This window comes from Tachysurus vachellii, chromosome 4, assembly GCF_030014155.1.
Source record: "Tachysurus vachellii isolate PV-2020 chromosome 4, HZAU_Pvac_v1, whole genome shotgun sequence".
NCBI classification, from domain to species: Eukaryota; Metazoa; Chordata; class Actinopteri; order Siluriformes; family Bagridae; genus Tachysurus; species Tachysurus vachellii.
In genome coordinates, this window is record NC_083463.1 from 24468212 (window position 1) to 24528248 (window position 60037).

The 60037-nt window shown below is 36.9% G+C and overlaps 3 protein-coding genes across 5 annotated transcripts in view; 2 read left to right on the forward strand and 1 right to left on the reverse strand.

Moving 5' to 3' along the window:
* atg3 (autophagy related 3) overlaps nucleotides 1–3819 on the forward strand; it is a 20556-nt gene extending 16737 nt beyond the window's left edge. The window contains exons 11-12 of the mRNA XM_060868471.1: nucleotides 1903–1971; nucleotides 2880–3819. Of these exons, the coding sequence (XP_060724454.1) occupies nucleotides 1903–1971; nucleotides 2880–2961 (151 nt within the window). The 3' untranslated portion in view covers nucleotides 2962–3819. The remainder of the gene's footprint in view (nucleotides 1–1902; nucleotides 1972–2879) is intronic.
* Nucleotides 3820–11740: 7921 nt separating this feature from the next.
* bin1b (bridging integrator 1b) lies at nucleotides 11741–38866 on the forward strand. Of its 2 annotated transcripts, none has more exons than XR_009648364.1 (13): nucleotides 11741–12164; nucleotides 15226–15306; nucleotides 15638–15692; nucleotides 23830–23924; nucleotides 24749–24844; nucleotides 27480–27587; nucleotides 28157–28242; nucleotides 31763–31838; nucleotides 31965–32020; nucleotides 32366–32432; nucleotides 32795–32967; nucleotides 36084–36152; nucleotides 36249–36311. XR_009648364.1 is itself a non-coding variant. In XM_060868472.1 (13 exons), the coding sequence occupies exons 1-13, from the start codon at nucleotides 12084–12086 to the stop codon at nucleotides 36579–36581; spliced, it is 1074 nt and encodes a 357-aa protein (XP_060724455.1). In that variant the 5' UTR covers nucleotides 11743–12083; the 3' UTR covers nucleotides 36582–38866. The 2 variants fall into 2 exon arrangements, 1 of the variants encoding a protein (XP_060724455.1); XM_060868472.1 differs by lacking the exon at nucleotides 32795–32967 and adding an exon at nucleotides 36480–38866 and having other exon boundaries at nucleotides 11743–12164; nucleotides 36249–36350.
* Nucleotides 38867–45694: 6828 nt separating this feature from the next.
* On the reverse strand, nucleotides 45695–56853 carry nhej1 (nonhomologous end-joining factor 1). 2 transcript variants are annotated; one of them, XM_060868477.1, is made up of 8 exons: nucleotides 56785–56853; nucleotides 55523–55709; nucleotides 55182–55400; nucleotides 54889–55027; nucleotides 54762–54817; nucleotides 47171–47345; nucleotides 46984–47066; nucleotides 45695–45938 (listed from the first exon to the last, which is right to left on the reverse strand). In XM_060868477.1, exons 1-8 carry the CDS (start codon nucleotides 56787–56789, stop codon nucleotides 45825–45827), a joined length of 978 nt encoding a protein of 325 aa, XP_060724460.1. In that variant the 5' UTR covers nucleotides 56790–56853; the 3' UTR covers nucleotides 45695–45824. The 2 variants fall into 2 exon arrangements, with proteins under 2 accessions (XP_060724460.1, XP_060724459.1); XM_060868476.1 differs by lacking the exon at nucleotides 56785–56853 and adding an exon at nucleotides 56266–56406.
* Nucleotides 56854–60037: the final 3184 nt, after the last annotated feature.

Genomic DNA, 60037 nt, shown 5'->3' on the forward strand with positions numbered 1-60037 from the left:
CAGCATACATATGTAAGTGTCTTTATTGCCCAAGTGGGTCAGGGCTAAATGAAGGGCTATGGCAATGGCATCGTCCGTGGAGTGGTTCAGATGATATGTAAACTGTACGGGGTCCAGTGAGGGTGGTAACTGGGTCTTGATGTGCCTCATGACGAGCTTCTGAAAGTACTTTATTACAATGGGTGTGAGTGTGACAGGATGGTGGTCATTAAGGGCAGGACACTGTAGACCTCTTTGGCACGGGGACGATGGTGGTTGTCTTGAGGCACGTAGGAACAACAGCGCTGCTCGGGGAAATGTTGAACATGTCAGTAAAGACATCCGCTAGCTGTTCGGCATTCCACTGTCCTGGAAGTGGCTGTGGATTGTCTGGGCATGTGCGCACTTTGCTTCTCTGATGGCTTGGGACAGTTTGGCCCTTGCTGTTCTTGGTGCCGCCCTGTCCCCTGTTCTGAAGGATAGGTCTCTATTCTTTAGCAGCTCATGCAGTCATCCACAGCTTTTGGTTGGAGCGTGTGGTGATGGTCTTGAAGACGGTTTGAGATTGAATTGAGATTTGCATGATTGAAATCTTCGGCAGTGATAAACAGTCATTATCATTAATAGCCCCATAGAGTTCACATAGAGCCTATTTAGCATTAGAGCTGGGAAATCACATCTCTGTGAAAATAAAGATGCAGCAGTTTCTAAACTCTCATTGCATAGTGCATTTGAGTTGGATGTAGTCCAGTTTCTTGTCCAGGGAGCAAGCATTAGAAAGTAGAATGGACGGGAGAGCCAGCCGTCTAGGGATTTTTTTTTTTTAGCCTAGCATGGACGCCCGCCCACTTGCCGTGCTTCCACTTTCTCGAACAAAGCTTTCGGCGTCCCCTCTCCTGGTTTCTCGTATCAGGCAACGGCGAGGACCGGAGGCTTGGTCTCCGCAGCAAGCCGAGGTCGTGAAGCCTTTCCAACACATCATCGTGCAGGTTGGTTGTTGCACATGTCTGTATTGTATATGCTGCATATACAATTTCCTTCACCAGGACAAATAAAGTATATGTGTTCTGAAAGGTGTCAAAAGCCAAGTCACACATCACAAGCAAGGAGATAGTATTGGGTCATTTACCTCTTTAACTTGTGTGTGACAACCTTTTCTGGAGATAAAGGAGAGGAATGATATTGGCCTATAGTTGGATAGCTGAACTGATTTAGGTACAATGCCAGTGCACCATAATTATATGTCAATAAGCAACTTTTCTGTATTAATTTCACAAGCCAAAAAAAGATCAGCACCCTCTTACTGCCAAGCTCTTGTTACTCCTCGCACTGCACCTTGCTCCCTTCGGTCTACCAGCACTGCACAACTGGTCCCACCATCTCTCAGAGTAAGAGGTATACAGCCAGACTCTTTTTGGTTCTGGCACTGATGTGATGGAATGAGTCACTGGCTATATTCAAATGATGGGTAAAGACCTACCTCTTCCTGAAACACTGTAGCACTTATTTTGCCTCCAAACAGTTTTATGGTTTATGGTATCTGAAGTTTTTAACCTAGTGGACTATTGTTCATGTATTCAATGATGGAGACTCCAAAGCAATTTTCTACTTTGCTCTGGATAAGGGTATCTGTGAAATGCTGTAAATTTGAATGTACAAGCATTCAAGATCTACAAATATAATAATGGAATGAAAAAACAATGGTAGTCATTATTTATTATAACTATCATTTGTTTTGTTTAAAAAGAGTAATACATTCAGAAATTATTAAATCACATTTACATCATAACGGTCATCTTACCATTTTGTGTCAAAATTAAAAATACACTCTTTACTCATCTCTGTTCCTTACATTTGTAGTGAAATGATTTAGTAGATTTTACAACATTAGAGATGTGTATGTCTTTTTTTTTTTTTCTCCAGACATGCCGAAGTGATGAAGAAGATAATTGAGACTGTGGCTGAAGGTGGAGGAGAGCTTGGCGTTCATATGTATCCTTTCTCTACCTATTGGGTAGTACTGCTAAAGATAAATAGGGTTTGAAGACATTTAATAGTTTGAATATTACTGAACAAACCCATTTTTTTTTACTTTGCGATTACAGCTATATTATAGATAACAATATAATTATGCATTAGCATGCATTAAGTATAATTTGTCACACTGTGTGAGATTATTCTGATAAAAAACAATTCAAAAACAGTCTGTGCAATAATTTTGTTAAGATCATATTACACGATGATGATCCATATTGATCCACTTCAGTATACCTGAGATTTTGGGTTTTTGGTTCAGAATTTTTTAGGGATGCCAAAAAAGATGCTCATACAGTATATTAGTTATGTTTGTATGTCTCGTCTCTCTTGGTTAAATGTAGAAATGTATCGCTAGAAATGTATCATTCCTTGCTATACACGTCTGTTTTCTAGAAGTAAGAAACTGGTTGAAGAAAAGTACATGTAAACTTCTGAAAACGTAATTTAACAGAAAGCTTTTTCCCCTCAAACAAAAAAAATAAAAGTGCTTCAGTATTTACCTTAGACATTAGATTAGTGAACAGACTCAAAAGTGTCTTTTGTATAGCGTTTTACCCCATCCACCGTGTTTTTGTCCTTGTGGCTGCTCCCTGTTTGGGGACACCAAACCAGAACATTTGGTACAGGTTTTATGCCAAATGCTTCCTGATGAAGACCTCCCATTTTATCCAGTCTTGGGACAGGTACTGAGATTTAAGTCTTCAGTGGCTGGGTTAGCTCATTGCTCGGGTATTGAACCTAGGCTTCAGAAATGCTAGGGAGGGATCCTGACACTGGATCAACAGTTTACCCCATTCACCATATTTTACTATATAAAAATGTTAATGATGACAGAAGAATGCTTCCTTAATTATGTTCTCCAGGTACCTCTTGATTTTCCTGAAATTTGTGCAAGCTGTTATTCCAACAATAGAATATGATTACACAAGGCATTTCACTATGTAATGTCCCAGAATTGCAGCTGAAATTCTTCATTAAAGAGAGCTGTATGGACCTGCAGGCAGTGGCCAGCAAAACATTTACACAAGATGATTTAAATAATTATATAATGTTTTATGAATTTGCATGGGTAAGTTGGTTAAATGATTAATTGCCTCAATATTCAGAGCTGTAACTTCTCTGGAAATTCTCTGAAAATACTTTGTAATTCTCTAGGGCAAATTTTGTTTAAAATTGCAGAGTTAGTATTTGTCATGCTTGCCTTATGTTGGAAAGGGTTATACTTACACTGGATTGGAACTTCTCCACTAACCAATCTCTTATGTATTACTGGTGAATAAACTGCTTTAAAAATAATCATGCTAACCAACATAACTTCTGCTTGTTGCAACCTCTGACTAAGTCTGGAATAAACCGTGTAAGAAAAGTGCTGCACCTTTTGATTCTTACAGTAGTATAATTTGACAAGTTGTTTGAATGATTTGCTATTTAAATGTTTGAAATATTGTCCATTCTCAAGGGGGCAGCACAGTTAATAGTGCTGCGTACAGATCAAGCTAAATGTAGCTGTAGTTGTTTTCTCAGTAAGGAGATCCAAACTTAGTCATGACATCAGAAATATCGGTTTCTGGTGTTCTTGAAGAAGTTGTCAAGAGGTTTTAAAATATCCTTCACAAAATTGTTTGCGTAAAGTGCCAATGTTCTGATGCTTCTGTGTGTTTTTTTGTTTGTTTGTTTGTTTTTTCCCCTCTGTTCTGTTGTTCCTGCCAGAGGCAGTGCTTTGCCACAGTGGACCCCTGTGTGACCATTATGTTTGGGCCCTTATCATGTTACATATCCAAATAAAGAATTTATGTACACCTATGTTCTTAATATTCTGTAAACACTCAGTAAACTAGCACCTCTTTTACAGTAAGTTGTATTGTCTAATGGGTTTAACTGTGGAACACCAAGAAGGCCATAAAATCCTCAAAATACATAATGCACACTAAAATCAACTGAAATGTATGGTATATAAATTACATGTCCTTATGATGTTTTTTAAATTCTATTTATATTGAAAGCTCTGCCCCTGATGTAGCCTACACTGTTTAATTTACTAACAATGAGCCTGGATCATTTGATCAAAGTAGGCATCTAGGATAAAAGACAAAATGTTCAGGAACTGCAGCACAAGGCCATTCAGTGCAATGCATATCAATGTGAAATTCGACTTGGAGCCAGTTTCTATGGATAAGGAAAGGCTGATATGGTCATATTTCTGGTTTTAGTAGGACTTTAGCTGCTGCATTCTGGACTCATTGGAGTCTGCACCAATAATAAATGTGACTTCATGGCCATTTTGGAATTCGAGTCAATCCAATCTGTAATCAGATTAAATTAAGGCTGATCACAATCTTTACATGCAAACTGAATCAGAAATTTCATTTTGAGACAAAACACTCAAACCATAAAGACAAGTCTCACAAAAGTTAAGTGGATTTTGTATTACCAGGACCAATCATCCTAAACAGCTAGCTATTTTGTGAATCTGATGCAAAACAGTTGTAAAAATCCTGATCTGAGATATTTTAGGAAGTACAACTTGATATGTAAGATATTAATTGGATCTGTTTATTAAGTTAATCCTGTTGTGCTCCAAATTGTACAGTATTCATATTTACAGTATTATGCTAAATGAATATGCAATGCCTTGTTTAATTCCATTTGATAAACAATTTTAGTGTAGTCTTGGGTCAAAACATGATGAAAAAATAATTGTTTTGTTAAACCCCTTGCTCTTGGTCATCCAGAAAGAAATTCTGAAAATTCTTGTTGAATTCATGACATGAAGAATTGAGGTTGTTTTGTGAGCAAAGGGGGCCCTACCCAGTATTGTTATAGTAATAATAAAGATTCTAATGGGTATAGTAGGACAACCACTACCTAGAAATCTATCACTACCTTTGTATATTAGTTTGTTTCCTCACACTATTAAAAAAAACTGCCTTTTGGAGCTTTTAGATCTACCCATTGAGATAATTTTTATAACATGCAACACATACATTTGATAATTAGTTCTAAGATTTTTGGCCGATCTTCACAATTGCTATATCATACTTAGTGTAGATCTTAATAACTATCGGAAACAATGTTTAGAATTGTAAACAACAAAGCCACCATATTCTAATGAGGTGGGACCGGTTTACTCAAACAACTATCTGACAATGAATTGTCAGAAAATGGTGATGCATGGTGAGGATTGGACCCGGTTTGTTAGAAGATAGGCTTGCAATTCACAAACTTTACAGAGTTTAGATTCAAATGCAGGATTAAAAAAACAAGGTTATTTATTAAATAAAGGAAAACCAGGGTAACACAAAGAACATGAAAAACAACAGAAAAAAATCATTAGAATATGGTGAAACTCGCTATAATCTTGACAACGACTTGGTGATGACAGAAACCTGACAAAGTGAATCATTTCACTTTTTACAGTTTTTATTAACGTTCTCTACAGTGTTTAGGACAATTTCAGTAGTGTTGTTCATTTTTTTATAGCAAACACATTGTTTGCACTGTCTTTTGTCCTGCACTGTCTTGTTTGTCTTTTCCTGCACTGTTTGCACCAGGTTGCACAGATGCACTTTATGTGGCTAGGACTACTTACTTAAGTCCTTAGCTCTGTCTTTTTTATGTAGCACCATGATCCTAGAGAAATTTGCCTCATTTCACTGTGTACTGCAACAGCTATGTACAGTATAGTTAAAATGACAATAAAAGCTTCTTGACTTGACTTGACTTGACTTGACTTGACAATTTATCCCAGTCTGATTATTAAAGGAACAGAACAGATTTTTGAAGGAAAATCCCGATCAGCACGTGTCTTGTACATGTGTGTTTGAGTTCCTAAAATACAACAGTTTATAAGAAAACAATTTTGTGTTTTTCAGTTATTCAATGTTATTTTCATAATGTAATTTAACAATGGATATTATCAAAAAACAGCATTACAAGAATATAAAAAATACATGCCAGAGACATTGTTGGAAAGCAAAAAACTCCCTGAAATTATATAAGGAAGAATTATCCTTATCTGGATGACCATGAAGAGTGTGATTATAAATAATGTCCTTTCTACAGCTGTAAATAATCATAACGCTTCACATATGATTAATCTATGCTCTTTTTAATTGTCCCACAAGCAACACAACACAAATCATACAAAGTTCCTATTTGGCTATTTCACCTAATAGAGACCACATTCCAGTCAAGTCAAGTCAAGTCAAGAAGCTTTTAATGTCATTTCAACCATATACAGTATAGCTGTTACAGTACATGGTGAAATAAGACAACATTTCTCCAGGACAATGGTGCTACATAAAACAAAGACAGAACTAAAGACTTAAGTAAGTTAATCCTAGCCACATAAAGTGCATATGTGCAACCTGGTGCAAACAGTGCAAGAGAAAAGACAACAAGACATTAACAATACAAGACATTACACAAAAGACAATACGCATAAGCAGCGCCAACCAATGTAAATACTGTATGTTCTATATTGCATGTGCAGAAGTACTGCAATGAACACATTAGTATTATAGCAGCAGTTATATGAGTTATTGTAATGTATTGTGCAAAACAGCAGCCGACTGAAATGTAAAAGATAGCATGTGCAAAGAGCAAAATCAGTGTGCAAAACAGCATGTAAACAGTCTTATATGGGTGGGGCTGAATACATGGATGTATATTGGAAGCGTGTGTATTTGGTGTAGGTCAGTGCAGTCCATAAGGTTGATTGCTGTAAATGTAAATGTGTTTGTGTGTGTGTATTGTGCTCGGTACAGCTTAGTTCAGTTATTGAGGAGTCTGATGGCTTTGTTACACAGTCTGGTCATGAGGGCTCAAATGCTTCAGTACTATTTTCCAGATGGCAGGAGGGTGAAGAGTGTGTGTGAGGGAAGAGAGACTCCAATGATCTCCTCAGCTGTCCTCACTATCCGCTGCAGGGTCTTGCGGTCCCTCTGAAAAACATAGTCAGCCTTTTTAAGAAGTGGAGATGCTGCTGGGCTTTCTTGGTGATAGTGCTGGTGTTGAGTGACCAGGTGAATTTCTCTGCTAGATGAACACCAAGAAATTTGGTGCTCTTGACAATCTCTACAGGTGATCCGTCAATGTTCAGTGGAGAGTGGTCGCTCTGTGCTCTCCTGAAGTCAACAACCATCTCTTAAGTTTTATCAACATTCAGAGACGTCGTTCTTGATGATGAAACACACCACGGACGTGTCATCTGCGAACTTTATGATATAGTTTGATCTGTGTATTGCTACACAGTCGTGAGTCAGCAAGGTGGACAGCAGTGGGCTCCAGTGCTCAGTGTGGTGGTGCTGGAGATGCTGTGTCCGATCCTGACTGACTGAGGTATCCGATCCTGGAAGTCCAGGATCCAGCTGCAAAGGGAGGTGTTCAGTCCCAGCAGGCTCAGCTTCTCAATCAGGTGCTGATGGATGACTGTGTTGAATGATGAACTAAAGTGCTTGCTACGGCAGCACATATACTAAAATTGGAACGAATGATGAACTAAGGTCTATGAACAGCATTTGGTCGTACAGTAAGTGTCTTTATTGTGAAGGTGAGTGAGGGCTAAATGAAGGGCCTTGGCAATGGCATCGTCCGTGGAGCAGTTTGGACGATACGCAAACTGTAGGGTGTCCAGTGAGGGTGGTAACTGGGTCTTGATGTGCCTCATGACGAGCTTCTTGAAGCACTTCATAATGATGGGTGTGAGTATGACGGGATGGGGACGATGTCTTCTTTGGCATGGGGACGATAGTGGTTGTCTTGAGGCACATAGGAACAACAGCGCTGCTCTGAGTAAAGTATCTGCCCATGGGAATGCATGAATAGCAATATAAACATTTTGAGAACTTATGGCTTTTCTAACACTGATCAGGTTACAAATATTTCTTACACAACCTCAAAACACTAATTTTATGTGAATACTTCTCGGCCTGTGCTGATGTAAACATTTTAACTCTTTAAGGATAAAGCTTTTTTAACACAATGTTAAACAATTTTAAATGTATGCATCTTATTCTATTCTGGGTTTAGAAAGCGGTGGTATCTGTTTCTTCGAAGAGTGCTCCTGGGCAGCTCAATGATGTAAGTTCTTGGTGTGCCTGCTGACGATACAACTGTGCCCCTTCCAAGCATGTCCTTGACTCACACTTGATCTCCAGGCTGCAGTTGTAGCATGTAATAGGCTTGGTGCCTGCGCTTGTAGATTTGTTTTTGTATGGATTTCTAGTTTTCAACTTTAACTTAACAGTTATTGTGATTCTTCCCCTAATGAGTTCTGTGGGACTGTATGCATTTGCTAGTGGAGCAGCATGGTAGGCCATGAGAGCAAGGTATGGGTCTATGGATTTCTTAAGAAGACTCTTAACTGTCCTCACAGATCGTATAGCCACTCTATTGCTCTGCGGAAAATGGGGACCACAAGGTTACATGTCTGATGCGCCAAACCTGTGCAAACTTTTGTCTATTGTCTGAGCACACCTCTTCAGGTATCCCATGATGTGCAAAATTTGATTTGAAATGCTCAGTTACAGCTTTTGATGTTGTGGATGTCATCTTGTCCACTATAAAATATTGTGAAAAATAGTCTAAAATTTTTAGATATTGTTTGTTGTCTGTCTGAAACAGATCTGCTCCTACAGTGGACCATGGCCTGGAAGGAAATTCACTAGATAGCAATGGTTCTCTAAAGCTTGTTCTCTCAAGGGCACAGTTGTCAAAGGTCTCTATCATTTTTGTTAGCTCTTTGCTAAGGCCCGGCCACCACACCGACTGCTATTGTCAAAACACAAACAAACAGCTGAGTGTTGGAAGAGCTCATGCCCATGTTCGATATATAGAGGTGTGTTGTATATGCCACCGCCTGTTTAGATGTTATCTTTTTTATGTCTTGCTGCAACAAAATTGCCTTCGGGAAATGTAATAAAGTTGAACTTGTACATAGGTATATGTACATACATATATATATATATATATATATATATATATATATATATATATATATATATATATATATACAGTATATACACACATAGTTCAAGTTCAAGTTCAACTTTATTTCATTTCCCCAAGGCAATTTTGTTGCAGCATACAAGCATATCACAAAAAAAAAAAACAGAACATAAAGAAACAACACATTCACACAATTCACAAAATAATTAAAAAAATTAACGTATTTAAAAGTTTAACAGCTGATGGGACAAATGAATGTTTGAACCTATTTGTTTTACTAATAATGATCCTGTACAGTATATATACAGATACAGTATGTGTATTGCTGCATCTGGCCAAGAATAGTACAATAAGGGAACAATAAATTCAGAATTATAGTAATGAATTGTAAAGGAAAATGGCAGGACACCTGTCAATGAACTGAATCTCAACAGATTGGGTCATACACAAAAACAAAAGCATTCAAGCTGAAGCAAACCTCAGTTCTGCAGCAGGACAAAGATCCAAAACACACCAGAAAGTCCACCTCCGAATGGCTGAAGAAAAACAAAATGAAGACTTTGGAGTGGCCTAGTCAAAGTCCTGACCTGAATCCTATGGAGATGCTGTGGCATGACCTTAAAACGGCTGTTCTTGCTGAAAATCCCTCCAATGTGGCTGAATCACAACAATTCTGCAAAGATGAGTGGACCAAAATTCCTCCACAGTGCTGTAACAGACTCATTGCAAGTTATTGCAAACACTTGATTGCAGTTCTTGTTGCTAAGGGTGGTAGGTTTAGGGGCAAACACTTTTTCACACAGGGCCATGTAGGTTTGGATTTTGTTTTCCCTTAACAAAATAAAAACCTTCATTTAAAAACTGCATGTTGTGTTAACTTTGAGGAAAAAAAATTCAAGAAGGGGGCCAATACTTTTCACACCACTGCATACACACACACACACACACACACACACATATATATCATACTGTATATATATGACAGTGGAAGCTTACTAACTTTCTCCTGCTTAATTCTGACGAGACAGAAGTGCTTGTACTAGGGCCACATACAGTCAGAAGTCAGCTTTCTGATTACAGAGTATCTCTGGTTTCTGTTTTATCATGTGGAGCAGTAAAAGACCTATGTGTGATTATTGGCTTACATTTATATCTTATGTAGATAATATCAGTAGAGTAGCTTTTTTCATCTCAAAAATACTGCTAAAATAAAAAATATAATTTCAATACATTATACAGAAAATACTAGGTTATTGCCATTTATAGCCTTAGTTTATAGCCATTTGCTTCACAACTGTCCCCCTACTCATGGCAAAGGGGTCATCAAGCCACCCAGTGAACCCAAGCAACTGGGATGTACATACCTCAATGAGGCTGACAGAAAGAGTGATGAATGCTGCTGGTGGGCACTGCCGCTTTTACTGCTGCCAAGCTGACCACCTCATTGGGCAGTGTTCACAGCATGCCATGAACAGCACAGCTGTGAGAGGGCACACCATCTCTTGCCTCTATATAATTATGCATTCATGATACCATATATAATAGAGCACTCAAATACCCTCTCTTTTCAAAGCTCTGATTGACCCCAGGGCTGCAGGCAACTTCATAAATAAAGTCATCTTTTTTAGCTTATTATTGGCTTGTGGCTGACCATGTATTGACTAATTGGTCCTGAAGCAGTGCAGGTTGAACAGACCTTATAGTCACTAGTCCCTGCAGCCCTCGAGCAACAGAAAATGACAACGTTTTTTTTTTTTTTGTTTTTTTGTTTTTTTACTAAACGTGACCTATAATATAACAGAGAGCCTATAATCTGATTTGTGTCTGCAGTGGGGACAAGTGGGAATTCAGTACCTATTACTACAAGTATTGTGTCATGCCATAGAGCTTAAAAGCACCTTATCATTGTTCCAGTGCCTGATTATTAATGTGTTAGTGACATGCTTGAAACGTCAGTCCCTGCCACAGCAGCCATAAGCACATCACCTGGAACCTGTCAGGCACCCTGAGGACATCTCTGGGGTTGGGGTCATCCTTACCCTGCGTTTCAAATTCAAACCCAATTTCCATCCAGACACCTTCTTTTTTGATTTCTTGATTTCAAGCAGACAGTGAATCAAGCCATGCCTTAACATAATATATGCCATCCACAGTAGACAAGCTCTTTTTTTATCTCTTCTTTTATTTTTCCAAATATTTTGATTAAATTATGGTCCACAACACATTATAATTTACAACACATATCAAAAATTCCAATTATATATTTTTTTACTTGAATTAAAAAAAAAAAAAAAAACATTATTAAGCAATGCAAATGTATATGTCTTTTGTGAAAGAATGTGCATAATTTGTCCTACAATGGACAGGTGTCCTATACAGGGTGTATTCCTGTATTGGAGCAAATTCTTCTGCACTGAGATTCTGATCAGGTTAAAGCAGTCATTATGGATAAAAATGTATGAATGAATTAAAATGAACCTTGAAACAAATCTCAGTTATGAAATCTTTTCATTTTAATACATTTTTTTCTATTATTTTTCTAGATGGTTGTGATTTGTTGTGTTGCAGTTTTCCTTGGGCTACTAAATAATTGCTTTGGGACAATCCCACTTCTATTATATTTCATGTTACCATGCATGAAAGTCAGAATTCCAACTTATTTACTACTCTCAGTTGTAAAGTCTACTGCCTATGTATGATCAAAATAGAAACAGCACAAGTTAAAAATAGAGACGAAGATTCCCTCACTCATGCCAATTTATAACTGTCGGCTAATGAATAAAACAAGTTTAACTGTGCCTTTAAGGGGAATGCAGGAGGGGTAACCAAATCGCCTTATATCTGTTTTAGAAGTATTTAAAAATCATTTATGCTTCCGGAAGAAATGACGCTAAGGTTATGAATACCTGCGTACACAGTCACTGACTGCAGTTCTTTATGTTTAGTACATTTAGACAGCGTCATTATAACTGGTCGAAATCGCTTTGAAGTGGCTTTTAATCTGGACGGTTTCTTCAAAGCCCCTTTAAGAAGTTGAAGCACACACAGTGCAAGCGACGCCTTGAGAGTTCTGACTTTTTGTTGTTGTTATTTGTTTGTTTATTCCGTTTATTTGAACTATGGCTGAGACATCGAAAGGGGTCAACGCCGGGAAATTGGCTAGTAATGTACAGAAAAGAATAAACCGAGCACAGGAAAAGGTAAGAGAATGAAAAACTTGTGTTCTTATAGATATAGTGCTTTTCTAATCAGGGGCCATGAACATAGCGGTATATGATTTTTATTATTATGCATTTGTTTTGCAATTGTTATTTCAGGAAGAGCTCTTGAATTAAAATCATCCCATCTACTTACTTGACCTCTTGGATTATAACTTTTAGTTCAAGTTATTTCTCAAACTGTTCTGGTGATATATAGTGATTTACGTCCTCAGGCTGTGGGGCTATATATCTGTTATGGGAAATGTAATTTGAAAACCTAAATTTTATTAGTGACATTCAATTTTGGACTGTCATGGGCCTTGTAAGATTTTTCAGATTTCAGGATTCTTGTTACCCGGGAATTTTTTTAATTTATTTTCCCTCAAAAACAACAGTCAATTTTGATGACTTTGGAAGAATTATTTCTTCTTCTTCTTCTTCTTCTTCTTCTTCTTCTTCTTCTTCTTCTTCTTCTGTGAAATAGAATTAGCTTAATTATTAGCTTTATTATTTACTGCCATTTAATTTTGTGTCATATTAGTTTAAACAGTTTTAAACATTAGTTTAATGAGGAGATAGTAGTTTTTTAAGTAATATTAACGGAACATTTTAGGTCAGAATATTTAAATACTCAAAGTTAATATAATTTTGATTCAGATTTGCCTAGAACGAGCGATTCTTTGCAAACACCTGAAATAACGTACCTGAATAATTCCTGCAAAAATAATCTAGACAGTGCTGTAACTAGGGCCATGAATTTCACATTTGAAACAATTATTATAATATTTTCCAGTTCCGAATGGTGAGTTATGTATAATTTATAGCAGAACATAGGTTAATATATGAATATTTTAATAATAGCACTGTCAAATAACTTGTTTTCTGTTATATTTAGCAATGGCACTGTAATGATGTTAAAAATGTTATATTTTAGAAGTCATGAAGGTATTTTATTTGATTGTTAATCATGATTAACAATAAAGATTAATAATCTTTACCATCAATACCATCAGTGCCTTGTACTTATTAATTTAATAGTACAGCTCACACGGCGACTATATGTAGTCTATTTCCTCACACCAGCCCCCACCCCCAAAATAATATCTGGTCTACAGTATGCTATTGCACATTGCTGTAAGGTAGTCATAAGTCCTGCCTCAAGTTATTTTTTTCAAGGATATAAAATCTTATAATTGTGTGAGCCTTTATATGTTAGATGAGCTTTTGTTTCTTATTTAGATAATTATAAGGGAGCACTTACTCATGACCATAATTCACAGCACAAATGCCAGTTCTAAATACTGCCCACCACTCCCAGTGAACAGACCTCATGTCAATCAAAATGTTTCCCAGTATACACCCACACACCTGTCCTGTCCCAAAATGTCTTTGGAAGATCATGAATATAGGCTATGAATAGCACATAGGCATCCCTGACAGCTGTGTAAATGTGTGGGGATTTTTTTTGGATCAAGTGAGGCTGGGCATATTTTTAGATCTGCAGATCAACAGGTCCTATTAGTTAAAGTCTCTGATACATTAAAAATTATGAATACATAAGTTTTGTTTTAGCTAAGATATGTTTTAAGCTCTTCAAAAAATCTCCCAAAATCTAAGATTTGTCAGGAATATGGATATTAGTGACTTGATTCACTTTAAAACTGATGGTGTGTGCTTGTTGGTCATATAAAGTGGAGGGAGATAATGAGCAAACCTTAGCAAGCCAATGCAATTCCACAGGTAAACTGATGAGGTGAATTTGTACTTAGGAAGGGTTACTAATTATACACCAGAAAGTACAAACCCATATCAGTTTACATTAAGGCACATCAAATTAAGATACATATAAGAATAACAAGTATAATGTATTTATATTCAGTAAATATAAGAGAGTTTCTGGTAAGTTGCAAGAAGCTAGGGAGCAGAAGCAGGCAATCGTTGGTATCTCAGGAGTAGCATCTGTACATCAACATAGAATAAGGCAGAGTTTTAGGCATGCTTGTGATCACGTAACCGTTAAGAACAATGTACAATGTGTGCAGAGTGCTAGCAGGGACTCAATTATGACTAGCACAAGACTAGCTATGACTGCATACCGGAAAGGGCGTCAGCAGGTGGTACGTGTATGAAGGCATCCTGAAGCAACCAGCCACTCCACCATCAACAAACCTGACAGACAACATCTAAACATCCCAGTTCACAAAAACAGTCTATGCCCATGAACACTCCTGATCTGCCCCTGTACCTAAGAAAAACTGTTCATAAATGGCTTGCTAAAGTAAACTAATAAATTTTCAACCTTGACTTGCAGCACTGAGAATGTGTCTGAGTAACAAACACTAACTGTAGTGCTTTGTAGGAAAAAACCTTTACTATGTGAGGTACCAACAAATAGCCTGGACCTTGTGATCAAAGTAGACACAAAGAGAGTTTGCTGAGGCTCTGTGGCTATAGACTATACTGTGCTTTGTACAGCAGCTGAATTAAATAATCAATGCAAAATTTGACCATGTTTCTATTAAACATAGTACAGTACATTTCAAGATGGCAGCATCTATTTTTGATGTTGTGTAGGTTTCAGCATAAATTTATAATGGGGAAATGCTTTATAAATTTGGATAAATTAAATGGTTTAATTTTTTTCATTTATTGAAGCATAATTTTTTTTTTTACACCTGTTAGTTTTTTTTAGTAAGAAAAAGCTTGGTTAAAAGTTACTTTATTCTTTATTGAATTAATTGCCACATATTCTAATAATCTAATCATTATATTAGTTGATTAACAAAATAATTGTGAGTAGCAACCCTAGTCAGTAATAGCAAATATTTACAAAAATTCCCCGGGCTTTATTAGAATTTAGTGGCTCCTGAAACTACAGCAACAAATGTAAAGACCCATAAATTTTTTTTTTTTATATATTACAGATGTTTTTTTTAACTTTAGAGCTTGAGTATGAGCACAATATTATTTAGTTACAGTAATGTACAAATTAATGGACATATCTTGCAATGGTGGTAAAAGCAATGGGTCATGAGCTGGATGTGCCTGGTATGATTTCTAGATGATGCAGAAGCTTGGGAAGGCTGATGAAACCAAGGATGCAGAATTTGCAGAGATTGTGGCTAACTTTAGCAAGCAGATGGTAAGACTATTGTTCATTTTCTTGATGGCCTACTATTTAATTCTTTATTTATGTCTATAGCTATAACCTGAACATTACCTGAATAGTACATCTGAATATATTTGAATTGTTTACTGTCTTTTTGTTTAAATTTGTGTAGTGGTAGAAATTATTATTAAATCTTCCAGCGTTTTTGTGGATACATGTATAGTATACTATACATCCTAGGACACCCCCCCCCATTAAATAACATAATGCTAATTATACAGAGATTTGTGTTTAACATTGCACAATTATGTCAAAAGAGCAAACTAGACCTTTAACTTGGGTTGTGATGTATATACTCTTACAGGCAGAAGGCACTAAATTGCAGAAAGATCTCCGAGCATACCTAGAAGCAGTCAAAAGTAAGTTTTTTGGAATTCTTTTTAACTGGCTCTGGGTTTTGTGCTGTATGTCTGCAAAATTAAATTCCCATGTCACCCTACAATATCATTAAAAATGATTTATTCTTTTTTTTTTTTGGTTCTACTTGTAATTTGCACTAACATTAATTATGACATTATAGTGTAGTTTGATGTTGAATTGATAATTAATCTTTTTAACCTGATTTATTTACAGTATCACTGCTTTTAATGTAGTTACATTTCAATAAACCCATGATTTTCCATACATTCTTGAACATATTTTTTAAATTTCAAGACAAAAAGAAATTTAAATCTTTTATAATTTTTTGTATATATTCCAGTTGGTGAGGTATAATGAGTGAATATGCCTGCTTTACCTGTTCTGTTTTTTTAATTAACTTAATTCAAGCCATCCATTTCCTCAACAATTTGAAACTGAGAGTACTTTAATGCATAATAAATGATCTAACTTTATCTAAACAGTGGACTTCACTGGATTTTGCAGTTTTACTATTTCAGTCTTTGGGTCTCACATTTCTTTAAACATTAAAATGGTGTTTAAGCAATAAATCTATCCAGAATAGCTGGGGCTGGATAAAAGACCAGCATGAAAAATATAAGCCAGGTTTTGTCTTAAATCTCCACCTCTGTTAAGAGAAGGATTTTTCACCTGGACATAGATGGCCTTCACTCCTCTCTCAAATCATCTGTCTAAGAAGTGCACCGTATCCTGCTCAAATGTGTGTCCTTTGTCCTTCAGATACAGGCACACCACTGATTCCAGTCCTGAGGTCTTGTTTCTTATGTGTTTATATCCTCCTATGTAGAGGTTGTTTTGCCTACAGTTTAGAGCTCTGAACACTCTTCTCTGCACTGAACCGCGTAAATTTATATTGCTCTTCTTGTGTTTTGGTGCCCAGTCTTTGTCTTTGGTGGACGAGCCTCTGTCTTTGTGGGTTGTTAATTTTAAGTGAACATAAAAAGATTTTTGAAAAAAAAAAAACCACATTAAAGTTTCTTAGATACTCTGCCATGTAAGTGATGACAAGGTATTATGTTGGTTTTGGGTCTCAATTTGGTCTGTTGTCTATGAAGCTAGAAGCTGTCTTGTTAAAAGCCCTCTTAGGATGTCTTAAGGGCCTTGAGAGCTGCCTTCAGATGATTTTCTTTCTTTTATGTTGAGGTGGGGATGCTTTCTGCTCTGTGGTGCAGTGACCTGATGACTGTTTTGTGTTGCAGTGTGTGAGAATAAAACTGTAGGTAATGGTCTGTGTGTAGATTAGTTATATAGTTGTATTTCTAGTTTCTGTTCAGTCTCTATGAGAATTGCACAGACCAGGAAAGCCACCCTGTTGTCTGGTGAGCTTGATGTTGATGTCAATTGCATTGATATTCAATTCAATTTCAATTCAATTTTTTTGTATAACACTAACAATTTACATTGTCTCAAAACTGATTTTCATAAGTATAGAAACAGAACAAAAATTTTAAAGTTTCCAGATAAGTTATCGTGTATCTCTAACAATGTTCTTTATTGAACAAATTGGAGGTGACAGGTGACAATGAAAAACTCCCTGAGATTATTTGAGGAAGAAACATTGAAAGGTAGTATGCCCAGAAGGGAATCCATCCTCATTTGTGTGATAATGGACAATAATAATAATGTAAATAAAAATAATGTCCTTTCTACAACAGTTTGTAGTTGAGTGGAATTAAGCAACCAAGAGCTCATGAGGAACAGTTCAGCGCAATTTCGAAGTTCACCCCCGACACAACACTACAACACATCCTTCCTGCCCGAATTCTTCAATTGCCGGTTGATGAACCAACCACAAAACCAGCTGATGCGACAGTAGTTCAAAGATGGTGTGACATTCTCCAAGCGGCCCCTCCCATGAGTCATGGGCTGTCCACGAAGATTTATTCCCAGCAGGGGGTACCACAAGGGGACTAGACTCCAATCAAGGGATGGCCTCCAGGATTGATGAAGTAGGTCCGGGAAGAAGCAATCAGACTAGGCACTCAGAACACTGGTAGCTCGGGAGTGGCATGTATAGGTAGGGAGGGAGAGAGAGAGAGACAAATATTAGGTATGCTTATATGCATGTGATTGTTAAAGACAATGTACATTATGTGCAATGTACATCAAGACTATCTGTGATTCCATAAATAAAAGGGAGAGCCAAAGGCTTCCTGGGACATAAAGTGTCCAACCACTCCATAGTCAGCAAACCTGAGTGACTTGCAAGTGTGGTAAGGTGACAGTATCCAAACATCCCAGTTCACCAAACACACTAGTCAAGCTCTAAGACTATGCCTGAGCCCCAAACACTAATTGGAAGGCTGTTCCATAACTGCAAGGCTCTGTAAGAAAAATTCTGCACCTTTTGATCACAGTACTAGGCGTGACTGATTATGAAAAACCAATAATCAATGCAAAATTTGACTGGGAGCTAATGCACTGTGGATAAGATTGGGTGATGGGTTCTGGTGGTTCTAGATCTTCTGGTTCTAGTTAGGTCTCTAGCTGCTTTGTTTTGTACTAACTGGAGCTTGTTTGTGATTCTTCTGGAACATCCAGACAGTAAAGCATTACAGTAGTCCCACCTAGAGGTAACAAAAGCATGAACTAGTTTTTCTGCATCGTTTTGTGACATTACATTTCGTATCTTGAGATAACCGGAGTTATGAGAGACTGGAGTCAATAATCACCCCATGGTCTTTTATTGCTGGACATGATGAAATAGAAAGATCATCCAGAGTTACTCTGTAATCAGAAAGCTTACTTCTGGCTACCGGTGGTCCTAATAAAAGCAGTTCTGTCTTGGCAGGAGTTAAGCAGGAGGAAGTTATTAAGCATCCACTGTCTAATGTCCTTTACACATTTTTCAATCTTATTAAGCCAGTGTCTCTTGACTTGACTTAGCTGTGTGTCAACCACATAACAGTGGAAGCTAATACCATGTTTAGGAAAATTGCAGCAAGGTGTAGCAAAGTAGTGAGCCTAAAACAGAACCTTGTGGAACAAATAATCCTTCTATGCATAGAGAAGTCTCCATTAAGATCTACGAACTGAGAAAGATCAGTCGAATAAGACCTGAGCCAGGAGAGGTCTGTAACTCTTAACCCCAACAACATTTTCTAGCCTATCAAGAAGAATAGCATAGTCAATGGTGTCAAAAGCTGCACTAAGATCAAGTAACACCCACAATTAGACCAACCCTGGTCAGAGGCCAGTAACAGGTCATTTAGCTTTAACCAGTGCCGTCTCTGTGCTATGATGAGGCCTAAATCCTGACTGATACATTTCAGGAATTCATTCCTATGTAGGTATGAGCATAAGTGCTGTGCTACAACCTTTTTTAGGATCTTGGAGATAAAGGGAAGGTTTGATATTGGCCTATAGTTCAAGGTCAGGTCAGGTAATCAGAGGTTACCTGTTAGTTTAAAAGATTTTGTCACATAGCCAGTGCTAAGGGAAGAAGTTATTATTTTAAGAAGGAGTTCAGTAACTACTGGTATTATCTACTTAAAAAAACAGAGGTAAGGGATCCAGTATGCAGGTTGATAACCTTGAAAAAGAAATTGGTGAAATTAAGTCAGTCTCTCAAAGGGGAGTAAAACTAGTCCAAGGGAGTGCTGATCAGAAACAGTGATGTTAAGTGCAGCATTATCATATTGTTTGGTATTTAATCAATGGACTGAAGTTCAATCAATGTCCTAGTTCATTTTGCAACAGTATCAAATAAAAAGTTTGGATTATTTTTATCTTCAATTACGCTGGAGAGATACACTGATCTAGCACCACTAAGATATTTTTGTAGCACAGATGGCTCTCCTTAAATGTAAAATGAAATATTGATAATTTAGTTTGAAGCCAATAGGGCTGAAATGATTCCTTGAGTAACTCGAGTAATTTGAATACAAAAAATCTTCAAGGCAACAAATATGATGAATCAGCTGTTCTTGCTGACTTCTGCATGTTACTGGCTATGTTAGCTTAAGGTAACATGATGCATGAAAGAAATGTAAACATTGTTTTATAATCACACCAATACAGATCTATAGACTTACAAGGAGCTAAACAAAATACAGTAAAGATATAATACACAGTAAGCTCACCTAACAGTACAAGTTCAATGCTTCAACATCTGTACTTATATTTAAACCTATTCTTGTGCTTTGAGACCAAAAATGTCCATAAACTTAATTTAATAAATTTTATATAAAAAAAAAATCATATCAGAATGTTTTAATTTTTTTGTTGCATAAATCTGTTAACTTCAGTTCTAATCAAAACTACAAAATCTTTTACTTTTTTACTAATTACTAATTTAATTAGTGACATCACAAATTTGCATAAAAATACACACAAAATGACGTACTTTAATTATTAAAAAAATGGCGAACTGGACTTTTTTGTTGAAAAATTATTAGATTACATATTATTAGTTTTGGATAGGTCAAATATTACTAACAACACTGGATTTTATGCATTGTTAGTTTTTGTGCAGCATCAGATTTTAATTTTTTCTCCTTCATTTGCTTTTCGCGGACCCATTGACTGCCATTATAAAGACGTTTTTTCATTTAAAAAAAACATGCATTCTTGCTTGTTTATGGTTCCCTCAGCTGGGAAGAGGTAATATTTGTCATTTTTACTGTTGACCAAAAGGTGGTGCTATTACTCTATTTCACAGGTCTGTGAAAAAACATTTTTACATTGAGTTCTGTGGATTATCTCAGCAAACTATAGTGTGCATGTGTTTGTGTGTGTGCGCATAGAAGCCAATGTTATTAGTCATCTTTGACATATCCAAGAATGTAATAAAAGGAAAATATATATATATATATATATATAGTTCACTTTTTTAATACGAAATGTCATTTTGTGTGTATTTTTATGCAAATTTGACACCACTAATTAATTAGTAGATAAAAAAGTATTTTTTAAAGGTAGAGTGACCAGCCAGAAGTGACTTATCAGTAAAAAGGCACCTGACTGTGAATCATTATTTATGTGATTTTGTTTGTTTGTTTGTTTTTTATTTTTCATGAATTTGCAAAGATTTCCAACAAACGTCTTTCATGTTGTCATTATGGGGTATTGTTTGCAGAATTTTGAGAAATAATCTATTTTGGAATAACAAAATGTGGAAAAAGTATATAGTAGTAGCATATATAAGGAAAAAAGTAGTGGGTCTATCACAGAACCTTGCGGAACAACTAACTTTACATTGCTGTGTTGAGGTCACCATTTACATCTTCAAACAATAAGTCAAATAAGAACAACACATTTAATTCAATTATATTCGTATAGCGCTTTTAATTTTGGATTTTTTTGCAAAGCAGCTTTATAAAACAAGTACAGGAATATAAAAATATTGAGCAAGCCAGAGGCAATGGTGGCAAAGAAAAACTGTGACAATATGAGGAACGAACCTTGAATTTCTGTACGCATTATTGTTTTAATGTAATTCTTTTCTGCCAAAGCCTACACATGTGGTGATGTTAAGACCTAAGCACAAAACCGAACACAGCAGCAGTTCAAAGCCACTAAAAAAGTAAAATGCAACAAATGAAAACCGCAGTACAAAATTATTGATGAAAAATAAATGTTATAATCTAAACCTACTTTGCCTGTTTTAAATAAACCCTCAACCATCTAAAAGTCTAAAACAGAAAAGCTTCTGCAAACAATTTAATATTTGTTGGCAAAATTCTGAATTCATGCAACAAGATAAAACGTTCAAAACCAGAATAGCAAGATAAACAACAAAGGCTTACTAAGTAAAAAAAAGAATACACTGAGCATTACACCTAAGGTCAGTTTTTTTTAATCCACCAACTACCTGTTTAAAGGGTTTAAATACACAACCTGTTGGAAAAGTGGTTTTTATACGAATCGCAGAACCACACCATCAAATAAATAAATAAAACATCACACAAATAGAGTTGTAAGTCTTTTTTCCTTAGATAATAAAAAGTCTTTACAGTGCCCTGAAGACAAACAGATGGCCAAGGTCCTTACTACATGGACATACTAACATATTTTGTTTAGCTTCTGAGCCTTTTGTTCAGTTTTAGCAGAGGCTGATTTATAAAGTTTACAGAGTCTATCTGGCTTCTTTTAGATGTGAACACAATCATGTCAAATGTATGAGATCTAAATCTTTTGCATGCCAGTGCTGCAGATCTTGCAAGTTACACCTAGGTAACTTTTCTGATGAGCCGACCAACAATCTGTGGTGGTTGCAACAAATTTTACTGTAGCCAATTCTGCCATTATAGATTTCTTTAGGTCATCAGCAGCATCACAGATTCTGCTATGGACAGTGGATCTGGAGATGACTTTAGCTTGCGGTTGCAAAGTTGAAATCAGCTATTTGGCTGTTCTACCACTGCAAATGGCTGTAGACATTTACATATGAAATTGATGACAAGCTTGTTGACTGCTAAATCCTTTCTGGTAACTTGGCTTGTTTGTTTGTTTGGTGTGGCCATGGGTTTCTGGTGACGACATGCTGCTGTTCTGATGTCATGGTACTTATCAATCTTAAATGGATGTTTCTCTGGAAAAAAAAACACAGAGGAATTATACAAATGAACTTATGGGTTAATCAGCTTTTATATACTTTGCTTTCCATTCATTACATCACACTTACAATAAGGCAAAAACATTATGCCTTACTAATATACAGTATATAAGACATGAAACTATAAGCATTGAAATAAGAACAAATAAAGAAATTAGCCAAATTAATTAGGAATGAATTAATATAGTCTGTATTACAATGATGATGGATACATGCTCTTGAGATTTGCGTAATGATTATCATAACAATAGCGCACTGCTATTATTTTATAAAAGCACAATGTTTTGTTATTATTGTGAGTATACACAAAGACCATCGAAATATACACAAATAAAAATAGACCATTAACAGTTTCAAATGATGTATTTCTCTTATGTTTGAACAAAAATTATGAAGTATACTGAGTTCTTGTCTACTTCATTTGAAAAACTACAGCAAAAAATCATTTGAAAATGATGGGGAAACTTTGCTATTAATCTAATTGTGCTATCTGCAGGAACCGAACCATCCGGTGTGGTTTATATATGAATGCCAGAACAACACCCCTAAAGATATTAATGAATTAATAAAACATCACACATATGGAGTTGTAGGTCTTCTTCGTTTTTAGAATAGAGGCTGAAGTCTTGTAAGCCAAAATCATAGCAAATGACAACAGTATTTACACTGCATCAGCATGCTGTCACCTTTCCTCCCTCTATGAGTTAACAGCTCCACTAGGTGTGGCCATGGGCACTCATCCTCCGCTATGTCATCGTCATTTCTGCATTCTTTAGATTCATTATCGTTGCTGTTATGAATCTCCATGTGTCCCAAACCTTCAGTCAATAACTTCTTCACTGTACGATCATGGTCAGCTCACGTAAATCTGTGGAGTTTTGTTTTCGGTTCAAATACCAGGCTTTTTATTAGTCAGTTAAAATTAGATATTAGATAGCCTAATTGGTATTTAAGTACAAGTAAAATAATATAAAAAATATACTCATAAGTTCAAATACCCAAGAAATGTACTTAATTACAGTAATATGAGTTACCTCCACCACTGCTAATAGGAATAAAAGATTATAATTGCTTTCTTCATAGTTATCAAATTTAAAGTTAAAGCCTTTGCTACCAACAGTAGGTAGTAGATATAGTAGAGATATAATGGCCTATATTGTGGCCCACATAATGTGGCCAGTTGCTGTACTATGGGTCTGATGTGAATTCTAGATCTAGAGAAATGTTGTGCAGCAGTCACTACAGTGGGTTTCAATCTGTGGGTTAAATGAAATTTGGCAGCAAATTTGGCCCAACAGTCTTGAGTTTGACACTTTATAAGCAGCCAGAGCTTTCTAAAGTTCTAAGTTTGAACTCTTGTGTTTTTATACATCACATTCCAGATTTAGTGCCTGCCTTTCTTTGTCTGTCTGGCTCTGTCTCTGCTCCCACCGTCACTCTTAACTTTGAACAAAGGAGTTTTAATTTATTTGAACCAGTTTAAATAATATTTTTTATAATGAATTAAAATATACTTTGTGTATACCTGTGTCTCTCCTCAGCAATGAATGATTGCTCAAAGCGCCTACAATGCTGCCTAGTAGACATGTATGAGCCAGACTGGGTTGGGAAGGACGAAATGGATATCATATCTGAGGTGTGTAAACATGTCACCACCAAGTTTTGGAAAAAACTGATCTGTTATTGTGAGAGGCAAATGGTACAATTCAAAATTTGAAAGTTTTTCCATGCATAGCATTTTTAGAAGCAGAGGTCAATAGAACTATTAATGTTGCATTTCAGCATAAACCTGTCCTTTGTTTTGATGGTAATCCCTCCTTGAATGTCTTAGTCTGTAGGTATTTTTAGTTTAGTATACTTGCTGTTTTAGCCAACACCATAGTACTCATAGTACATTGCCAAAATTATGTGTATATCTGAATTTCAATCCCATATGCGGGCCTTCCTAAAACTACCGCCACAAACGTTGTCTATAATAGGCTATTGTATACTGTACAAGACCTTCACTGGAACTAAGGGGCCTAGCCAAACTTTGTTCCAGGATCTGGATTTAAATTAAATCCATGAAGACATGGTTTGCCAAATTCAGGGTAGAAATCTTGGGACCTGAAATTGTGCTGACCTGAAACCCACTGTAAAACTTTGTATGAATTAGAATGTTCTCATACAACCTGGCACACAGTCAGAATGTGTGCCAGGACTTATGCAGACATTAGTGCTCAACCTTGCTAATGCTCTTTTGGCTGAATGAACATAAATACCTACAGCCACAAAAATCTTTTGGACAGCGCACTCGGAGGATTAGAGGTATTTATAATAGGAAAGGAGGGACTAAAGTCATATAATACAAGTGTAATTTTCACGTATCCATATGTTTGGCCAAAGAGTGTATCTCTCCTGTGGTTGTGGTTGTATGAATTGCAGGGTGGAGTCAATGGTTTTATCCCTTTTGTTTTGCAGGAAACGGATGTTCTGTGCGGAGATTTCCATCAGAAGCTTGTGGACAGTGCACTCAGCTCAATGGATGCCTACATGACCCAGTTTCCTGAAATTAAGGTTGACTATGGAACAAATTATTGAAATGTGATTGCTTTACAAAATATCAGTATGAGATGAGATGATAAGCCTATTAAATTTTAAATGTCATTTTAAATATGCTACAAGACAGATTAATATATCACAAATTTCAGCTGTTAGCTAACTAAGCAGTGGATGTGTCAAAAGTGCAAAATTATTAAACTTTGCCTCTCTTTAATTTGGTGCTCCCAGGGGTTTAGATAACGTGCGTATTTGCATAAATATGCTTGCCGACTTAGAAATTTAGTCTAAATGCTCAGCATATTACCTTATGCAGAACTTTAAAATACTGTCATTTCTAATATAGAAAGATAACTTTCTATATTTTTCATGTATTGTCAATTACGCCCTGTCCAACACTGCAACATTTGTAGAGAACGCTTCTGAAACCGATTTGTTCATGTACATCTGCATACAGTTTTTCCCTGTTTCCCACGTCGGCATGCCCAGTGCATAATTTATTCAGAAATCCCGAAGCAATAGAAAGACCCGAATAGTGGGAAAGTTTTACGAATACAAAAATCACATCTGGCAGTTACGGTGATGCTAATTGGCTCCCGTTCTAGATGGAACCAATCAGATGGTCGCTTGCAAGTGTATAGCAGGCATGTGTACATGACAGCTACTATTAACTACACTATGATCATGGCGAGACAGATGACTCTCTTCAATGCTATTCCGGCTTTGACTTGTGATTTTGCAATTTACCACAGAAATTATTAAGTAAAAAGAATATAAGAAGATGCTCTACTATCTAAGGACAGGACATGCTGGCAGGTTAAGTGCCAATTTAAGCTAGGGAGTGTTATGCAGGATTACAACCCTCCACCAGGATATATTTTCAATGAACACTAGACATTGAATGCTAGCAAAGACTAAGGACATAAAGCATACAATATCAAAATGGCATTTACTAAGGCATAAGGATTAACTCGGACAATACTGGTACTAAGGTACTCCACATACTAGTACAGTACCCTCCCTCTCATGATGAAGAAGAGTAAAATGCTAAACGATACGGAGAGAAAAAGAGTACTGTACTCAACTCCAAGCAAGGAAGATGGTATTGCACTCATGGCTTAAAGAAAATTATCTAAAACCCCTGTGCTTTAATGTTGATAATAATCTCAGGTTACTTGTGTAACCCAGTTGAAACACTGCATCATGGCTCAATGATATGGGAACACCCAGCAAGATCATAAAATGGCATCTACATCACATATCCTCATATTCTAATTGTCAGATGGAAGACATCAGGCATGCCCAATGTGTAGTAGCAACGCAGCATCTTACATATTTTCCCTGAGACATTCCCTTTTAAAGAAACTCAGCTGTGTCATAGCTTGAAACTTTGGGAAGTCCAATATCTTTGCTGGAGATTAAGCCTAATAAAAGAATCGATTTTAGGGTCAGAAACTTTTCTGAGGCTGACTCAAAGGGGATCTATGATAACCCCTCCAGGACAACAGAGGTGTCTCATGAGGAGACTTGCAGTATGCATAAAGGCCTCAGCCTTCTGGCACCATGCAAAAAAAGAGAGACCAAATGGTGCCTATCCATGGAGGCCCCAAAAATGGGTGCATCAGGGGGAACTGTTCATCTCAATAATGAATATAGATCTTAATGACATTTTCTGTATGTTTGGCATCCTACTCCAGAATATATTTGGGGCTATTCAGACACCTTCCTGAGTGTATTGCAGGATACAAAATATCTGTCTGCATTTCTCAACATTGAGGACACCATTCATCCTGACCAAATCTCTGTTAGCAGTAATGCAGTCCCAAACTTGTAAGGAACTTCCAACATGCATCACAATTGCCTGCAGAAACTCATTATTCTACCACTCTCCAGCCATTAGGTGAACAACTTGTCTCATGCTACAGCCAGATATTTTAAATATTGACTCCTTAGTACAGGGTACCTGCTGCAATTTTTGCACCTAACTCAAACCTTATGTTTTCATGCATAGTTTGTGGTCCAACATGGGTGGTCAAAAGTGTCATAATATTTCATTACATTGTGACTAAATGTGGTTCCTCATTATTTAGGATGCACTTTTTGACCACCAATTTGGTCAACAATTCTACCCTGAATAAAAATACCCTGACCGAGTAGTGTCTTAAATATGAAGGGGCCATTGCAGCCTTTTTTAAATTGTATACTTCTACAAAGTAGAATGAAATAGTTGTTAAATGGAGTCATTTGTGGTGCTATCCACACTTTTACAATTTGGATACATGCATTCCATAATGCTCGCTCTCATTTTTGCCATTAGATAGATATAAGTACTGTATGTACAAATGGCATTTTAAAATTCTGTAATCTACATCTACAAGATCTATGAATCTTCTGCCAAAAGTAAGAAGATTGTATTCTCTATACAGTACATGCACTGGCTCAAAAATAATTCTCTTTGCTTGTCTTTAAAATGACTGCTCATTAATCAACTGAAAAGATTTTTTTGGGTTGCTTTCAAGCTTGTAGACAAGATCCCTTCATCTGGGATGTCAAATAAGCTTTTCAATATCGCATCATAGTCTTAAAAAATGAAAATGCTGTCAGGCTTTGTGGATATAAGCTTGAACTTTATTGCCACCCTTTGTCACCACAGGCACGCATCGCTAAACGTGACAGGAAGCTGGTGGATTTTGATAGTGCCAGACATCACTTTGCCTCTATACAGAAAAGTAAAAAGAAGGATGAGGCCAAAATTGCTAAGGTACTCTTGCATGCCATGTGTTGGGCTGGAGTGCGTTATAGTATAATATACGATTTTATATATATATATATATATATATATATATATATATATATATATATATATATATAAATGTAACCAATTAATTGAAATCGAGTAACTGTGTGTATGTGTGAATCTGTAGCTAACACGAATTGAGATTTCAGATTTCAATTCTGGAAAAATGTTTGGTAACAAAATTGCATGTCTTGTCTACTGTCGGTACTTCTTTCATTCTCTGAATATACACCCCTTGGCCCTGATGGAGAAAGCTGCTCCAGGAAGGGCTCCGGGAATAATCACATTGCATCAGATGTTTCAAACTAACTTTACAAGATGCCAGGTGACAGACCTAACACTTTTAACTCCCTATTAATTCTGTCTGCTTGACTCACAGTATTGGTATAAACTAAATTGCACGGATACACAGTAACTGTAAACTGTAAACTCTAAAATTACATGTTGATATTAATTTAATGCCTTACTTCACATAATGGTTTAATATGAACATAATTGCAGTAATACAATTGTGTGTACTTATGTACTGTCAGGCAGAGGAAGAGATGGGAAAAGCCCAAAAGGTGTTTGAAGAGATCAATTATAACCTTCAAGAGGAGCTTCCATCTTTGTGGAACAGGTGTCATTTAATTTCTCACTTTCCCATTCTGCTCCACAGTGTGTGTGTATATGTATGTATGTGTGTGTATATATATATATATATACACATACATACATACATACATACATACATACATACATACATGCGCGCACACACACACACACACACACACACACACACAATATATACACTATATATATTTATATATATAAAATACTTTAATCCTGAACAACCACATTCTAATTTGTGGAGTTAAATTGAGATTGGGTATTGATGCTGAAAATACAGATGAATGAAAATAATTCAGAAATTATTTCAGTAAGAACCTGGTTTATAATTCATTCATTCATTCATTAAGGTTTGCCTGTATTTTCACTTTCTCCTTCCTATTTAGAAATGTTTTTTCTGTTCTTTGCTATTTCTCTTCTGTAAAATTGGTGTGTTAACATTCCTTTACATTCAAATGTGGGAGTGTTTGTTAAGCTTTTGTCGTGTGTGCCATATGCCCATGTCCATGCCTATGGCCCCACCCCTGCCCCACAGCCTAGCCGATTAGAAAATGTTTATTGCCATTTTCTTCTTTTACATAAAAAAATCATTTAAAAAAGCACTATATCTGTAACAATTCCTGAGTGGTTGTGGAAGGGAATGAGGAAACAAGTGGAAAATATGTTGCACTCACACTCATCAAATGTATAATTTCTGTACATTTACTTTGCGCGCACACACACAGCCGGAGAGAGCTCCCTGGTGAATAAACTGCACTACGTCAAACTTCTGCGCGGCGCATGGCGTGAGGTTAGAGACTGTTGGCTCAGTGACAGAGTTCTGGAATGCACATTAAGATATTAATTTCATTTCATTTCGCTAGAAATGCAGCTTTGTGTGGTAAGGTTCATGTTGGTGGCTTCGAATGGTGAAAGAACTCTGCGCATGTCTCTCGTTACTGCTTATCGCTATTGGAGTTTTTAACAGTTAGATGCAGGCCATTTTATTTGCCACAGAAGTTCACCAATTGTTTCATTGTCAGAGTGTACATCCCCCCCAGCGCTAATGCAAAGAAGGCACTTTGTGAACTCTATGGGCCTATTGGTGATCTTCAGAACGCTTACCTCGAAGGACTGTTTATTATTGCTAGAGATTTCAACATGCAAATCTCAAATCGGTGCTCCCTAAATTACATCAGCATGTGGACTTTTTCCAATGAACAAGGGCAAACACGCTGGGTCTTGTTTACACAAAAATCTCTGGCGTACATCACACAGCACCCACCCCTACCTTGACTACTCAGATGACTTTACTGTTATTCTTATTCCAGTCTACACACCGCTTGTCAGATGCTCTAAACTGGTTCTGAAGCAGGTGAAAACCTAGCTATCAAGACTGTTTTTAGTGCACTGATGGGAACAAGTGAAGGGACCACTGGCAATTTCACCAACTTTGATTAGTACACAGCATCAGTGACCAGCTACATTGGGAAGTGCATCAATGATGTGAGTGTCTCCAGTTATCCTCAGACCATCACCACACGGTCCAACCAGAAGCCATGGAGTGCAGATCCTCCAAATACAGAGCAGGGGACAATATGGCCCTAGACCTGCAAGGCCCAAATTTTCCTGAGCCATCAGAGAGGCAACGAGCACGTATACCTAAGTAATCCACAGCCACTTCCATGACAGTGCTCAGGAAAAGTGCAGAACAGCTAGCGGATGTCTTTACCGACATTAAAATTTCCCTGAGCAGCACCGCTGTTCCTACATGCCTAAAGTCCACCACTATTGTCTCCTTGCATAAGAAGTCTCCAGTGTCCTGCCTCAATGACCATCATCTTGTCGCACTTACACCCATTCTAATGAAGTGCTTTGAGAAGCTTGTCATGAGGCACATCAAGACCACTCTTCTGGCCCTCACACCTCTGGACAGAAAGGACACTTGGTATGAATACTGTTTATAGACTTCAATTCTACATTCAACACAATCATCCCTCATCACCTGAGAAGCTGAGCCTGAACACCTGCTTCTGCAACTGCATCCTTGACTTCCTTAATTGTGATGATTTTGGCTCACATTTTAACAAAAACCCACCAATTCAGTATCTCAAAAAATTTGAATACTTCATAAGACCAATAAAAAAAAATTTAGTGAATTTTTGGCCCCCTGGAAAGTATGTTCATTTACTGTATATGTACTCAATTCCTGGTAGGGGCTCCTTTTGCTTTAATTACTGCCTCAATTCGGTGTGACATGGAGATGATCCATGGTACTGTGGCACTGCTGAGGTGGTATGGAAGCCCAGGTTTCTTTGACAGTGGCCTTCAGCTCATCTGCATTTTCAGGTCTGGTGAGTTTGCTGGCCAGTCAAGCCCACCAACACCATGGTCATTTAACCAACTTTTGGTGCTTTTGGCAGTGTGGGCAGGTGCCAAATCATGCTTGAAAATGAAATCAGGAAAAAAACAAAAAGCTGGTCAGCAGAAGGAAGCATTAAGTGCTCTAAAATTTCTTGGTAAACGGGTGCAGTGACTTTGGTTTTCAAAAAACACAGTGGACCAACACCAGCAGATGACCTTGCACCCCAAATAATCACAGACTGTGGAAACTTAACACTGGACTTCAAGCAACTTGGGCTATGAGCTTCTCCACCCTTCCTCCAGACTGTAGGACCTTGGTTTCCAAATGAAACACACAACTTGCTCTCATCTGAAAAGAGGACTTTGGACCACAGTTCAGTTCTTTTTTCTCCTTAGCCCAGCTAAGTGCCTCTGTCATTGTCAGTGGTTCAGGAGTGGCTTAACAAGAGGAATACCACAAGTGTAGTCAAATTCCTTGACACGTCTGTGTGTGTAGGCTCTTGATGCCTTGACCCCAAATTCTTCAACCAAATTCTTGAATTTATTTTGCTTGACAAGCCTCTCAAGGCTGCGGTTCTCTCCGTTGGTTGTGCATCTTTTTCTTCCACACTTTCTTTCCACTCTGTTAACATGCTTGGATACAGCACTCTGTGAACAGCCAGCTTCTTTGGCAATGAATATTTGTGGCTTAACCTCTTTGTGAAGGGTGTCAATGACTGTCTTCTGGACTGTCAGATCAGCAGTCTTCCCCATGATTGTGTAGCCTAGTGAATTGAGAGACCATTTTGATGCATCAGGAAACCTTTGCACGTGTTTTGACTTTTTTTGAGATAGTGAATTGGTGGGTTTTTGTTAAATGTGAGACAAATCATCACAATTAAAAGTACTAAAGATTTAAACTACTTTAGTCTGTGTCTACTGAATTTGTATAATACACGAGTTTCACTATTTGAGTTTAATTACTGAAATAAATGAACTTCCACGACATTCTAATTTATTGAGATGCACTTATATTTATTTATATTTCTTCTCTTTCTTTGTTTGCTTTCACCATACCTTTAGGAGGAAAACAGGTAGAAAAGCTGTGAAAGGCAACAAAATGTGTGATTGAATGAATGAAAAGCTATGGTTTTTGTTTTTCTTTTTGTGTACACAACTCAGATTCAGTTTTTCTTTTTACTCCTCAGACGTGTTGGTTTCTATTCGACCGCCTTTCAGAGTTTAGCCAGGCTGGAGGAGAATTTCCACGGCGAGATGGCCAAAGTGAGCACTCTGCTAACATTCATCTATTTATCAATATATCAAAATAGTGAATATAAAAATATAAAAAAATATTAAAAAAATTAACTGTGTAATATGTTTTAGAATAAATCTCTGTTTTATTCCCAGCTGAATCACCGTCTGTGTGATATTATGACCAAACTTGTGGAACATCAACAGACTAAGTAAGTGTTTATTGTGCTTTGAACTTTGGCGTATTAGATCTAGCATGTTCCTTTGTCTATTATATACTTCATATTAAAACTGACTGTAAGTCAGTACTAAATAAATAACCTCCCACAGAAATACAATAATGAAAGTTACAGAGAAGAGGTAATTACACTTTAGCAGTGTTGTCTGTGTGTGTAGTAATTTGGCTAAGAAAATATTGTTCAAAGTGTATGTTGTTGCCCAAACTCCACCACATTTACCCAAAATATATTCTCCACTTGTTATCTTGTCCTCTGTGTGATTTTGCAGGAAATTTACAGGAACTTTAATAACTACATTGATTTTACATTTTCTTACAGTGAACTAGCAGCCAACCATAACGTCACAGCGGAGTCTGGGTCTGACGTAACTAAACAAGCATCTAAGGTACTGTTCTACAGAAATACATTTGTAAACAAAAAAAGGGGACAGAGAAAGGAGTAGAAAGAATGAGGCACCTGTATAGAATTCTTCACAGAGCTCATATTTGAGCTCTTTAAACAACTTTAGTACATACAAATTGGTGAAATTATAATTTCCACCAATCTGCTACATATAAATGTACTAAGGCATCACACTGCTGTCATTTTAGAACACTTACTGTACATTCTGTAGTACAATCTGAATCACAACCACAACAAAGTATAATACATATACACAGGGTGTTTTAGTTTACACTGAAATGTTGAAACATTTTGGTTTATGGAATAAAGCTAACCATGTAATTTGTAACTCTTTGTCATCTTTAGTACCTGCATGTGTATATTTTGGGTGGCATGCTTGTATGTGTGGAGGCTCAGCCTAGACCAGGGTGACTGGTCCCCCCAGCCCAACATATCTTCTTCAGTTGAAGCGGTCCGACAGGACAACATAGCATGAAGATACAGTGATGCCTGATTTAAAAGTTACTGATCTGATACAGGTCAGCAGTGCCTCTTACTTCTGTTAGATCTCTCTCTCATTTCAGACCTTCACCAGCTCAGCTCGCCCCTTCACCATGCCTGTCCGTTCATGAGTCCACCGTATACGTCTTTCACCCACCATTATTTAAAAAATATATAAACTTGATAAGTTTGCACTGTTCAAGTATTTTTTTAATTTGTAGATATGTAGAGAAACAGGGAAATTTAAAGGAGCTGTAGTGTTTACAATAAATATGGGTAGTTCTCGTAATGCTCAGAACAATTCCATAAACCTATTCCACAGATCTACACCAAGTACAGTGCTAGTTCTGCAAGTTATAATGGTTTGCAATGACATCAGATAATCCCAAGAATGAGTGTTTAACACATAATGTTTAACACATTCCTTTTTTAAGAACTTACCACAATGTCACATGGTGACTGGATGATGAAATGTTTTTAAATATAAACTGCCATTGATGGTTTGTGCCTAAAACAAAATAATATCTGCCACTGATTTTGTTCATAGAAACAGTTATAACAGCTGGTTATACTAACCAGCATACAATTAAACATCCTAAACTTTGAGCTAAGCCTTTTGTTCCTCTTTGTCTGTGGTACTTGGAGTTTAGCCAAATCCAAATGTCAGACATATGTTAGAATTACAGGGCACAGGATGTTGAAAACATTCCTTTGAGATTTGGGTCCATATTGACATTATTGCATCATACAATTTCTGTAGATATTTCAGAAAATCTACCAAACCCATTGGTTGGATTCAAATTGGTAACTGGAAAGGCCACTGAAGAACAATGAACTTACTGTCATGTTCATGAAACCAGTTTGAGATGACTTTGTGACATTATCTGTATGCTGGAATTAGCAGGACAGAAATGTGGTCTGAGTAGCCGAGGTTGGCGATGGGGCTCCCGATGATGTTTAAGTAAACAAGATCTAGCATGTTCACCCTTTTCACTGAAAAGTCCACCTGCTTATGACATTTGCAAGGTTGAAATCTCTGGGCACAATCAACAATCTGTAAAGTGAACATTCTGCGGTTCTTTAATACTATATCTTCACAAGGTGCCTTCTACACATTATTGCTGTGGAGAAATGTATACAGCAACTATGAAAATATTGGAGAATGCCTTTGTTAGATAACATTGACCATTTTATTTGCAGTCACAAACTTAATCAGCGATGAGCAATAATCAGAAACAAACATTAAGTTCTTGCACCATTCTGTGTTGATTTAAACACCACCGTAAGACTTACTGCATAGAGCTGCATTTCTTTCAGCATGAAAAAAAGGTGAGCCTGTATCGCTGAATGGCGGCGTCCAGGATGTCAGTAAGCCATGTCTTTGAGAAAACAAAGTAAAATCATTCTCTAAACTCACACCACGTAGTCTGCTGTAGTTGGATGTAATCCAATTTATTGTCGAGGGATCATACATTGGAGAGCAGTCATCATCCAGGCTGGACACAGAGCAACATCCTCAGTGGAGCAAAGGGGGAGTGACCTCCTCAGCAGAGCAAGGGGCACAGCCTCTGCTGGGCAGTAAAAAAAAGAAGGTGCTCTCACTGTTATTAGTAATTAGCATTCCTCAAAAGGGCCAGTTCCATCACCTTGTGTCCCAACACTGCCTTTATGCTGCCTGTTCTGTTGCATCCATAATACAGTAGAACATTCTGTTACGAAGTGTTGGAGGTTGTGAATACAAAATGCAACAAAAAAGAGAGACAACATAAAAAAAATAAATAAATACAAATAAACTAAGACTGGAAATTGAGCCAAAACATTAGCTAATGATAGGTAAGGTATGCATTCATTTTCATGTTTATAAAATTGAACATGAAAGTTTTGCAAAGTGCAAACAGTAACCATAATCTTACATGCTTGCAAACACAGCCACGGACATAAGTATATAACATATAATGTTCCAACAACTAAAGAGGAATTGCCCAAAGGCCATCAGCAAGTAAAAAAAGCAGGAAGTAAAGACTCTTGGCTCCAATGTAAGTGGTTGTTAATACCACTGAACTATGCTAGCAGGAAATATATTAGACAGTATGTGCCAGACAGTGACCAGTATAAGAAAAAGACACGGCTGTGCAAATTTACAAAAAATAACTTTAGCTAACTAAATAACTTGTGATGCAAATATTAGTTTATGACCAGCTTTATCAAGTTGCAAACTGCATTTCCAGCATACTGATGTGAATCTCCAGTCTTTATCTGATCTCCCATTTCTTTGCATGCAATTCCGTACTCTTTATTTACTAGCACACTTCGTGATCTCCATTTTACTGAAGAGAAATAAGTCAGGGGTCTGTTTTTCCTGTTAGCATTAGTTATCTGTTCCTAAGATGCAGTTCTTAGTTTCTTTGATTTTCAGGAGAGTTTTTCCTCTAATTTACCCATGGACAATTCCTACCCAATAGCCAGCTCTCCCCTGTCACATGATAACTGCCAACCAGGGATGTTCCTCCAAGTCATGTAAAGCCAACTAACCAGGTTATTTCATATCACTGCACATGCAACAGCAGGAAAGTGTAAAGCAATATCCGCCCACTTTTGCATGCATGAGATCTCAGACTCTGTCACTATGATTGATAGGCCAGAAAGAGTAAGCCACCCCCCCATTTATAATATTTTATTTAAATATTTGCCCTATTTATAATTTAAATAGGGCAAATATTATAACAGCATCGAATTGTCTAGTCTTGCTTATTGTTGTGATATTACAAGAAGCCTAACTATTCAAATCTAACCCCTCAGAAACTCTTTCTTTATTTCTTTATTTATTTATTTATTTATTTATTTATTTATTTATTTATTTATTTATTTAGCTAAGTTTGCTGTTTGTTGGGATCTTTGATTATCATTGTAATATAATTAAAAATTATAAAGGGGGATTATTTGTGACACAGATGACCTAATAATACTAATTGATAATGATTTTCAAATGAGACTGAATAATTAAATTTGTAGCTATAAATAGACCTATTGGTACACTTAAAGCTTTAAAAAAAATGTAAACATGAAATAGCAAATAATCAACCTAGTACTTATTGAAAGTAATTCTAATCAGTCATACTGCCAAATACTAGAAAAGCTAATTTTTCATTTGCAGACACTTGCAGACACATTGGTAACCAACGGCAGGTCTAATGTTGATCTTCCACCGGGAGTTATCTATAAGGTAAGACTCATTTATTCAGACATTTGTTCTGCACTGGCGATTTGGAGTAAATGGAAAAATTAATCTTATCATCTCTGTGTATGCGCATAATGGCAGGTGAAAGTAATCCATGACTATGCAGCCACAGACAATGATGAGCTGGACCTCAAATCTGGGGACATCGTGCTTGTAATGCCCTTTGTCAGCCCTGACGAGGAGGTCAGTAATAGTTTCAAGCAATACATTTCATAAACATTAAATGTTTTAAAGGCTAGTGTAATTAGCCTTGTGTAATTAACTAGTACCTTTTGTGCCTTTTCTTATTTTATGTTATTTGTGGATGTGCAGGATGACGGATGGTTGCTAGGTGTGAAAGAGTCACATTGGTTTGAAAATAAAGACCTTACTGCTAAAGGTGTATTCCCTGAAAATTTTACCCTGAGATTGTAAACAGGGTGTCTGTGCTATTTCTGTCTAACTAATATCTTTATTTTGTTATTTGCTCACTTGTATGTCTTGTTCTGTTTTTATTTTTGGTTTGGATAAATAAATCCATCCCTAGGTTTTGTTGTAAATTATTTCCTGCACTGTGATATAATAGCTGGAGGTAGAGTGCATTATAAACATCCCATTTTACAGCAATCTTTGAATGTGACAGTATTACAGTCCACACTTGCAGTGTGGTGTGTACATTTTAACATTTCTCTTGTAATTGTGCATGTAATTGGCTATAAGTTTGATTGTTATAATGAGCGAAATCAACATTTGGAACACTTGTACTTGGAACAGTTGACTAGTACTTTTTCTGCCTAAGTTGTGATGTAAAGCATTACTTTACTTATATTTCAGGATTCAGTTTCACTCTAACCACCAGGAGGGAGTATTTATCACCTGGTCATTTTCTTGTGCATATACAGTCGTGAAAAAATTAGGACACCCCATTAAAAATGAAGTTCTTTATTAAGAAATGTCAGCTTGTCAATTTAATTTGTTTTAATTTGTACCTGTAAAGGAAAGTGATTGCTTGTAAACAACAGCAACAAAAATTCACTTTTCACTTTTTAAACAAAAGAAATCAATAAAATGAGTATTTCAACTGAGGAAAAGTTTAGGGCACCGTATGCCCTAATAGCTAGTATTTCCCCCTTTAGCTGAAAATAACCCCAATTAGAAGTATCTTATAGCCATCTACCAGTTTCTGACATCAACTTTTACGAAAGTTTTCACCCACTCGTCAATGCAGAATTCTTTCAGCTGTGTGATGTTTCTTGCATGTCCGTTTCAGGTCAACAGACAGGATCTCAATAGGATTTAGATTTGGGCTTTGACTTGGCCATTCCAAAATTCTCTGTTTTTTACTTTTCAGTGAATCCTAGTTGGATTAAGTGGTTTGTTTTTGTCATGTTGCCAGGTCCAGTTTGACTTTAGCTGCAATTTTTTGACAGATGGTCTCACATGATCCGCAAGTGCCTTCTGATAAAATGTAGAATTCATGGTGGATTCTATGATGATGAGCTGGCCGGGTCCTGCTGCATCAAACATCCACAAACCATAACACTTCCACCTCCATGTTTAACAGTTGGTATGAGGTTCTAAAATGCTGTATATGGTTAATGTCAAACATGTCCTATGTTATGGTCTTCGAATAATTAAATTTTAGACTCATGTCCAAAGCACATTATTCTAAAAGTCTTTTTTCCTTTGTCTCTGTGCTCTTTTGTGCACTTCAGTCTTGCCCTCATGTTTTTCTTAGACAGCAAAGGTTTCCTCCTTGCACACCTCCCATGATAAAGTTGTTCTGTCTCTTTCTCATTGTAGATTCATGCACAACATGAATTCAAGTCAAACATTTACTGTAGCAAGAGCTTGTTATAGGTCCTGTGATGATATTTTAGGGTTTTTGGATACTTTTTAAAGCAAATTAAGAGCAAACCAAACTAAATATCTATGATTTAAATAAGGCAAACCTTCTTCATAATGTTCTGTAACAATATTCTTATAATTTCACCTGATGTGATACACCTGTAGGTAATTTTATTCATTTTAAGTACAAACAAATGTGGTGCTTTCCTTAATTTTTCCTCTCAAGACATTTTGAATTTTTTTTAGTGATTTGCAAAAAGGACCTTTCTTTGGTTTTATTTGTTTAGTTATATTATTTGAATCTTCCGATATTGTTAAAATGAATCCATCAACATAGTTAAAACCATTAAAAAAAACGCAGGCTTTTGTGGGGTGTCCTAATTTTTTCAAATGACGATATAAGACAAATAGGCCAAGATTTGATTAGATTTCTCTACTGCTCTCTTCAGCAGCCTCCTAGGCATCAGTATACAGTCACAGTAGGATGAGTATATTGATTAAATCAAAACACCTTTCTTGCCAGTTCTAGGGAAGTTGGTTCCTTATAGTATAGTTTTTCCCAGGTGTTAATCACCAGTCCCTGGTAGTTAGACAAAACTGGAGTCAACCCAGTGTGAATGTGTCAAGAAATTTACAGGGACAGTTAGCCAAATGTATTTTATAGAAAATACTACATCATATGGTCACTATGTCTCATCATGTGTGCATAAGAGGCATCCAGGTTTTAAAGACCACAGTTGTCTAGTGTTCATAGACCCATGGTTATATGTGTAACTAGCATTTTATTGTTTGTTTGGTAATGGTAGTTATCAGTACAATGTTCACAGCACTTGTCTGTAACTACTGTAATTGATTATATTGTATTAAAATGGATTGCTTTAAAAATGTGTAATTTTGACTCGTTTTGATATAGTTGCATGTTCATTTAATAATACCGTTTTGAATGGTGCAAAAAATGTCAGAATTACATTTGCTAATATCTGGTCTTTTTTTAAATAAGAAATAATGAAATAGCCTTTTGCTATTACTGGATTTTCTGCTGATATACTGATAAAATGCTTTGCTAGGATTGATCCTAATGTAGGCCTTAAAGCAGTCTTCTACAACCAATACTTAATGAGGAGTGTAAACTTTAATCTCCCTTTTTCAAGCATCTTTACAAAACTATAATTATTGTATTATGTAAATCTTAATATTGATATTTTCATATTTTACTTAAAAATAATCAAACCCTAAAGAAAGAATCATATTTTTAGAAACTCTTACATAAAACAATTAAGCATTAATGTATTACATGTAATAATAATTTTTGCTGTATCTGCCACCTGACAGTTGGAAGTTAATTGTTAATAGGTTGAATACTCCATTGAGTTGATAATTTGTTATGATCTAGATTTCTTAACTAGGTTTCTTAATAGGAGGCTTAATAATCTCCAACTTGAAGGGTTCATGGACGTGACCTAAAGATAACAAGGAATTAATAATATTGATACTTTTAAAGCCTTGTAGTTGAACTTGTGGCGCTCACTCACTCTCACTCACTCATTTTCTACCGCTTATCCGAACTACCTCGGGTCAAGGGGAACCTGTGCCTATCTCAGGCATCATCGGGCATCAAGGCAGGATACACCCTGGACGGAGTGCCAACCCATCGCAGGGCACAAACACACTCTCATTCACTCACGCAATCACACACTACGGACAATTTTTCCAGAGATGCCAATCAACCTACCGTGCATGTCTTTGGACCGGGGAGGAAACCGGAGTACCCGGAGGAAACCCCCGAGGCACGGGGAGAACATGCAAACTCCACACACACAAGGCGGAGGCGGGAATCGAACCCCCAACCCTGGAGGTGTGAGGCTAACGTGCTAACCACTAAGCCACCGTGCCCCAACCTGTGGAGCTTTATCAAAGAATAGAATATGAGATGTTGTCAGTGGTTGAACATTCACAGTTTTGTTCCTGGTACTTTAAATTTTTTCAGTGAAGAAATTCATAAAGTCCTCACTACTATCTGACTACCTGTGACAGAATGCTCTTTTCAGATATCAGATTTTTTGTTAATCTTGCCACTGTGCTAAATAAGAACCTGGGATTTTTTTGGTTATTTGCCCAGGTGATCAGCCCTAGCAGCTTGTAGAGCCTGTCTATAAACTCCAGGTTAAATTTCCTCCATTTTTACTCGAGGTTATGGGTTGCTTTATTGAGGGCATGATTATGCCTGTTATACCATCGTGCAGGTGTTTTTATCTAACCTTTCTTAATTGTATCGGGGCAACAGTGTCCGTGTGAATGAAGATGGTTTCTATGCTGCAAGTCATTTCATCTAGATCATTTGCATTTACCAGTATAAGACATTGAGGCAGCTCAGGCAGGTTACTTGTGAATCTGACTTTAGTCGTTGGCAAAATAGTTTTACCAGGTAGATAACCTAGTGAGACAGGGCTAATCTTTTTGAATGAATGAATGAATGAATGAGTTTATTTGTACTCAATCAGGTGCAATGCACAGAGAACATTAGTCTAAGAAAGAAGAGATGTCATGTGCCTGGTTATAGCAAAAAAATGCTAATTTCCATCTGAAGTCCCTAGAGAGATGTTACATTTGCAAAAGGTCATGAAATACATACAGTATCATACATGGAAACATTATTTCATTCACATCAATAAAATCACTAAAAACACTCTCCACTTCATAATTTAACAGAAGTTATACAAAAAAATAAATTAAAACGTACTTCACTCACATCATAAAACACTCTCCACTTCATGAATCTAGCTCTCACTCACTCACTCACTCAGAGTCTACATTGTCCATATCACAGTCATTTAGTGCTCACAAGTTTGCTTTGTTAATAGCCAGGCGTGTAAATGTGCTATAGTTTGTACATAAAATAATATCATTTGGAAGAGTGTTCCAAAGGCTTGCTGCTTTATAAAAGAACGAACGTTGACCATAAGTGGTTCTGCATCTTGGAACGCTGCACTCTCCTCTGACTGTCGACCGTGTGGCTCTGTTAAGTCTATCTGAATTTAGTGTGACAAATTTTCTCAAAGGGGGAGCAGCGATATTATGGAAATTTTTAAATAAAGCAGAAATTTGGTTACGTTTAATGAGGTTCTCAAAACATTATATTTACTCAGTACATTACAATGATGGTACTGACAAGGCTTTTTATCATGAATTTTTATTGCCCTTTTATATAATGATTCTAGTAATTTTAACGATGTTTTACACGCCCGAGACCAACTAGACATGCAATACAATAGATGCAGAACAATCATCATTTTCTACATGTAGTGTGTATAGTTTGAGGTAGTGGTCTGTGATATCATCAGTTTGAGGTAGAATATCTAGATCAGCTCCATCTGCTCCATGTCCAAATCCAGTGTGTAATTAATACAATGAGTTGGTCCAGTGATGTTTAATTTTATTTTTAGTTTAATATAAATGCGAGTCCTAAAGCATCATTTGCATCATCTATGTGAATGTAAAATCTCCTACAATCAAAACTTTATCAAAATAGACCAATAGTTCTTAAAGCAAACTTTGTTTTTGTATATCCAAGAGTACAACATTAAGAACAAGCACTTCAAATGATTTAAATCTGAATCCTTTTCTCTGAGTAACATTAAGAAAATTGCAATAATTAGTTGCAGCAACACCACCTCCACGATCAGTCTGAAAGGGCTCGTGCTTATATCGATATCCTGACAGGGTAGATTTATTTAGACTGATAGTCATTTGGTTTAAGGCAGAGTGCATCAATTCAATTCAATTTTCAATTCAATTCAATTTATTTGTATAGCGCTTTTAAAAATTTCCCATTGTCTCAAAGCAGATTTACAGAGGTATGGAAACAGAAGAGAGAGAAAAAGAAATAAATATATAATAAGAATAATAATAAGAAAAAATAAGAATTAAAATAAATAAGTGAATATATACAATTAAAGTTTAAAATTAATTTAAAAAAGATTAACTTAAAATTTAAAATATATCTATCCTTTTCCCTAATAAATCGGAAGGAAAAAAGGAAAAACTCCCTGAGATGATATGAGGAAGAAAAAGAAGACAAGGTTCTCGTCCCAGGCTCAGAAGGGAACCCATCCTCATTTGGGTGACACTTTACAGTAAATAATGTAAATGTAAATAATGTCCTTTTTACAACAGTTTATAATAGTGCAACCGAGGAACTAATGGGAACTAAACCGAGGAACTAAATCATAAACTCTGAGTTCAGTGCAGACCTGATTGCTGATTAAGACCAGACCATACAGCTGACTGACAACATTGGTGCAAAAGAAAGCATGACAGTCTCCATGTGGCTAAATCCACAACAATCCCATGAGACACTGGCTGGCCATGCAGATCAATCTCCGGCAAGGTGACAACTCAATAAGTTCATAGCCAGCGTTAAGGGAAGAATTTATTTTTAGAAAGGGTTCAATTGCTCCTGGTAAAGCAAAGAGTTGCTCTTAGTGATGTAATTCTAAGAAAATTCTCAGAAATGTGGGCGTTTCCCCTTAAAATTAAAGAGAAGATCCTAGTAAACATAAAATTGTTCATAAAGCATCTTAACTCTTAAAAGAGCTCATAAGGTCAAAAAGGTTTAGGAGTAGTGAGGAGGAATTTTAAGAGGCTTAATAGTTTCTGTAGCAGAGGAGGAAATGGCCGAATGGTGAGAAAGGGGAGAAGAAATGCATACAATATTTAATAATGTTAGTGAGTTAATAAAATGCTACAGATTAGATTGTGTAGTGATACGCGAACACCTCCATAATAAAGCCAAAATCCCGAAGCAGCAGAAGTAATCTGATTTGGCGCTATGACATTTCTAAGTTGTGTCGGAGATGTTAACATTTACATTGCATTTGCAACTTACAGATGTTAGCACATCTCTAACATGATCGGGTCACGAATGTAATCCCTACACGATATGGCCTCAAATATCTATACATAAAATCTTAAACATACTTTCAAGGGAATAAGCTGGCCGTTTTGACTCTGAAATTACCTTTTTTTATCATTTGGTTACATACTTCAAATGACATTTTCAAAGTCTGCTTTCACAAAGACCTCAATACAGCTCTAATTATGGTTTTACCTAAAGACAGTAAAGACCACTCTTACAGTTCTAATTATAGACCCATCTCCCTGATAAATGATATAAAAATCTATGCTAAAGTTATTGCCAGATGTCTACAATCAGTGATATATAAATTAATTGACCCAGCTAAATCAAAATATATTATGGGCCATTTGGCTTATCTGATCTGCAACTCTCACTTTCTAATCCCCTTAAAATCATAGGCGTATGGCATACTATCTGGATTTAAAAGAAACTAATCTAAAACTGTTTTGATGCCTCTCAAGTTCTCTATTTCAAATAACATTGATATCAGCACAAGTCAAATACTCATGGAATTGATCTGAGACCCACGTTACCTCTTATTTCCAAAGTTAATTATATGTCAATAATATGTCAATAATAATGAATAAATTTTATTATCTCTGTGTTTTTTGTCCCACACCAGTAAATTAATAGAAAAAGCTATATTCTTTGCTGATAAAATACATTTGGAATTGAAAGTGTCCCAGCATTAAGTGGTCTATACTTCAAAAAAGTAAAATAAAAGATGGAAGGAGTTAATAGTATACTCATTTTAAAGGGTATCACTGGTCTTTTATCCTGCTCTCAGTTACGAAATGGTCTGATACTTGCTCCCACACTCTGTGGAAACAAATAGAAAAAGATTTAATTTCACCAATTCATTTGCAAAATTTCCTGCACAGGAAGTGCACATTATATTATGGACCTATACTTTCCTTTATTCTGCAAATATTCAAAAAGATAGAAGCTTTGCTGTTATTTAAAAATATGTGGCATTCTCATACTCCTATATGACATAATTTGAATTTATTTTCTGGTGGACAACCCTTTGTGCATCCATCTTGGGTTATAAAAGGTATTCTAATGACAAATGACAAAAGGACAGGAATTACTTTTGGATATCTACAGTCAGGGAGATCCTAACTGTTTAGTCTATTACCACTACTTTTACTTTTCAAAAGTATTTTTGTTTGGTTATTTGCTTTCTTTGCTAACTTATGTAACCTCAAACTAACAGGATGTGTAATATTGCAACATAATAAAGAGTAAAATGGCACTGTCATGTGCACAGTTAGCATTGTGGCATAATTGTGGTTCTAAAGAAAAGTTCAAGGATTTGTTAAAATGCAAGGGGGGCACCCTATGGGTCACATGAATGTCACTGTACAAAAAGAGGTGAGAAAATGTTCCTTGTTATTAACCTAAAGCAACGTTATGTTTTGTGTGTATGTCCATAATTTATCTAGCACAGACTACAAATATTTTTATGTCAGACAAATAAATATGTAAACAAATAGAGATTAATGTAAGTGTAAGTGTTTTAAGTGTGATTTTGTCGCTGTACGTTGGAGTTCGCTAGTAGGCATTCCAGCTACTGGTTGCTATAGTAACATGGCTGGCGCAACTTTTGGTGCGCTCTTTGCTATTGCGGTGATCTATCTGTGGAGAAAGTGCAAACTCTGACTAGCTTGGCCAGTTGGATGTAATGCCAAAGGAGAAGTGCTCACTAACACAGATTTGTGAACAATGTTTGAGAGAAACAGGCATTTTGTGTACATAGAAAAAGTGTTGGAGTTCAGCTAATGAAAAATGGAGGCAAAAACAAAGTGTTGCATTTATAATTTTATTCAGTACAGGTAGGCTTCATTTTAGTATAAGCTGCCTGTCTTATCCTAACCAAAATGTCTGACGTTCTCTTTTGTCCAGTTGCTGTAAAAAAAAAAAATAGTAGTAGTTGCATGATAGACTGTGATCAATTTTATAATTATAACAAAGTTAAAGGTTTCAGGCATTCTTTAGTGAGGCTCCCTTACTACAAAAGAAACAAATGCAATCAGGATGTATAGTCTGAATGTATGTAAGTGATTCTAAGATTATGCACAAGCATGATTGACTTGCAAGTATGGTCTGTTGTAATTAAGCTGTTTGTTAAATACCAAGTGCCAGCAGGTTGACATAACATTGAATAGCACAGGTAATTCCATAAATAGCCAAGCTGGACATCAACTGTTTAATGCTATCTATATGGTTTGATTATGGTTCATATTCTTTGTCTTTTGTGTCTTTTAATCTCAACTCAGCTTTGAGGATGAATCTAATAAAAACCTCAATTGAGACACAAATTACAATTTAATCAATCAATTTTTTTTTTAGAAATGAATCCAGACATATGCGTTCTTTAAAATGGAGACCTTTCTGTAACATATTCAAAGATATCCATTTTTCCAAGATTTTAAGCATTTAAAGATTCATAATTGTACTGAAAAGTGTTTCTCTTTTCATTAACCATGATATTTACTTTATCAGCATGTTCTTCCCATGAACACATTCTGGTTTCTGTTGGGTTTTCTGTGTCTGTCCAAAAACCTGTAGGTGGATCAGCTATGCTAACGTGTAACTGTGTGTAAATGGTGACTTGTAATGAACTGGTGTACAGTGTTCACAAGAGATCCTCAAGATCCATCATGACCCCAACCAGGATAAAGCAATTACTTGAACAAATAATTGAATGAATAAGGGGTCTGTTTATGAATATCAATGAGTATATTTACTGTACAGTCTAAGCAAAAACCCAGAGAGGCACAAAGACGATGCACAACAATTTATTCAAATAAATAAAAAAATTTAAAAGTATTTCAGAAAATTTTAAAATTTAATCGTTTCTAGAACTCTAATGTTTATTAACATTTTCTCCTCTCAACTATTGGACCATAATGTCACTGGAAGAGCCCTGTTGCTTTTGTCTTCTTTGGCATATCTGATCTGCCTGCAGGTGTGACTACAGGAGGAACAGCAGAAGCAGCAGAAACGGGTAACGGGAGTCTGACAGTCTGAAATGAAATAGTCACACGAAATTCAGAGATTTCTTTCCTCCAAACATTACAGTTCACATATACAAAAATAAATGGAACAGATTGATTGACCCCCAGTATTTGAGGTATTATTGTATCTGAAACTGATCTCAACAATCGTTTCAACAATGTGTTTCCACCCACAGACTGGTCGGTCACTACAACTCACACCAGCCCATCTGGTATTCATGTCATGATCCAAATCACATTTTCTTCATTCTGAATTTCTTCTGATGTAGATCTGCATCTACATGATTTTTGTTTTACATTGATGCCACATGATTGGCTGATAACACAGATTAGCCTTTAAATCACTGACAGGTGAAGTAAATAACATTGATCATTACAATGGCACATGTAAAGGGCTGGTATATATTAGGCAGCAAGTGAATAGCCAACTCTCATCTGGCAAGAAAAAGAATTGAGCGATGCTGACTAGGGCCAAACAGTGATGGCTAGAAAACTGGGCCAAAACACCTCCACAATGGAAGTATACCATGATTCACTATAGAAAGAAGGCAAGCTGATGGTGGCAGCATGATGCTCTGGGCAATTCTCTGCTGGGAAACCCTGGGTCTTGGCATTCATGTGGATGTTACTTTGGCAGAGCAAGAGAAATGGTATTCTCTAGTGTTAAGTTCTAGGGTAATACAACTTGCCACAATGAAAAAAATTTTCAGGAATGGTTGAGGAGCATGACAAAGGCCTCCATACCTCAGATCACTGTGTCTCATCCATAAAGCGACACCTCATATATTACATAACTTAAAAGATTTATTGCTAACTTGAGGCAGATACAATAGCACACCTACAGAGGTACAGATGTTGGCAGCAAAAAGGGGACAAACAAAATATTAGGAAGGGGGATTGTAATGTTACTGCTGGTCAGTAAAGTTTATTTCATGAAAGTGAATGCTGTATACTTTATTAGGAACCAACACAAAATTCTATATGGAAAACAGACTGAGATATATGAGATAATGTATAGGTAAAGATGATGTGAGGTGCTTAGACTTTATCAAACCTCTTTGGTGTTAGCAGACTGTGTGTCTTCTGCTTGCTGCATTATACGATTAGCATCAGACCGAAAAGAGGCAGGCCTCATACCTGTAATGTTTAAACAAAAATAATTGAGGATGTAGACAATATAAAGGCAGTATGAATGCACCTTGAAACATAGATGTGTCTAGGATGAATTTAAATGCAGTAACCTGTTGGCACACAGCTGGTCTGGTCCTGGTCAGGGATAAAGCTGTCTACTGAAGCAGAGCTGTATTCGGGAGATCGCTTGCGTTTCTGGGTATTTCTCGCATCACGTATAGACACATACAGCTCTTGCAGCTCAGAATCAAATTCCAGACTGTCCTGCAACATCTGTGGAAGTCTCTGAGAATGTGGAAAAATAGGCACATAAATGGAAAACTGGTTAAAAAAAAAAAAAAAAACACCTATGAGAGGCTGTTATAGACAAAATTTAGACACTCAGTGACTCTCATATCATCCCATGAAACTCTCAATCAAATCACTTACACTCATACCTCTTTCATGCACAATTAATTTTCAATTATTCAGTAATTAAGTATCATCAATCCTATTAAATTTCATGGTGTGAAACATACTTCAGGTGCTTCATATTGAACAGAAAACCACCCTAAACAAATACATATCCAAACTGTACATGGATGATTAAGGGTTTTAAGAGGGTTTATCATCTTGGGTTAATGGATCATAGAGGTACCTTTAAGGAGGAAATGACTGACAGCTGAAATGTTTAAACAATCTCTAGAATTAATGAAAAAAAATTACACTTTCATGAAGATTGAAATGGCAATTTGTAGTCTCTTATCAGACATCAACAGTGTTAAAGGAAACTTAGCTATGGCTGTTGTTACAATACAGCAATAACTTGGCTCACAGGAGGAGTGCTCTGTCTAACTAGGGTTGACGTGAAAAGAACTCTATGCAGAGTAAAACCATGGGAGTCTGCTGGACCAGAAAATATTCCTGGCTCCCTGTGCTCAGGGAATGTGCAGAACAGCTAGCAGATGTCTTCTATGACATCTTCAACATTTACCTGATTTTCTTATACGCCAAAAGACAACCACCATCGTTTCCATGCCAAAGAAGTCTAGTGTCCTGCCTCAATGACTATCATCAACACCCATCTTGATAAAGTGCTTCGAAAGGCTTGATGTCATGAAGCACATCAAGACCCAGCTACCACCTTCTAAACCACTCCACAGACGATGCCATTGCCACATTGCCCTCCATCTGTCTCTCACCCACCTAAACAATAAAGTCACATACATATGAATGCTGTTCGTTGACTTCAGTTCAGCATTTATCACAATCATCCCTCGGCACAAGTCTCAGAAGCCCAAAGAGCCTGAACACATACCTCTGCACCTGGATCCTCACTGGGAGACCACAGTCAGTCCAGATCAAGAACCACACCTTAGGGCTGTGTGCTCAGCCCACTGGTGTTCAGTCTATTGAGTCACGACTGTGTAGCAATGCACAGCTCGAACCACACCAAGTTCACTAATGACACAACCTTGATGGGTCTTATAAGCAAGAACAATGCCTCAGTATACAGAGAAGAGATGCAACAGCTAACTGCATGGTGTAGAGCCAACAACCTGACTCTGAACGCTGACAAAACTAGAGATGTCTGTGGACTTCAGGAGAGCACAGAGTGACCATTTTCACTGAACACTGATGAATTCTCCATGGACATTGTCAAGAGCACCAAATTCCTGTGTGTTCATATCTGGTGGAGCAGTTCACATGGTTGCACTAAGTTGCCCACCATGCAATTTGCTTTGTGTTCCCTAGCTCTGTGTTGTTGTTTTTTATGTAGCTGTGTTGTCCTATGTAGCACCATGGTTCTAGAGAAACGTTTTCATTTCACTATGTACTGTTTCAGCTATATATGGTTGAAATGACAAAAAATCTTATTGACTTCATTAGAAACAGATTTTCAGCACCTTCCCCTTATCTTCATCAGTGCCTGAAGTTAAAAAATGCCTAATCTTGGGTTAGGTTATTATACAATGCCGATGTCCATACTAACAATTTTTATCTCTGTATTTTCAATTTCATCCTTGTACGAGACAGGGTTGCTCTCTCGTCATTATTGTTTGGTGTTATAGCCTTTGGTCACTGCCAGACTGCAAGAATCACTGGTATGATTAGTGGAGAATGAAAAAGTTTCTCTGTATGCACGTGATTTGCTTTTATATATCTCTCTAACCCAGTTGAATCCTTGCCCCGTGCCCGCAACATTTTTAATAAGTTTGGAAAGCTTTCAAGCTATAAATCAAACTTATAGAAAAATGTTTTTTTTTCTATCAACAATACTGCCAGGAAGTTTTCTTCAAGTTCTTTCCCATTCAATGTTTCCTATACATTTACCTACCTTGGCATCCAGATAACCAGTATTTTATTTATTTATAAACTTTTCACTGACATCTTTCTTCTTTTACTGAAGTGAATTTAACAGGATTTAAAGTGCTTGGGCCTCACTGCCCTGTACTAACCAAAATTATCTGTTTCAATGCATTCTAGTGTTGACTCTCAACTCATTTTTTGTATACAGTACAAGATAGTGCACTCTCATTTATATCTAATTGTAAATCTGCCAAAATGAGTAAAAGTCTTTTACAGCATATTTTGCAATCTTGTTTTGGAAGGCACTATGAATGCTGATAGTTATATAAAGGTTTTAAAGGTTTTATAAAGGTTTGGTTTCATCGTTCCACGGACATAAGAATCCTTTACAGCCAAAACTACATTTTTTTTAAACTGTACATTTGTTTAGCAACATGTGCTGTGATTAAATTGTGGGGAAAAATTAATGTTTCCTTGATATTAACGGGTGAGGACAGTAAAAGTATGGCCAGAGGGGGCCATTTCTTCTCTACAGCAACAGTTTCAGGATACTGACTGGAACATGTTTGCCTTACAGGCCACACTGGACTCTCACACAGACGTGGACATTTACACATCATCTGTTTTGGACCATATTAACATGTGCATTGACAATGTCACTCCAGTCAAACACGTGGAATGCTTTCCTAATCAAAAGCCGTGGATGAACTCTGAACTCAGTCTCCTGTTGAAAGCAAGAGATGCTGCCTTTAAATCTGGCAGTGCAGAGGACTACAACAGAGCCAGGGCCAACCTGAAAAGAGGCATCAGAAAAGCAAAACTCATTCAAACTCCACATATAAGAGCACTTCCACAACTCTGACCCCAGATGTATGTGGAAAGGCATCCAGACCATCTGGATTTTTTGACCAAAGCACAGGACATTTCACCTCAACCACAGACCCTTCTACAGCTTACAGCCCACTTTCACTCTCAACAATGGATGTCTATTCAGTGTTTATCAGAGTGGATGCATGCAAGGCAGCTGGCCCGGATGGCATACCAGGACGTGTTCTCAGAGCATGCGCTGGACAACTGGCACAGGTTTTTACTGACATCTTCAACCTGTCACTGGCCCAAGACACAGTTCCTACATGCCTGAAGACCACAACCATCATACCTGTGCCTAAGCACTCAGCTGCTGAATGCCTGAATGACTTTCGCCCAGTTGCACTCACCCCCATTGCTATGAAATGCTTTGAGAAACTGGTCACTATCACCTCACTGCTGGCCTACCACCTACACTGGACCCACACCAGTTTGCCTATCGCCTGAACAGGTCAACAGAGGATGCAGTTTCCACAGCTCTTCATTCAGCTCTCACCCACCTGAATAAAAGCAACACCTACATCAGAATGCTGTTCATGGACTTTAGCTCTGCGTTCAATACAGTCCTCCCCACTGTACTGATCACTAAGCTCAGTGACCTGGGTATCTGCACCTCCACCTGCAGATGGATTCTGGACTTTCTCACCAACAGACCTCAATCTGTTAGGTTGGGAAACCAGGTATCCTCAACCCTCATTCTGAACACTGGCATCCCGCAGGGCTGTGTCCTGAGCCCACTACTCTACTCCCTGTTCACCCACGATGTTCATGTGCTCCTCTGTATAACTCCAGCATCTTCATCAAGTATGCAGAGGACACCACCGTGGTCAGCCAGATCGACAACAACGATGAATCGGCTTACAGGGAAGAGATCCGAGATCTGTCAGCATGGTGTGCCAACAACAACCTGACCCTCAACGCCTCAAAGACCAAAGAGCTCATTGTGGACTTTCGGAAATCCAACAGCAGGAGACATCTACCAGTCAACGTCAATGGAACTGAGGTAGAGCGAGTCTCCAGCTTTAAGTTCCTGGGAGTTCACATCTCTGAGGATCTGTCCTGGCAGCAGAACACTTCAGCTCTGGTTAAAAAAGCACAACAACGCCTGTAACGCCTGAAATCTCATCTCATCGGGGATTTTAACGAGTTTCTACCGCTGCAACATCAAAAGCATCCTGACCAACTCAATCACCGTATGGTACGAAGGCTCCACTGTGTGTGAACGAAACTTTTGCACGACTGCTACATTTTGCACTTCTGGTAGATGCCAAACTGCATTTGGTTGCTGTGTACTTGTACAATGCAATGACAAAGTTGTATCTATCTATCTATCTATCTATCTATCTATCTTCAATTTTTTTTTAAATGTACCTTTATAAACATACATATATTTGGTTGCCATATATAACCCAGGATACATTTTTTAACCAAGTGATGGCTGAGAGACAGAAAGATTGACATAATTAATTATTTAGCCAACTAACATTAGTGTCAAGTATCTATTTAACTTTACGTTTGGACCACAAATACGATTTGAAGTTTTACTCTAACTAAAAGCTGCAACATGAATAGAAACACATATAAGCAAGCATACATTTAGGTCCATATGTATGTGGACTCAGGCACATGTTTTTTCAGGTATTTAAAAAAACAGAGCCATATTTATATAATGGAGAAAGTGGACACACTCAGGTTTAATTTGAAGGTATTTACATGGTTTGATGAATGGTTTAGGAATTACAGCTTGAGAATCGCCACCCCACTTCAAGGGACTAAAAGTAATTGGACATTTGAATCAAAAGCTGTTTCATAAACAGGTGTGGGCTAATAATTCATTATTTCTTCATTAATTAAGCAAGGAAAAGGTCTGGAGTTGATTCTCAGTGTGGTATTTGCATTTGGAACCTATTGCTGTGAACTTACATCATGTGATCAAAGTTGCTCTCCATGCAAGTCAAACAGGCCATCAAACAAATTTATCAGAGATAGCAGAAACATCCGCAGAGGCCAAAGCATCTGTTTGATTTAGTCTAATGAAAAAATAATGCACTTGTGAGCTCAGCAACATAAAAAGGCCTGGATGTCCACGGAAGACAACAGTGGTAGATGATCGCAGGATCCTCTACATGGTAAAGAAAAACCCATTTACAACATCCAGCCAAGTCTACAATTAGGGGAAGACTTCATGTGAGCAAATATAGACGGTTCACCACAAGGTGCAAACCATTCATAATCCTCAAGAATAGAAAGGCCAGATTAGACTTTGCCATAAAACATTTTAAAAAGTCAGATCAGTTCTGAAAAAAACATTATTTAGACAGATGAAACTAAGATCAACCTTTACCAGAATGACAAAGAAAAAGTATGGAGAAGGTTTGGAACAGCTCATCTGTAAAACATGGTGGAAGCAGTGTGATGGCATGGACATGTATGGCTTCCAGTGGCACTGGGCCACTCTTGTTTACTGATGATGTGACAGAAAAATGCTGGCAAAGTATCATAAAGGAGGAAACCCGGTCTTTTGTAATGTCTATGGGTTGCAGACTTCAGGCAGTCATTGCCTGCAATGGTTGTAGTTCCTACGATTTGTACTATATTTTTGTTCAACCCCTTAAATAAAAGCTGAAAGTCTGCACTTCAAATGAATCTTGATTGTTTAATTTTATTTTTATTCTGTTGGCATACAGAGCCAAAAATACGAAAATTGCACCCACGTCCAAATATATATGGACCTAACTGTATACGCTGTATGTGATATACACATACAAAGATTCCCATCATATCTGCTATAACAGCTGAATGATTTCACAATAAATTCTTTTTTAACCTGGGCCCTTTGTTATACAATCAAACCATCAATCTATTTATACAAACCCGATTCCAAAAAAGTTGGGACACTGAACAAATTGTGAATAAAAATGGAATGCAATAATTTACAAATCTCATAAACTTATATTTTATTCACAGTAGAATATAGATAACATATTAAATGTTGAAAGTGAGACGTTTTAAAATGTCATGCCAAATATTGGCTCATTTTGGATTTAATGAGAGCTACACGTTCCAGAAAAGTTGGACAGGTAGCAATAAGAGGCGAGAAAAGTTAAATGTACATATAAGGAACAGCTGGAGGACCAATTTGCAACTTATTGTGTCAATTGGCAACATGATTGGGTATAAAAAGAGCCTCTCAGAGTGACAGTGTCTCTGACAGAAAAATAGTTTAAGCAATATCAGAAAGGAGTTTCTCAGAGAAAAATTGCAAAGAGTTTGAAGTTATCATCATCTACAGTGCATAATATCATCCAAAGATTAAGAGAATATGGAACAATCTCTGTGTGTAAGGGTCAAGGCCGGAAAAACATACTGGATGCCCGTGATCTTCAGGCCCTTAGATGGCACTGCATCACATACAGGTATGCTACTGTAATGGAAATCACAACAGCTCAGGAATACTTCCAGAAAACATTGCCGGTGAACACAATCCACCGTGCCATTCGCCGTTGCTGGTTAAAACTCTATAGGTCAAAAAAGAAGCCATATCTAAACATGATCCAGAAGTGCAGGTGTTTTCTCTGGGCCAAGGCTCATTTAAAATGGACTGTGGCAAAGTGGAAAACTGTTCTGTGGTCAGACGAATCAAAATTTTAAGTTCTTTTTGGAAAACTGGGATGCCATGTCATCCGGACTAAAGAGGACAAGGACAACCCAAGTTGTTATCAGCGCTCAGTTCAGAAGCCTGCATCTCTGATGGTATGGGGTTGCATGAGTGGGCGTGGCATGGGCAGCTTACACATCTGGAAAGGCACCATCAATGCTGAAAGGTATATCCAAGTTCTAGAACAACATATGCTCCCATCAGGACGTTGTCTCTTTCAGGGAAGACCTTGCATTTTTGAACATGACAATGCCAGACCAAATACTGCATCAATTACAACATCATGGCTGCGTAGAAGAAGGATCCGGGTACTGAAATGGCCAGCCTGCAGTCCAAATCTTTCACCCATAGAAAACATTTGGCGCATCATAAAGAGGAAGATGCGACAAAGTTGAGCAACTAGAAGCCTGTATTAGACAATAATGGGACAACATTCCTATTCCTAAACTTGAACAACTTGTCTCCTCAGTCCCCAGACGTTTGCAGACTGTTATAAAAAGAAGAGGGGATGCCACACAGTGGTAAACATGGCCTTGTCCCAACTTTTTTGAGATGTGTTGATGCCATGAAATTTAAAATCAACTTATTTTTCCATTAAAATGATACATTTTCTCAGTTTAAACATTTGATAGGTCATCTATGATGTATTCTGAATAAAAAATTGAAATTTAAAACTTCCACATCATTGCATTGTTTTTATTCACAATTTGTGCAGTGTCCCAATTTTTTTTTAATCGGGTTTGTATGCAACTAATGTAATTTATTCATAGATCTAAGTCTGAATTGGGAAAATTCTTATTGCACAGTATGTTCAGAGAGCACACATGTACTTTACACATGTGTAATGAATGAATGAATGTATTTGAAAGTGCGAAGGTGAGTCTCACCTGGATGAAGTTCTTTCTGTATATCTCTTCATCAAATGGCTCAGTCTGAAGCCTACCTGTAAATGATGCATCATTAAATTAACCATATGGACTCATGTGGAAGAACTTTTGTATATAGATTATGCACCTCTACTAAGCACTGCTCCATTCTCTTTGTAGTCTTGTATCTCAGCGTCTTTCTTGAGCAACAAAGAAGTTAGTTCTCCAACATGCCTATGCAGCACTTGAGTCATAGACAACAAGGGACTCACTAGCTCTCTGGAAACCTTTTTTACATGACACAAAAATACACAAGATTACAAACATACATTACAACCTTTCTTCATATATTACACCTTACATTACACTGTTGATTTCTGCCAGATCATTAGGTGTTTGTCACAACATTTAGTGCTTACATATACACTGTATAAATCATACCAATGCTACTGAGGCAGGGCTGCAGTGGAATTCCCAGTAGAATGGTACATCTCCCATCTCACTCTTGAGTTTCACTGTTAGATGGCCCTCATGATGCACGAGACGGAACTGTATAGATGTGTTCTGTTCAGAAGATTGTCTGGAGAAACAAGGCCAAGCCACTGAGCGCAGGTGAGCAAAAAATGCATGTACTGGAGCCCTTAGACGTTTATTTAGAACCTGAGAGGAACACATGAGATTTAAACAAGATTTTACAATTTTTTGCTGAGTATTTAGTACTGTCTGTGATATCTATCTACAGTCCATGTTAACCTTGTGGTGAAAGTGTGAAAATTCCTTACCTGAGCACGGCTTTTGATGTCGTTTCTGCTCATCTCTTCCTCCCAAACGCTGCTCAGGTCACTCAGCAGCAATCGATATTCTGTGTCACCAAACCAGGCTTTGGCCAACAACTTGGAACCCCCGACATTCACATGCACCCATGGCAAAGTGGACAACGCTCCCTCAGCATGGCCTGTATTCTCCATACTGACACAATATACAACCACAGTTGTTTGTAATTTACAACAGACAATAAATGTTAAAAACAGAAGCGCCAACTAATTGTTGAGTTCGATTCAAGCCATTGGAATTATACAAAGTTTAAAGGCAACAACAACAAGAATTATAATAATTTATATATTTTTATATCCATCACACCATCTGATATTGTATTGAATCTGGAACTGAAGCTATACAATGTTGGGTAACATCTTATTGAGTCATGCTTTCCTCATGAAGTCAGGAGCATGTATACTTCGTGTAGATCTCAGTTCTCACACTGGTTCAAAAGGCTGTAGATGGATTCTTTAAAGACTGAATATTTTAGGACCGAAGAACAGAATATAATAATGGATATAAGACTTATAAGACTTCAAATAGCTAAATCCAAAAATAAACACAAAACAAACCCATTAACATACGTGCTGCATCACACAATGAAGATATATTATGGGCTACATAAGGTCTAGGTTATAGTCATAGGTAAAAGCAACCAGCCTTTACCTTTATACAGTATGTAAACATGTTGAGGTTATTAACCCACTTGTGTCCCTGAACCCCAGGACAACTTTTGGACACTTCGTGATAACAGAAAGGAAAGTGAAGTCTCCACTCGTCCCTACACAAGCAAAGCGACTTAACGCTCTCTAATAGGAAAAAATGTTTTTTTCTCTTGAATACTATAGATGTAGAAATGATTATTATTATTATTAAAATGAACCTGCTTTTATTCATTTACTATATAAATGGAGAGATTATTTCGACAAACTCGGCTAAATTAACTCCATTTGTGTTCTACAAAAGTAAAGCCCGAGTTAATATGACAACATAAAAAATACTAATAAATAAATAATTATAATAAAACTGCTTAGCCGCATCACAGTTGTTTTTTTTGGGTTTTTTTTTTTTTGCTGTATATTCGCTAAATGGAATGGAGATGTACAGAATGGGCAAATATGCAGTTTACTACTCTGTAGGAAGTTTAAAAGATAATTCTCCTATAAAGCTCTTTATGTGGGTCAGAATCTGGCCATAACTCAGTCACAACTAATATGAGACCTACCTCATCAACAAGACTGGGAAAAACTTCTGTTGTTTAAATGGCGGTTGGCAAACCAACTGTAAGGTGCGTTTTCCGCCACCTACAGGATTGGAGTATGGAGCACATCATAGTTAAGGAAGTGTAAAATAAATAAATAAATAAATAAATAAATAATCCTATTTATCAGTCCCGTATCTTTCAAATAAATATCTTTGCTTGGATTCTGTAATTAAATTCCCCTAACATTTCTTTAAGTGTATAATTATTTACACCCATTTATTTTAGTGACTGAACAGGTTTTGTGCGTTCTGTATTGTAAGCTGTATATTCTTGTAAGATATGTTTACTGTTTCTGGTCACATATATCTCAGTTGCCTGGTCCATGTTTCTCTATAATGAATAAAATCTGAATCATTGTTGTATGTCCTATACGTAATCTTGTCATAATCACTTCCCTTTTCCCCACATTTCTTTGTATATTGTATAGATGCCTCATTGTTCTTCCAGTATCCCATATGTTTTGCCACTTCTTTTCCATTTTAACTCCACTCAAACCCTTAATTTCTGCTTTACTCAACAGAACTAGATCCTTTAATGACTCCTTAGCTTGTTTTGTCAGCTTCCTCATTCCCTTTTTCCTCTGACGTGAGGTGGAACCCCAAAAAAAAAACAAAAAAAAAACAGTTCCTTACCCCTAAGTTCTTTATGCCATATAGTTTCTGTAATATTTTCTTTAGGATACTTGCCTCATTAAAGATAATCAACCCATTGTAAAAGTAGAGATATTGCAATCAGTTCTGTTGTGAATACATTTATATGTAGATGGAATTACAGCAGTATCTCATTTAGACCTATTTCCTGTGCCTCCTTATTTATTACCCATCCTATACTGTTAAGTTTTCCATACTTATACTCCCAACAGCTTTTCAGAACCTTTTTAACTGGATGTTTTTCGTCGTGTTCTTTTATATTACCCCAGTATCTTATTCTTAGTTTCCTTCTTCGAACGTCCAATGGCATTTCCCCCATCTCTATTTGAATTGCTGATACTGGAGCTATTCTGAAGGATCCATAGCTGATCCTTAGAGCTTGCGTCCGGATTACTTCAATCTTTTTAAGCCATGTTTCTGATGCGGAGCTGTAAATCAGATTGCCATAGTCTATTGCAGATCTTATCGGGGTGGTATATATTTTTCTTAAAGACTGTCTACTTGCTCCCCACTCAGCCACTGCCAGGCATCTCATGACATTTATTTCTCTTTTGTATTAATAGACTAACTTTTGGATATGATTACCAAATGTCAATTTTGAGTCCATCCACATCCTTAAAAAGCCTAATACTTTTACTTGCTCTAATTCATGACCATACATTGTTATACTCACTCAACTGTTTTTCCTCCTTTTGGAGAAACATATTACCTGTTTTTTAGCAGTAGAAAAGTGAAAACCAAAATCATTTGCCCAGTTTTCTACCTTATTTACTTCCCTTAGTAGACTTTCCACAACATATTTTTCATTCCTTCTCCTTTTCCACAAGACTCCATCATCTGCATACAATATCTTCCTATTCCCTTTTTCAATTTGAGAATATATATCATTTAGCATGATATTGAACAGTACTGGACTGCCTACACTACCTTGGGGAGTTCCCAAGTTTCAATAGAATATGTTTGTGAGTATGTATTGCCAGTTCTTACTTTTTATTCTTACTACACAAATTTATCTTTTCCCGGAGAAGTCTTTCTTACCCCCGACAGTGCTCTCTTCATTTCTTATACTGTAAACTCTGCCTCTATTACACTAATTCACATTCAAATTAAAATTTATTTGTATTGCGCTTTTAAGAGTTGACATTGTCCCAAAGCAGCTTAACAGAACAAACATAAAACTTTCTGGATGCCTCGGGATGGGTAGAAAGAGAGAAGCAGTGGAGAGGAATTAGCATAACTGCTGTTCATAATATTAGCAAGCACTAGATGATACTGTGCATGTACTAAAGCACAAGATTATGGGAAGTATTTTGAGTACATCTGACTAAAGAGACATTTAAACTGGGAAAGTGTGTCTGTGCCCCGAACACTATCAGAAAGACTGTTCCAAAGTTTGGGAGCTAAATACGAAAACGCCCTTCCACCTTAATAGATTTTGATATTCTGGGAACTACCAGAAGTCCTAAGTTTTGTGATCTAAGAGAGCATGAAGGATTATAGTATGTTAGAAGACTAGTTAGATACATGGGAGCTAAACCATTAAGAAACTTGTGCATAAGTAGCAGAAGTTTGTAATCAATTCTAAACTTAACAATACCCATATGCCCTCTTTTTTCCAAGATTTTCAGATTTTCTGTAGCCCTCAGATATACTGTACTATCTCTCTGAATCCCGCTCATCTTCCTAATCACACCCCATATCTCATTAATTTCAATATCTTCACCAATTCTTTCACAGAATTCCCTCCAATATTTTTTCTTTACTGTTATGATTACCTCTCACTGAAGCTTGTGCTCTTTTATAGTTAATCATTAAAATTAATACTTCCTCTTACTTTTCTTAGAGCTTTATTTTTGATATGAACAGCCTCACTACACTCCTCATTCCACCATGGAACTACTTTTTTCCTATTGCCTGTTTTCTTTTTGCCAGTTGATTCTTCTGCTGCCCTTTGTGTTGCCTCGCACATATGCATATTAGAATTATCTACATCTTCCATTTCCAGTGATATCCCCTCCAGTTGGTTTTCATTAATCTCCTTCAATTTTTCTCAATTTGCCTTTTTAAATGCCCACCTTGCCAATCTACCTACCTTTTCTTTCTGAATATGAATCCCTATTTTTACATAATATAGGGAAATGGTCACTTCCTATGTTGTTTTGGTTTATTACTTTCCAAGAACTCTTACATGCTAAATTATCCGATACCAGTGTTGAATCTATTGCCGATAGCTTTCCACTTCCTATATCTATTCTGGTACCTGACCCATCATTCATACAGTACACACTAACCTAACTCCAACAGGTCAAGTCAAGTCAAGAAGTACACAGTGAAATGAGAGAATGTTTCTCCAGGACCATGTTGCTACATAAAACAAAGACAGAGATAAGGAATTAAGTAAGTAGTCCTAGCCACATAAAGTGCATCTGTGCGACCTGGTGCAATCAGTGCAGGACAAAACAAACAAAACAAAAAAGGCAGTGCAGTACAAAAGACAATAAACAAAAACAGAAATACTGGAATGAACAACGTATTATAGCAGTGGTTACATGAGGTATTGTAAA

Bases quoted from the DNA above. Each gene is read 5' to 3' on its own strand.
- nhej1 (XM_060868477.1), bottom strand. The intron at 54,818-54,888 runs GTGCATAATCTA...CATCATTTACAG, and splicing joins TGGAGCAGTGCTTAGTAGAG to GTAGGCTTCAGACTGAGCCA. The intron at 45,939-46,983 runs GTTTGATAAAGT...ATTTCATTTCAG, and splicing joins AGTCTGCTAACACCAAAGAG to ACTGTCAGACTCCCGTTACC.
- bin1b (XM_060868472.1), top strand. From the start codon at position 12,084: ATGGCTGAGACATCGAAAGGGGTCAACGCCGGGAAATTGGCTAGTAAT. The intron at 24,845-27,479 runs GTTGACTATGGA...TTGTCACCACAG, and splicing joins CCCAGTTTCCTGAAATTAAG to GCACGCATCGCTAAACGTGA. The intron at 36,351-36,479 runs GTCAGTAATAGT...GTGGATGTGCAG, and splicing joins TTGTCAGCCCTGACGAGGAG to GATGACGGATGGTTGCTAGG.